Source organism: Mobula hypostoma, chromosome 18 (assembly GCF_963921235.1).
Source record: "Mobula hypostoma chromosome 18, sMobHyp1.1, whole genome shotgun sequence".
NCBI lineage: Eukaryota > Metazoa > Chordata > Chondrichthyes > Myliobatiformes > Myliobatidae > Mobula > Mobula hypostoma.
In genome coordinates, this window is record NC_086114.1 from 57,174,193 (window position 1) to 57,239,244 (window position 65,052).

Sequence of the window (65,052 nt, forward strand, 5' to 3'; positions counted from 1 at the left end):
GGATTTGTCAGCCAAGATTTTCCTGTAAGGAAATCATGCTGACTTTGGTCTATTTTAACATGTGCCTCCAAGTACCCCAAAACTACATCTTTATCAATCAACTCTTAACCTCTTCCTAACCATTGAGATCAGACTGACTGGCCTATAACTTCTTTTCTTCTGTGATACATAGACTTACTCTCAGAGCCTTGTTTATTTGAGCAAGACTTAGGCCAACATTGTACAAGATTTGTGGGCCTGCAGGGATTTCATGCGATGAAACTCCCATCAGGTAGGTCAACAAATGAGTGACGTGGTTCTCGTACTCTTGACCATAACCTGCAAATATAGAGTACAGTTTACTTGTTATGTTAATCTACCTAATAATCCCAGTGTTGAAAGATATTAATAGATGGTTACAAAACCAAACTGAAAATTTGATCTAACCATTCCTGACAGAAGGTAAAAATTGTATTAGTCCAAAGGAAAAGACATATTATTTGAAACTTTTAGATGCTGGCAAAGGTGAACCATAAGATTAATTAGGCATAAGAAAAAAGAATCAGGCATTTACCTCATAAGAAATATGGAAACACAATGTTATCACCATCATGTACATGTAAGAAGGAACAATATTGATGAGTTTGAATATGTTCCAAAAATTTGTATAGGATACATAAAAAGGGCAAAAGTTTATGTAATCCCTTCCAGACTGAGTCAGGAGAAAGGAGTGAGGAAATAGTAGCAAAGTTTATCAAATATTTTCGAACTGCCTTTAGAAAACACGTAATATCTCCCAGAAATGGGAGAGGACTGTTAGGGAAGTTAATTTGCTAAGGAAATTCAATTAAAGTTGGTCACAAATAAATTGGACGCAAACTTCAAATTGAGAGAGAATACTTTTATTCATGAATAAGGGAAGAATGACTCGCTAACAGCGCGATCGTCAAGTCTTCCAAAGAACAATAGTCACAGCCTTTTTTATACATGCACACAGGAAGTCAATTATATCAGTCAAAGTAAAAAAATCAATCCTGTGTACCTTATCAATTCCCACAAAAATACCAGAGGCAGACTCTTGTCTGCCCACAACACACACAGATAGGTGGTTATTCATCCTTGAAACTATGACAGATTATTGCATGTGTGCTGAGAACCTAGGCCCAATGGTGAATCTTTATTTATAAAAAATATAGAAAGTTCTGTAGATTCTTAGATCAGTAAGTTATTAAAGTATAAAGGTATAATTTATTTTATATGTTAGTACCTGACAGGTGAAGAAAAACCAGACACACTTTTTATTTGTCAGAAACTTGACAGCCTATAGTGTCCTCCCTATGACTTATGACCTTTGCTGTCTTCATCTTGTTTACACAGTTGTGCTACATACTAAGGCCAGCACTAGGCATATTGTTAATTAAGGGAAGGTGCAGAATGTTAACAACTCAGATATCTGAATCCTTTATTCAGAACTTCCTTCCACAAGGACACAGGTCTGGAGAGAACAAGCTGAAAGGAAGTAGCATTAGTGAACAAAATATGGAATTGAAATTGGTTTATTATTGTCACATGCACTGAGAAGCTTGTCTCGCACCTGAATGTGACTGGGAGAGGTTTTCAGTGCCCTACCAGGTATACCATTGGGGCCTGAATCCTTGCTAGGGTTCATCCTCTTGAAAAATGTTCCGACATCGATGTCTGAGACAGATATCACAGATGCTCAGGAATTCACACAGGTATAATTTTATTCTTACTTTCAAGATGTGATAAAAGGCATTTAACCCATTGGGAGGTTATTTATGATGTAAGGTTTTGCCTTCTAGCAAGTAATGACCTGCAAACTATAGCTAACATATATCCAATTCTGTCTCTTAAGATAACCTTTGGTAGGTCTTAGCTGGACTTCCTGTAGAATTCTGGATCATTAGTGTTGAATGCCACATATCTAGCCCTCAGCAGTCTGTGAATCTCATGGTTCATCCATGGCTTCTGCTTTGGCTATATCCATACTTGAAGGTACACTCACATCCACGCAGGTCTTGATGAAGTCAATGTCAACTGTGACATATTGATTCAGATTGAAAGTGAATCCCTGATTCAAAGCAGTCTTCTAAGTGCTTTGCTTCCCTTAACCATACCTTGACGGTCCTAGTCTCTGTATGCTGGGAGTAAACATCCAGGCAGGTGGTCAGACCTGTCAAAGTTTGGGTGTGGGATGGCATGGTGAGCATTCTTGGTGGTGCTGGTACAGTGGTCAAGTGTTAGCTCCTCTGGTTCCACAGGTTACATGATGGTCATAGTTGGTCAGAGACTTCTTCAAGCTGGACTGGTTGAAGTGCCCTGCAATCGTCAGGATGCACTGTCTCATTACTGCTGATCACGGTGCTCAGCTCCTCCAACGTTAGTCTGATGTTGGCCAGGGGAATATACACTGCAAGTAGGATGATGATGGAAATCTCCCTAGGCAGATAGAATGGATGACATTTGACCACCAGTGTTCAGGTCAGTGAAGCAGGACTGAGACGGAACTGCCATGTCTGTGCACCATCATTGTCCAGTTTATGTGATGGAAGGTGAAGCCCTCAGGCTGAAGCACTGCATCTGAAATGCTAGAGGTGAGCCATATGTTTCTGAAATACACAGCAGTCCCTGATGTCTCTCTGACACCGCAATCTTGCTCTGTGGTCTTCTTATAACCATATAACAATTACAGCACAGAAACAGGCCATCTCGGCCCTTCCAGTCCGTGCCGAATGCTTACTCTCACCTAGTCCCACCGACCTGTACTCAGCCCATAACCCTCCATTCCTTTCTTGTCCATATAGCTATCCAACTTAACTTTAAACGACAACATCGAGCCTGCCTCAACCACTTCTGCTGGAAGCTCGTTCCACACAGCTACCACTCTCTGAGTAAAGAACCTCTGTAGCACCTCTTGTTCTGAGGTTTGATGTAGCAGGATCATCGTAATCATCACAAATAAGGCCAATAATTTGGTTTCGAAAATGGTTTTGCTATGTTAAATTCAATGTGTACCAATCTAAAAACAAAGTTGCTAGAACTGTACAAGAAAATCAGAAGATGCTGGCAGTATCACTGAAAAAGGATTTAACATTTCGGTTCAGCAATCTTACTTCAGAAGTTGGGTTTGGTAGAGAAAACAAGGGTAAGACTGTGCTATGATGGGGCATGAACTGAACAAGAGACGCAGGTGGTGGTGCTGATGGCTGAAATTGGCTGGTAAAGGTTAATGTGTAGTGATATGTAAATAAGAGGAAATGAATGAAATTACCATCAGAAGGCTTTTATCAAGGTGACACACATGAGGCTGCTTAGAAGATTAAGAGCCCATGGTATTAAAGGAAAGATACCAGGATGCATAGAACAGTGGCTGATTGATAGGAGGTGAAGAGTGGGAATAAAGGGAACCTTTTCTGGTTGGTTGCTGGTGACTAATGGTGTTCCACAGGGGTCTCATCTAACATTATACGTTAATGATTTGGATGGTGGAATTGATGGCTTTGTTGCAAAGTTTGCAGACAACATGAGGATAGGTAGAGGGGCAGGTAGCTTTAAGGAAATGGAGAGGCTTAAGAAGGACTTAGACAGATTAGGAGAATGGGCAAAGAAATGGCAAGTAGAATACAATATCAGGAAGTGTATGGTCATGCACTTTGGTAGAAGAAATCAAAGGGTTGACTATTTTCTAAATGGAGAGAAAATTCAAAAAAAACTGAGGTGCAAAGGGTCTTGAGAGACCTTGTGCAGTATTCCCTAAAGGTAAATTTGCAGGTAGAGTCTGATGTGTGGAAGGCAAATGCGATGTTAGCATTCATTTCAAGAGGACTACAATATAAAAGCAAGGATGTAACGTTGAGACTTTATAAAGCATTGGTGAGGGAGCAGTTTTGGGCCCCTTATCTAGAAATGATGTGCTGAAACTTCAAGAGAGCTCTGGAGTCCAAGCCTTTAAGTATATTTAAGGCAGAGATTGATAGATTCTTGATTTGTCAGAGCATGAATGGATATGGGAAGAAGGCAGTTGGGGCTGAGAGGAAAATTGGATCAGACATGATTGAATGGCAGAGCAGACTCGATGGGCCAAATGCCCTAATTCTACTCCTGTATCTTATGCCTTCACCTCACTCCGGCTTTGCATCACACCCACATGCCTCGACCCTTGAATCTGCCTTGGCTTCGCTTGCCACTTCATTGTTTGTGATGATCATTTACCATTTTTTTAAAGAAAAAGTGTTATTAATGAAGTATTTAGTTGTATTTCCTGCTTTGAAAACTGCGAATAAGTTGTCACATGTCCTCAGTAGCACCATCTTAAACCGGAAGTAATTACAGTATCTTAGGAACATGATATTAGACCAAAGACCACAAGTATTGGAGCAGAATTAGGCCATTTGGCCCATTGAGTCTGCTCTGTTGTTTCATCATGGCTCTCAACCCCAATCTGCTGCCTTCTCCCCATAACCGTTCATGAATCTATCAAGATCTAATCAAGGATCTATCGACCTCTGCTTTAAATATATCCAATGACTTGGCCTCCACAGCCACTTGTGGCAACGAATTCTAGAGATTCACCACTCTTGCATCATCTGTTCTAAATAGACATCTCTCTATTAGGAGCCTGTTCCCTCCAGACCTAGCAAACACCATAGGAAACATCCTCTCCACATCCATTCTATAAGGCTATTCAAAATTTTATAAGACTATAAGATACAGGAGCAGAAGTAGGCCATTCGGCCCATTGGGTCTGTGCTGCCATTCAATCATGAGCTGATCCAATTCTTCTAATCATCCCCACTCCCCTGCCTTCTCCCCATATCCTTTGATGCCCTGGCTAATCAAGAACCTATCTGTCTCTGTCTTAAATGCATGCAATAACTTGGCCTCCACAGCTGCTCGTGGCAACAAATTCCACAGATTTACCACCCTCTGACTAAAGTAACTTATCTGCATCTCTGTTCTAAATGGACATCCTTCAATCCTGAAGACGTTCCCTCTTGTCCTGGACTCCCCTACCATGGGAAATAGCTTTGCCATACCTAATCTGTTCAGGCCTTTTAACATTCGGAATATTTCTATGAGATCCCCCCACATTCTCCTGAACTCCAGGGAATACAGCCCAAGAGCTGGCAGATGTTCATCATACAGTAACTCTTATTTCTGGAATCATTCTCGTGAATCTTCTTTGAACCCTCTCCAATGTCAGTGTATCCTTTCTAAAATAAGGAGCCCAAAACTGCACACAACACTCCCAAGTGTGGTCTCACAAGTGCCTTATAGAGTCTTAATATCACATCCCTGCTCTTATATTCCATACCTCTAGAAATAAATGCCAACATTATATTCGCTTTCTGCACCACTGACTCAACCTGGAGGTTAACCTTTAGAGTATCCTGCACAATGACTCCCAAGTCCCTTTGCATCTCTGCATTTTGAATTCTCTCCCCATCTAAATAATAGTCTGCTTATTTATTTCTTCCACCAAAGTGCATGACCATACACTTTCCAATATTGTATTTCATTTGTCACTTCTTTGCCCATTCCCCTAAACTATCTAAGTCTCTTCACAGGTTCCCTGTTTCCTCAACACTACCCGCTCCTCGACCTATCTTTGTATCATTGGCAAATTTAGCCACAAATCCATTAATCCCATAGTCCAAATCATTGACATACATTGTAAAAAGCAGTGGTCCCAGTGGTACCTGTTGAACTCCACTGGTAACCGGCAGCCAGCTGGAATAGGATCCCTTTATTCCCAATCTCTGTTTTCTGCCAATCAGCCAATGCTCCACCCATGCTAGTAACTTCCCTGTAATTCCATGGAATCTTATCTTGTTAAGCAACCTCATGTGCGGCACCTTGTCAAAGGCCTTCTGAAAATCCAAGTCCACCACACCCAATGCATCCCCTTTGTCTACCCTGCTTGTAATTTCCTCAAAAAATTGCAGTAGGTTAGTTAGGCAGGATTTTCCTTTCAGGAAACCATGCAAGCTTTGGCCTATCTTGTCATGTGCCTCTAGGTACTCCGTAATCTCATCCCTAATTACCGATTCCAACAGCTTTCCAACCACTGATGTCAGGCTAACAGGTCTATAGTTTCCTTTCTGCTGCCTGCCGCCCTCCTTAAATAGCAGAGTAACATTTGCAATTTTCCAGTTATCCGGTACAATGCCAGAATCGATTGATTCTCGAAAAATCTTTGTTAATGCCTCCGCAATCTCTCCAGCTACTTCCTTCAGAACCCGAGGGTGCCTTCCATCAGGTCCAGGAGGTTTATCCACCCTCAGACCATTAAGTTCCCTGAGCACCTCCTCGGTCATAATTTTCACTGCACATACTTCACTTCCCTGACACTCTTGAATGTCCAGTATACTGCAGATGTCTTCCACTGTGAAGACTGATGCAAAATACACATTCAGTTCCTCTGCCATCTCTGTGTTTCCCATTACAATATCTGCAGCATCATTTTCAGTTGGTCCTATACCTACCCTCAACTCTCTTTTACCCTTCATATACTTTAAAAAGCTTTTAGTATCTTCTTGAGTATGCCGGATGAACTCAGCAGGTTGGGCAGCATCAGTTAGAAACAATTAGTCGACGTTTCGGGCCGGAACCCTTTGTCAGGACTGAAGAATGAAAGATGGGGAAGGATTTGAAGAATGCTTGTAGCTTCAGTTGAAAAATCAGTCATTTGAAAGACAAAGGGGTTGGGGAGGGGAAGCATTGAGCTCATAGCCCTGAAAACAAAACATGATACCCAGGATTTTGTTATGTGGGCCTTGATTAATTAGAATTAGTGATTCTGTTAGTAGAGCTAAGTATTCTTTCCTTATGTTGGTTTATTGTAGGAGATCATCCACATACTGGATCAGACAGTCCAGTTATGAGTGTAGATCTAATCTATCTGCTATTCTCTGGTGAAGTATCAATGGGGAATTGTGGAAAATATTTGGTAAATAGGAACCTGTGTAGTTTTATATTGACACTACTAACTCAAAGGAGTTGACCAAAATCTGCTGCTGATTTCCAGCTGGTTAAACACCTTACCTGTTGGACCTGGTCATCATAGTTCAGGGCTTGTTGAAACTGTAGCTGCTGTAATCAGAGTGGTGTTGTTTAGTTCCCTGTAATCAATTATCATCCTCCATAAGCTGTAAATAATTAAGCAATAAATATCAAGAACATGAGATAAAGAGTCCCTGAAAGTAAGTCCACAGGTTGTGAGAACAGTTTAGCAAAGGGCAAGTAAAGTTGAGAGAAGTTGCAGTCCCTATAAAAAGTATTCACCCCCCCCTCGGAAGTTTCCATGTTTTATTGTTTTACAGCATTGAATCAGAGTGGATTTAATTTGGCTTTTTTGGCACTGATCAACAGAAAAAGACTTTCATGTCAAGCGAAAACGGATCTCTATAAAATGATCTATATTAATTACAAGTATAAAACACAAAATGCTTGATTGCGTAAGTATTCACCCCCTTCAGGTCAGTATTTAGTAGATGCACCTTTGGCAGCAATTACAGCCTTGAGTCTGTATGGATAGGTCTCTGTCAGCTTTGCACATCTGAATACTGCAGTTTTCTCCCATTCTTCTGTACAAAATCGCTCAATCTCTGTCAGATTGCATGGGCATCATCAGTGAATAGCCCTTTTCAAGTCCAGCCGCAAATTCTCAATTGGATTGAGGTCTAGATTCTGACTTGGCTACTCCAGGAGATTAAATTGGCTGTTTATAAGCCATTCCTATGTAGCTTTAGCTTTATGCTTGGGTTCATTGTCCTGCTAGAAAGCAAATCTTCTCCCAAGTCGCAGTTCTCTTGCAGACTACTTCAGGTTTTCCTGCAGGATTTCCCTGTATTTTGGGGCATTCATTTTATCCTTTACCTTCACAAGCCTTTCAGAGCCTGCTGCAGCCACCACCATGCTTCATGGTAGGGATGATGTGTTTTTGATGATGTGCAGTATAGTGGTTAGCTCAATGTTAGTTTCATTAAACCATAGAACCTTCTTCCAGCTGGACTCAGAGTCTCCCACATGCCTTCTGGCAAACTCTAGCCGAGATATCATGTGAGATTTTTCATTAGTGGCTTTCTCTTTGCATTCTCCCATAAAGCTGTAACTGGTGAAGCACCCGGACAACAGCTGTTGTATGTGCAGTCTCTCCCATCTCAGTCACTGAAGCTTGTAACTCCTTAAGAGCTGTCATAGGTCTCAGCTCTCAGAACCGCCTCCCTCACTTGTCCCCGTCTTGCACGGTCAGTCAGTTTTTGAGGATGGTCTACTGTAGGCAGATTTACAGCTGTGCCATATTCGTTCCATTTCCTGATGATTGACTTAACTGTACCCCAAGGGATATTCAGTGACTTAAATTCTCTTGTATTCATCTTCTGACTTGTGCTTTTCAATAACCTTTTTGCAGAGTTGCTTGGAGTGTTCTTTTGTCTTCATGGTGTTGTTTTTGCCAGGATACTGACTCACCAGCAGTAGGATCTTCCAGATATAGGTGTATTTTTACTTTAATCGATTGGAGCACCTTGACTGCACATAGGTCTCCAAAAACAGATCTCTATTTAACTAATTATGTGACTTCTAAAACCAATTGGCTGCATCCGTGATGATTTACTGTGTCATATTAAAGGGGGCGGGGTAAATACTTATGCACTCAATTATTTTGTGTTTTATAGTTGTAATTAATTTAGATCACTTTGTAAAGATCTGTATCACTTTGACATGAAAGAGAGTCATTTTCTGTTGATCAGTGCCAAAACCAGATTAAATCCACTATGGTTCAATGTGGTAAAACAATAGAACATGAAAATTTCTGGGGCGGGGGGGCGGGGTGAATACTTTTTATAGAAACTGTATCCCCTCTGATTCAAGAACCTGATGGTTGAGAGGTAATAAATGTTCCTGAACCCGATGGCATGAGTCCTGAGACTCCTGTATCATCTTCCTGATGACAGCTGCAAGAAGAGAGCATGACCTGGATGATGGGAGTCCTTGATAATGGACGCTGCTTTTCTGTGACAGCACTTCTAGTAGATGTACTCAAAGGTGGGGAGGGATTTACCTGTGAAGCGTTGGCCTGTATCCTCTACTTTTTGTAGGCTTTTCCATTCCAAGTCATTGGTGTTTCAAAACCAGGCTGTGATGTAACCAGTCAGTATATTCTCCACTACACATCTATAGAAGTTTGTCAAAATTTTAGATGACTTGCAGAATCTTCACAAACTTCTAAGAAAGTGACACTGCCATGCTTGCTTCATAATGGCACTTGCGTGCTGGACCCAGGATAGATCTTCTGAAATGATGACACAAAGGAATTTAAAGTTGCTGACCCTCTCCACCTCTGATTCCCCCAATTACGATTGGTTCCTGGACTTACGTTTCCTCCTCTTGAAGTCAATAATCAGCTACTTGGACTTGCTCATATTGAGTGAGAGGTTGTTGTTATGTCACCACTCAGTCATTCCCTCCTAAATGCTGATTCATCATTACCTTTGATTTGGCCAATGACAGTGGTGTTGTCAGCAAACTTAAATATGGCATTGGAGCTGTGCTTAGCTTCAGAGTCATAAATATAAAGCAAGTAGAGAAGGGGGCTAAGCACACAGCCTTGTGGTGCACCTGTGCTGATGATGATTGTGGAAGAGATGTTGCCAATCTGAACTGACTAGGGTCTGCAAGTGAGGAAATCGAGGATCCAGTTGCACAAAGGGGTATTGAGGCCAAGGTCTTGAAGCTTATTGATTAGATTTGGGGGGATAATACTACTGAATAGCGAGCTGTGGTCAGTGAAGAACATCCTGATGTATGCACCTTCACAGTGTAGATCAGGTGTTCCCAATCTTTTTTATGCTGTGCACCCATATCATTAACCAAGGGATCCATGGATCCCAGGTTGGAAACCCGTGGTCTTGGTATTCCAGAGTTGAATGAAGATCCAATGAAAAGGCATCTGCTGATGACCTGTTGTAACATTAGGCAAATTGGAGTGGATGCAAATTGTTTCTCAGGCAGAAGTTCTTATATTTCATCACCAACCTCTCAATGTACTTCGTCACAGTCAATCTAAGTGCTGCTGGACGATAGTCTTTAAGGCAGGTTATCATGTTCTTCTTGGGCACTAGTAGAATTGAAGCCTGCTTGAAGCAGGTAGGTACCTCACACTGCTGAAGCAAGAGCATAAAGATAACATTGAACTTTCCAGCCAGTTGATCAGCGCAGGTTTTCAGTGGGCTTGATGCTTTTTGTGAAGATGCTCTCATGTTGGCCTCACGTGGAGATGAAATCACAGGGTCTTCAGGAGCTATGGGAGTTTGTGAAGGTACTTCCATGTTTTGTCAGCCAAAGCGAGCATGACAGGCATTGAGCTGATCTGGGAATGAAACCTTGTCATGTATTCCTCTTGGTTTTACTTTGCTGGTCTGGAATATTAGAATGGATGGGATCCAAGGTGAGTTAGCAAATAGAGTACAAAATTGGCTTGTAGGTACTGGAGGGTTGTGTTTCAGGTTGGGAGACTAACCAGTAGTGTGCCAAAGGGATCAATACTGAACCCTCACAACAGGAATTCTGCAGATGCTGGAAATTCAAGCAACATACATCAAAGTTGCTGGTGAACGCAGCAGGCCAAGCAGCATCTATAGGAAGAGGCGCTGTCGACGTTTCAGTCCGAGACCCTTCGTCAGGACTAACTGAAGGAAGAGTGAGTAAGGGATTTGAAAGCTGGAGGGGGAGGGGGAGATGCAAAATGATAGGAGAAGACAGGAGGGGGAGGGATAGAGCCGAGAGCTGGACAGGTGATAGGCAAAAGGGGATACGAGAGGATCATGGGACAGGGGGTCCGGGAAGAAAGACAAGGGGGGGGGTGACCCAGAGGATGGGCAAGAGGTATATTCAGAGGGACAGAGGGAGAAAAAGGAGAGTGAGAGAAAGAATGTGTGCATAAAAATGAGTAACAGATGGGGTACGAGGGGGAGGTGGGGCCTTAGCGGAAGTTAGGGAAGTCAATGTTCATGCCATGGCATGAACATTGACTTCCCTAACTTCCGCTAAGGCCCCACCTCCCCCTCGTACCCCATCTGTTACTTATTTTTATACACACATTCTTTCTCTCACTCTTTTTTTCTCCCTCTGTCCCTCTGAATATACCCCTTGCCCATCCTCTGGGTCCCCCCCCCGTCTTTCTTCCCAGACCTCCTGTCCCATGATCCTCTCATATCCCTTTTGCCTATCACCTGTCCAGCTCTTGGCTCCATCCCTCCCCCTCCTGTCTTCTCCTACCATTTTGGATCTCCCCCTCCCCCTCCAACTTTCAAATCCCTTACTCACTCTTCCTTCAGTTAGTCCTGACGAAGGGTCTCGGCCTGAAACGTCGACTGCGCCTCTTCCTATAAATACTGAACCCTCTGTTGTTTGTCATCTGGATTTGGTGAATGTAGGTTACACCATTAGTAAATTTTCAGTTGACGCCAAAATAAGTGATGTAGTGGCAGTGAAGGTTGCCTGAAGTTACAAAATCAATAATCTAGATCAACTGAGGATCCATTATTGATTTAATTAAGTGTGAATCAGGTATCTCAATGACTTTCAACTGAAATCATACCAATCAGGAAATTGGACAGAGCTTGATTGCGATCCATGTTATCCAGTACATGTGTGGATTTTGATCTAGTATCTCAATTGAAACTTGTCAGCTTTGATTACATCCTGGACCTCAGCCACTGCTGTGCAGAATAATGGACATAAGAAGCATCCAGTCTCTTGAGTCTGTCCATTCAATGGCCATTCAGTGACCAGACTCTGCTAAGGTGCTGTGTTTGCAATTCCGCCTCACATCTCTTAACAACCTGGGTTCAGTCGTGACTTCCAGTGCTCCTGTCCTGTCTGTGGATTCCCTCTGGGTGATTTGGTGTCTTCCTACATCCCAAAGCTGTGCTAAATTCCTAGATTAGTTGTTTTTGCAAATTTCCTCCATGTAGGTGGTTGCTGAGCATATCAGCAGTTTGAAAATCAGCAATGTGAGAGAGAAAAGGTTACAGGGAAACAAGTGGAGAAATAGATTGTTGGGGCGGTTCTGAGAGCTGAGACTTTAAGGGTTATGTGGTTTTCATCTCTGGAAGAGTCCTAAACTTCTATTAACCTTTAAGTACTGTAGCTCTGACCATCTCTCCCGAAGAGGTCTCTTGGTTGTTTTGAGTTAACACTGTTTGCTTAATGTTTTCTGTGTCTCCTTATTTTTCTTAGAATGAAATAGATTCTTGACTTGTGGTAACCGAGTGTCACCTGCTTTCACCACCACTCCCCCACCTCTACTCCAATTAAACCAAAAAGGGAACTGCCCCATTGGTAACAGCTAGAAATCAGGCGGCAGTACTCAACAGCACATCATGATAGAAAAGTCCTCCCCAGAGCCTTGAACACTGACTCACCCGGCCCCACCCCAAACCCGGTACTGAGGGTATGCAATTTGTGATAGGAATGGACTTTCAGAAAAGATAGTGTTAGTGCGCTTTTCGGGTTAGCACATATAGCAAATAACATCAGCAACTGACTTCAGCCACTAGTCTTCAAACACGAACTTGAATTGTGGATTAAATCTAAAATGCAGCTCTGAACAATGGGTTCCGAAGAACTGTGAACCAAGTTAATTGGAAGTCACCACAGTTAATTGGAAGTCCAGGCAATGCTGATTTGAATTTGTTTGTATCTGTGTGTCTGTAGTATGGGTGCGAAGAGGGAGGTGTGAAGGGGGTGTGTAGTTCAAAGGAAGCATTGTAAATCTTCACCTGTGAGTCAGCTGGGGTGATATACTGTGTCCAGTGCTCCCGATGTGGCCTTCTATATATTGGCGAGACCCGACGCAGACTGGGAGATCGTTTCGCTGAACACCTACCCAGAGAAAGTAGGATCTCCCAGTGGCCACACATTTTAATTCCACGTCCCATTCCCATTCTGATATGTCTATCCACGGCCTCCTCTACTGTAAAGATGAAGCCACACTCAGGTTGGAGGAACAACACCTTATATTCCGTCTGAGTAGCCTCCAACCTGATGGCATGAACATTGACTTCTCAAACTTCCACTAATGCCCCACCTCCCCCTAGTTCCCCATCCATTATTTATTTAAATACACACATTCTTTTTCTCTCTCTCCTTTTTCTCCCGCTGTCCCCCTTGCCCATCCTCTGGTTTCTTTCCCCCACCCCCCTTCTCTTTCTCTCTAGGCCTCCTCTCCCATGATCCTCTCATATCTCTTTTGCCAATCAACTGTCCAGCTCTTGGCTCCATCCCTCCCCCTCCTGTCTTCTCCTATCATTTCGGATCTCCCCCTTCCCTCCCACTTACAAATCTCTTACTACCTCTTCTTTCAGTTAGTCCTGACGAAGGGTCTCGGCCCGAAACGTTGACTGTACCTCTTCCTAGGGATGCTGCCTGGCCTGCTGTGTTCACCAGCAACTTTTATGTGTGTTGATTGTAAATATGAAATTGCCCTGCATTTTTCTTTGATCTCTCACATGTCATGTAGTGTTGGGTCAAGCAAGCTTTTTTTCCTCCTAAAGGGGTCTAAATTTGATGCCTGCTGTATCTCATTTTGCCAAATAAAGAGGGTGCTTCGTATCTCCCAGTACTTCTCTTCAGTGACTTCATTCAAGCAACAAGATTTGGTGTCAGAAATGGGCTACAGTTGGAAAACCAGCCACAGCTGAGGGGACCCTGGGAGACCATTCAGATGGACATCATGGGGCCCCTGCAAAAAAGCAGTGCGGAAGTTACTGTCTAGTAATTATCGACCAATTCGCCCAGTGGGTAATCGCTTTCCCAACAAGGGACTGCACCACCAGCACAGCTGCACAGATTCTAGTACAGGAAATCCTCCCAAGGTGAAGTACCCCAGTCCAGGTGGACTTGGATCCGTGAGAACGTTTCACAGGGAAAGTGATGAAGGCAATATGCCAGTTGTTACAGATTTGATTACGGTTCCACCTACTCTCCCACCCTCAGAGCTCAGGAATGGTAGAAAGGATGAACTGAACAATCAAGGGTGCATTAACTGAGATGGGAAATACATGGGTTTATGTATTACCAGGCATCCTGATGAGATTACACTCAACTGTTCGGATGAGAAGGATTAGATTCAAATCTCTCAGGCAAAAGATCTCATAGTCCTAAAATGCATTTTAGTGTCTGTATTCCCCACCAGAATTGGTGCCTCTATACTCATAAAAGACTGTCACAGATATGGCACACTGAAACACAAGACATCCAGTCACAAAGTATTTAATTACAGGACATTCAGATACAACAGATAAACTCAGGAGGTTCGGTCACAAAGTATTTTGATACAGATTGTTGAATTACAGCACAAAATCAATGAAAGTTTTGTCATGGTACATTGTGACATGTACATACAGTGCACGGTACATTGTGACGTGTGCATACATGGAACATTATCCCATAGAACACAATGATCTTAATAGGAATGTCCAGAGATAGAAATGCAGGCATGGAACATTTACATGAGATGATTGAACATCCTGACATCCTGATGTGATTAAAAGTCAGCTCAATCTGCTCAGCATGTCTAAGGTGTCAATGGAGGAAACTACTTACTGATTTAGCCGTTATTAAAAGGTCTCAGGAGTGTTTACGATGAATTAGGGCTTGTGGAGTAGACAGCTGTAGTCTAATGGCCTTCTCCTGTCCTAGGTTTCTTTTGCTAAATGTTAAATGGAACTAAGACGAGAAATGTTGGAAGAAAATGTAACTTTAATAAAACTCCTTAAAGAAGTTTCGAATGACAGAGAAGGTGCAATAAACTTCTGGACCTTTAAGGTTTTTTTTAATGTTAGCAGCTCACTTTCTTTTCTTAATCAGATTCCATCAGCTGCAGCTCTTTGTTGTCTCAATTAATCACCTCCCAGACTCTGTTACTATTTCCACCTTTCATCCCCCTCCTGACTCCATGTGGGGTGCTTCCCCGAGTGAACTGTGCAAATCATCTGGCAAAATGACTCATCAGCACAACTCACCAAGCACTGAACCCTTGCTTGGCTGGTGGCGATAGGGGCTCTCCTCATCAGAGCTTTCCAGTACAGTCAGAAAATCACTCCCAACACATATTGCAATGGGGAGGAGATGGTTGTCCACCTCTTTGCAGGTAAAGAGGTGTAGGGAAGGGTATAAGTCTCCTTGTATCAGTTCACCCACAGCAGCTATGCTACAGAGGACTCTCTGATCTAGGACTATTCCTAAGGGCACACATAGAGGCAGACATCTAGTGCTGCTAGAAGATCATTAACTTGGCGAATGTCACCTTGTGCTCTGCCCAACAGTTGTTGGTCTCCCAGCACAGTGAGATGTCTGTAAAGAAATGATGCTGACTGGCACATTCCAGGCTGCAGGAGTACGTACTAAGGGATGCCCTGAAGTTTCATACAGAAAATGCAAAGGCTCTTTGGGGAAGGATCACAGTCTGGGCTCCTTCTGCTACTGATCACTAAGGCACTGAGTTTGGTGAGGAAGTCCCTCAAACAATGGAAGGGTGCAGCCTGACTGGCAATAGTGCTCAGTACAAAATGAAGATGTGTCGACACTACTAGGTATAGAACCAGAAACACTGAATATGTAGACCGAGCACCAATAAGAACATAAAGAGTTTTGCATTTTGTTCTTCTTTCGACGATATTGAATAAAGTTTAATTCTGAAATTACATTTTTCCATAGATCCCAGCCACTCCCACAGATGCTGCTGACCCACTGAATTCCTTGTATTTGTTTTGTTCTGTGTGTGTGTGTGTGTGTGTGTGTGTGTGTGTGTGTGTGTGTATGTGCGTGCATGCGCGTCCATGAGTGTGAGTGTGTCCATGAGTGTGAGTACATGTGTGCAAACTGCACTTGGGTTATTGCTGATAGGATTTGGCTATATCAAACCAGATCTTCTCCACTGCCTCTTTACCTGCTCTCCATAATAAGCGCAGGCATTTCCAGCCATTCTTGGAATGGGTAGTGAGGTAATCCTCATCCTCTGGATGCAGGAGCACACTGTGCCTGGCCACCACCAGCATCTGACAAAACCGACAGAGCACCAACAGAAACAGTGCTCCTTTCTCTTCCTCCATCAGCGGGATTACACTCTCAAAGCCAGCAATGACATGACCACAAATAGCAAGAGGGCTTTCTCTCTCAATCATGAGATAGGTGATGGTTATCACCAACTCATATACAAAACAACCATAGCTCATGTCACCAAAATCCAGGATTCCTGAAATCTGTAACTCTGGCTCTGGGGAAATCTTTTCCATTTTCTCAACCATCTGATCAGCCAGCTGATTCACGGGCTCCAGCAGAATGTTGTAGTCATTGCAGTCACCATGAATAAAGCCTTGAAAAAGGTAGAAACATTCTGTTATACAACTATGAGGGAAAATGAAAGAAATAGAAAGATCTAATTTATTCAAGATGCATTTCTGGACATATTTATTTCAGAAATAACTTACAGAGATACAGTGCATGGTACGTGTGACAGAGACTGTGGAGGCTGGGGAGAGGAACCTCTTATAGTGAGATGAGGTGAGTGTGAGCAGATTGGGAAGAATGTGCTACTTGTGTGAAACCCCTTTTTACTGGGCATCTCTGGAAATGTGGCTAGTTAGCCCCTTGCTAACAGCCACTGCACTGCGTAGTGAGAAACCCACCTTTCTTAGGCTCTGTATGTTTAAGGTGTATATGACTTTGATCCCACCAAACCCATGAGGTTGGGATCTCTTGCCCACCCAAACCCTGGTTTGTGTGAATGCTGTGTGATTTACCGCCCCTCTGCGATCGCTCATTGGCAAGAAATAACAGATCATATGCTGCATATCATTATAAAGAACGTTAACCAAAGAGTTATTTTTAAAAAAGAAAGCGGGGGGCCATTATAATTAAGCAGTCAAATGTGCACACAATTTGGACCTCATCTTGAAGTGGTCTGTAACTCATACGCTGAACCCTTGGTCTGCGTGAAAGCACATGCCACCTTCCGAATATTGCTCAAAATCCATCTCGAACACACGGCATCTCCCACTGGTCCTTCCTCCTTGAAGCCATTCATCTGCACAAAATACCTTATGCATCAGGGACGGCATCCTCAGCTATCTTCCCTCCTGTCTTCTCCCAGCTCCCGCCAACAAAAGACCTCAACCTACACCAGTGTCCCTCACAAAACCTCTCCACCCAGAGCTCTGTAGAACCTTCTCCCAATTCTACCATCCTGATCGGCTGGCAGTTAATTCCCAAGTTGAGCGATAAAGCCCCTCATCTAGCTCAAACCCAAACTGGCTGAAGGCAGAGCAGACAGATCTTACAGAACTGCTAAAATGAAATGCCTATAGCATAGCAGTGAAAATCTTAACCAGGACATTGTATGTGATTCCTAAAGCTCTCCAGCACCGTTGACATCACCAGCATCTGGACCAGGCTGGCTGCTGTAAAAAGCCATAAGCACATTGTCCCTGATCCATGAGAATGATGGATGACGTATTCTTGGATCTTAAAATACAATTTGAGTCAGAAACAACAGCGGGGAAGCATATGGACAACACTTCAAAACGAGTTGTGGAGATTACTGAGAAACAACAGGATATATTGAAGGAGACCCAAGAGTATATCTTCAGTCACAATTGTTCCCAAAATAGACCAGGAAAGGCACTCCCCAAATGTTCTGTAATGTGGTGACAAGAGTAGTATATAATGCTCAACTTGTGGCCAAATTAATGTTTTGTGCAGTTTCAGCATGACCTCTCTTATAAAGGCCAGGATCCCATGTTCCATCTTAAACACCTTATCCACCTATCTGATGTCTATGGTATTTATGTCCCTGCACTCCAACATCCCCCTGTCTCTCTACATTTCTTACATCTTTCCTTTCATCATACACGTTCTTGACTCACTTGCCTTCAACAGATTTTTTCATAATTTTTCATCTGTGCCACCCAACCTAACCAATGATATTTCCTAATAGTTCAGAACTGTCCTCTTCACCCTCAGTCACACTGCCAGTGTTGGTATCATTGACAAAGTTCTGAACTGTGGCCTCTACATTTAACTCCAGGTCATTTATACATTCCACAAGAAGCAAGGCCTCTTGAACCTGCGGCATACAGCAGTCCACTCATGAAAATTCCCTTTAACCATTGAAATTTCCCTTCTGTAACAGGCCAAATTATTAATTCAATTTGCCACTTTCTTCTGAATTCCAAGGGCTTGAACTTTCTTGATCAATCTGTAATTTAAGATTTACCCATTACCTCCAGAAATATTCCACCAACATTTGTCCTACTCAGAAAATTCAATTGTTGGTCAGACATTAACCTTCCTCTAACAAATCCATACCATCTCTCCTTCATTAACCTATACTGCTCTAAATGCTGATGTAGATTGGGAATTGAAATGATGATTGGTAGTGATTTGTGGAGGATGTGGACTAGGAACAGGACATTATAGTTGGGGATTGACCTTCACTCTGATCTTTTATGTTCATGTTTACAGCACACATTACCCAGCATGCAGGGAGCTATCGGTGACACAGTGGGCTGAATGGTTTCCTGCTGCCCTGCCCAGGATCCAACAATATTTAACCCACATTCCATGTGCTCTTTGAGACTCAGCCATAGGGATAAGGGATGGTCATTAGGAAATGCAGAGACCTTCAGTCTCCTTGCTCTCCACCATCAACACACTCACTGCTTACAGAATCATTCCTACCTCCACTGCCTAAGGGTTTACTGAGAGCATTTATGGTGGGATAGCCTAGGTTATGGGGCAGATCAGGATGGATGTGTTTTGCCACTTGGACTCTGAGCAAATTGACCTTCACTGGAAACTTTAGCCAGCTGTGGAGGGAGCTAAAGGTGGTGATCAGAGAGGGAGTTGGTGAAGGGGGGAAGAAACAACAGAAAAAAAGGTTGGAATTAGGGATGTTCACTGACTATTTGCACGATGTTCTGTTCTTTTTGCAACTCTTTGACAAATGAAGTAGCCTGTGGACCAAGATCGAGTCAGCAGTCAAGTTGGGCATAATAGTGGCAAACAATGTTCTTGCCACACAAAACCAGACAATAGCTACTTCCATTTAAAGAAGGTCTACACGTATCGCTTGTTATTCAATGGCATCTCTGTCTCCAATTCCCTCACTATAAACATCCTGAGAGTCATTATTGACACAAGCTTAACAAGGCAGCACTGCAGTGACTGCAAAAGTGGCTCACAGACTGGGTACCTTGCAGCGAGTGATCTGATTCCCCAATGCCTTTACCATAGATATTAGTAATGCTCTTCACATGTCTCCATGAGTAAAATCCAGTAACTCCCAAGATTTTTGATACTGTTCAAGACAAAGCAGCCTGCTTAATTGGCACTTCTTCCACCAATCCTTGTGTTCAGTCCCACAGCACAGACACAGAAGTTACTCATAAGGCCACTGCAACATCAGTTTTTGGCACCAACAAGGACAAGTTGTCAGGTGCTGTTACATGACCGGCAACAATGAATCTATCAATTGAGTCAGGTTTTATAAAAACAAACAATCATTTATTAAACTCTGATCAACAATAGTGAAAAATATTCAAACGACTAACTTAACCGGACGTTAACTGCTATATGGCAACTCTAGAATAGTTCTTAAAAGGGTAAATGCGAAAACAGTTCTTAAAGTGGTAAATTCGAAAGTCCAAGAGATTTATAGTCATTTAGGAGAGATTTTCCTGAAGTGAAGAATTCCTCGAAGACGTGACATTACAGCTGATCCCAGCCAGAACCTGCCTTGTCCGCAGGATTCACGACGACGGAAATAAAACAGTTTAAAGGAACTGACCTTTTCCTCTGGAGAATCGACACTGCACTAACTTCCCTGCTTCTTGCAGGGTTATCTCAGATGCAGGTCACCATATTCTGAGCGAATCCTCAATAAGGTCGATCCTTATTAAACCACCGAATGACTCCAACTTTATTCCGATTCTTCAGGTTCCCGTACTTTAGTAAGGTTTCACTCTCCAATACTACTGAAAAGGTGCATCAACAGTGCTGGCAGCTATTAGTAAAACTGCCGGCCCAACACTTCTGTACCTTACAATAGAAAGTAAAACTCCGTTTTAAACTAAACTGCATCATGGGACAAATATGCAGCATAGCAGAGTAACTGACTGACAATCTAAACTGAAACTAACTGCGTCACCCCAGGGGTCTCCTTTTATACCTGTGGTGAACATGTCATCATGTGACCTCACATCGGCAGCAAAATTACATCATGTGATCTCCACAAGACCGTTACCTTATGCTCATCAGATACTCAATTACATCATGGTTATAAGACAGTCACAAGATATCCATGAGGTATGTAACAGTGCATAAGGTTTCCTCCACCAATTCACCCACCACCCTGGCTTGGAAATAACTGTTTGTTTCTTCAGTGCTGCTGGACTTCAGTTCTGCATCTCCCTACTCCACGCATGGTTTAAAACACCAGCTGACAGCACCATCTCACAGCTAGCTGTGGCGATAAATCTGGGACATTGTAACCAATGCTCTCACCTTGTGAATGAAGCAGGAAGAGAACAGGTCAGGAGACATTATACAGCAAAAGGTCATCCTTCTGGATCACAAGGTGGCAACAGAGGTCTACAGCGTTCTGGAAGTGTGCTGGTGACCACACACCATCGGGGCTGCAAGAGTGACCACTGGCTTTCTGCCTCTCACTCCTGGCCAGTAGCAGATTCCGAACCCCAACAGTGATTTTGTGTCTAAATGAATGAGGCAAGTCACTGGCAGATCTTGGGCTTTTATTTGTGTTGTCTTCAACAGATGCCAGGTAGGAAATGTAGGCACTAAGTACCATATCTTGCCACAGCTCACCAACTACAAGTGCTCTTCACCAGCTCAATTAACTGGTAACTACAGGGATTCCACACAGTCGTGTAGCCAGTGTTTTTGTATGGACCTGTGCCAAAGTCTTGCAGAACCATCACCCAGTGATAGTTCAACTTCCCTAACCTCCTCACTTCAGCAAGTCTGCAGCAGCTGGGATAGGAATGAAATCCATGTCAGACTTGGCTAAAGACATCCATGTAACACAATTAGATAAGTGTAATGACAGTCTGCAGGAGGCTTGTCCATTCTTATCAAGTGTGGAGGTTGACCACCCCTTAATTTTCTTGGTCCATTCCTTTCCTCCTCCTTAACAACAGAATCATTTTACAGACAGAGCACAAGAAAAGGATGGCCAGTAATTTTTCCCAACATCAGCATTAAACGGTCCAACTACGTAGAAACCACAGCTAAAAAAGCTCACCAGTGCTCTAATCCCTCAAGAAGCTAAAACAAATTTGGCATGTCCCTGCTGACCCATACCAATTTTTATTGATGCACCATAGAAACCATCCTACATGGATGCATAACAGCTTGGTATGGCAATTGCTCTGCATGTGACTGCAAAAAACTATAGAGAGTTGTGGACACAGCTCAGGGCATTACGGAAACCAGCCTCCCCTCCATCTATTCTGTCTGCACTTCTCATTGGATCTGTAAAGCAGCTGGCACAATCAAACACTTCACCCACCCTGGCCAGTCCCTCTTCCGCCTATCACAATGAACAGAGGATACAAAAATCTGAACCACATTTCACCAGGTGCAAGGACAGCTCCTACACCGCTGTTATCAGACTCTAGAACATAACGCTTGTGTGATAAAATGGATTCTTCGCCTCATAATCTACTTCTATTGATTTTGCACTTTATTGTTTACCTGCACTGCACTTTCTCTGTAGCTGTGGCACTTTATTCTGCATTGTTATGTTTTACAGTACCTTGTTCTACCTCAGGGTATTATGTAATGATCTGATCCATATCATCATTGTGCAAGACAAGTTTTTCACCGTATTTTGATACATGTGACAACAATAAACCAATATCATTATAGATACATAGTCACCACAATTCCATTCCTATTTTCTTTGGGAGTCTGAGAATACATTTTATCTGAAATTAATCGATTATTCACATGAAAGATACCACACCCTTTAAAATGACCTCTCTCACTCTACAATTATCATTTCAATAATTTATTTCCTTTCTCTTTAATGCCAATACCTATCACATCCTTCTGCTTGTGATGACAGAAACACAGTATTCATCCAGTACATATTTTCAGTGCCTCTGCAGCAACATACATATTATGCTGGTGGAACTCTATAGATCAGGCAGCATCCATGGAAATGAACAAACCCTCAACATTTTGGGCCAAGAACCTTCTTCAAAGGAAGGAGGCAGATGCCAGAATAAAAAGGTGGGGGGAGGGAAAGGAGGATAGCTAGAAGGTGATAGATGAAGCCAGGTGGGTAGGAAATTTAAAGAGCTGGAGATGAAGGAAAAGATGTTTTTGGTGGTAGGATCCCTTTGGAGGTGGGCGAAGTTGCAGCGAATGATATGTTGGAATCGAAGGCTCATGTGGTGGTAGGTAAGGACAAGCAGAACTGTTAAGCGGCAGGGAGATGGGGTAAGCATGGATGTGTGGGAAATGAAGGAGATGCAGGTGATGGCAGCATCAAAGATAGCGGAAGGGAAACACTGTTCTTTGAAGAAGGTGGTCATCTCTGATGTCCTAGAAAGGAAAGCCTCATACTGGGAACAGATGCTGTGGAGACGACAGAACTGAGGAAAAGGAAAAGCATTTTTACAGGAGACAGGGTGGGAAGACATATAGTCAAGACTGCCACAAGAGTTGGTAAGTTTATAAAAGATGTTGGACAACAGTTTTCCCTCCAGAGATGTAGAAATGGGAGAGAGATGTCACAAATGGACCACATAAATATAATGGCAGGGTGGAATTTGGAAGCAAAGTTGATGACATTGATGAACTCAGCTTGGGTATATGAATTTACCAATTCCCACAGTGGGGAAACTGGTTCCTGTGATGTTCCAAGGATGTACAGGAGCTCAGGTACAAGCCACTTCCCTATCTCCAATTCCAAAATCTCTGGTTTCATTTGCCCTCCCAAATGGTTGCATCAGATTCCTCCCTCCCTAACCACTGCCGGATTCTGCCTCAACCCAACCTACACACCCCACACCCTCTGCAATGCTTTGCTCTTAACGGGGGATGTGAGGAGCAATGTTTTTACTCAGAAAATTGTGCATGCCTGGAATGCGCTGCCTTGTATGGTGGTAAAGGCAAATACGTTAGAGGCTTTTAAGAGACATTTAGTTGGACACACAAATATGAGGAAGATGGAGGGTTATGGATATTGTGTTGGTAGGCGGGATTAGTTTTTGGCTTTTTTTTAAAATACTCTTTAGCTAGTTCATCACAACATTGTGGTCTGGAGGGCCTGACCCTGTTCTGTAATGTTCTGTGTTGTCAGTGAACAATGCTGTCCCACAGGTATCTGTTCTCAGATTTCCTGCTGTTTGTGATCGTATAAATGACTTGGTTGAGGAAGTGGAAGGGTGGTTAATAAATTAGCAGATGACATAAAGGTTGATGGTATTGTGGATAGAGTAGAAGGTTTTTGTAGGTTACGACTTGGAATTGACAGGGTTCAGAGTGGGCTGAGAACTGGCAGATAGAATTCATTCTGGAAATTTGTGAAGTGATTCACTTTGGAAGGCCAAATTGAAAGGCAGAATACAGGGTTAATGGGAGGATTTTAGCAGTGTGGAGGAACAGAGGGATTTTGGGATCCATCTCCATAGATACCACAAAGTTGCTGCACAAGTTGATAGGGTTGTTAAGAAGGTGTCTGTTGGTTGGTTGTCACAGAATTGCATTCAAGAGCCCTGAGGTAATATTGCAGCTCTATAAAACCCTGATTAAACCACACTTGGAATGTTGTGCCCAGTTATGGTCACTTCATTCCAGGAAGGAGGTGGAGACTTTATAGACTGTGCAGAGGAGATTTACCAGGATGCTGTCTGCATTAGAGAGATGACTTATGAAGATAGTTTGAGTGAGTTTGGGCTCTTTGGAGCGAAGGAGGATGAGAGGCAACTTGATAGAGGTGTACAAGATGCCAAGCGGCTGAGGTCATGTGGACAGCCAGAGATATTTTCCCAGGGTGGAAATGGCTACTATGAAGGGGCATCATTGTAAGGTGATTGAACCAAGTATAGGGGTAACGTCAGAGGTAAGGATTTTGCACAAAGAGTTGTTGGTGATTTGAATACCCTGCCAGGCATAATGGTACAAGCAGATACCTTAGGGACATTTTGGAGACTGTTAGATGGTAGAAACGCTGGAGATCAATGTAGAGGAAAGGGTTAGATTGATCTTAGGGTAGGTTAAAAGGACGGCACAACATCACACACAACCTAATACATCACAGGCACATCTATACCCACCATTGTTAGTATCTACATGAGACATTGCCTCAACAAGGCAACATCTACAACCAAAACTCCCTTGCCATCTGAGCCATGGCATCTTCTCACAGGTATCATCAGGCAGGAGGTTTAGAAGTCTGAAGTCCACCACAAGTTATGCCTGCAAATAAAACTGTAAAGTAAGCTTGAAAATGAGAAATTTTTATATCAAAATTGAATAATACTTTAGAATGAGAAGACCCTCATTCAACAGTTTCTTTCTGACCAAAGTCCTCTACTCTCCACCAATAAACTACTCATGAATAGTTTAGGCTTTGCCAGGAGCAGATTTCAGCCAGCTCCCACACGTGCACAAATGAGCTGAATTCTTGTGGCGAGGTGGGAGTGGCTGCCCTTGACTTCCAGGCAGCACGACCAACTGTTTCCTCAAGAAGCCCTGGTAGAGCTGGTCAGTGAGCTTAAAGATGTTAAAGTTCCAGAGATGGAATCAAAATTTGCACAGAGGAGGATGGTTGTGGTTGTTGGAGGTCAGTCATCCAAGCACCAAGGTGTCACTGAAGGAGAGACTCAGAGCATCTTCAATTATCTTCAACTGCAACATCAATGACCCTTCCAATGAAAGGTCATTGTACGCTGACGATTGCACTAAGTTTCTGACTGCTCATCAGATGAAGCAGCCATGCCTGCATGCAGCATTTTCTGACCCAGATTCATTCATCACGGGTACAACGAAACATACAGGGAAATGTATCGATTGCATTAACAACCAACACAACCTGAGGATCTGATGGACAGCAACCCACAAGTGTCACCACATATTCCTTTGCCAACAATGCATTCCCACGATGTTCAGCAGAACAATACAAACAACAACAAAACAAAATAACAGCCTTTCCCACTCACACACATGGACAGGGCTCCTGGCCCAGACTTACATACATCAGGCCTCAAGGCTCCAATCCCTGGCTGGACTCAGACTTGCAGACCTCCAAACCCCAGGCATGCCAATCCAGGGACTTTGACCTTCAATTCAAGCATGGGCTTATATACTCAGTGGCTACTTTATTAGGTACACCTGTATGCCAATTCATTAATGCAAATATCTAAAGCAGCCAATCATGTGGCAGCAATTCAATGCATAAAAGCATATACACATGGTCAAGAGGTTCAGTTGTTGTTCAAACCAAACATTAGAATAGGGAAGAATAAATTGAGTCACAAAAGAAGGGTAGCTACTTTAATATCAAGTACTCTTAATTATGAACATATTTCAGAGACTAGAGACAAAGAAGGACGGTTTGTAAAAATCACAGGAAGAATAGAAGGTACAGAAATAACATTGCTGAACGTTTATGCTCCTCCAGGTAGTGAATGGTCATTTTATAGACACATTTTTGACCTAATGGTCAGTTCTCGAGGGGTAGTAATTTGTGGAGGGGATTTTAATATTAGATTAAATCCTATATTAGATTCTTCAAGAATAGTTACTCAGAATAAACCTCTGACTCGGAAAGTGAATTCATTGATGGAGGAGTTGGGAATTATAGATGTCTGGAGGGAATTACACCCTACTAGTAAAGATTATACATATTACTCTTTCCCTCATTCAGCCTATTCAAGGATAGACTATTTCTTTATCTTTAATACAGATAGACTCAGGATAAAAAACTGTAATATTGCAACAATTGATCTGTCGGATCATAGCCCAGTCTCTATGTCTCTAATCCTGGAAAGGAAAATGAGGAAAACACTATGGAGGCTAAACTCACATATACTCAATAACCCGAAAGTAATGGAGAGATTAAGGGGAGAAATCAAAGAATATCTAGACCTTAATGACACGGGAGAAACATCACCAGTGATTTTATGGGATACATTGAAAGCTGTACTGAGAGGGAAAATTATCTCCATTACTACTCACATGAAAAAAACCAATGCACAAAAATTAGCAGACCTTCAAGGAAAATTAAAACGACTTCAAGTTGTAGATAGCAACAAAAGTAATTCAAATCGAAAACAGGAAATTAGGAAATTGCAAAGTGAAATTGATGATATTTATACGTTGGAAACTCAAAGAAATTTTCTTTACCTGAGACAAAAGAATTATGAAGTAGGAGGTAAATCAGCTAGATTATTAGCATATAAATTACGAAAACAACAAGCAGACAATACAATTCATAAAATAAAGAATCCAAAGACAAAGCTTGTGGAGAGTACAATAGGGAAAATTCAAGAGAGTTTTGAAACATATTATCGAGAGCTGTACTCCCAACCCCGGGCCCCCAATGAGCCCTATATAGACAGTGTATTGAATTTTTTACATCTACCTAAACTTACAGATTTACAAAATGAAAGTTTATTAGAACCAGTAACTGTCAAAGAACTGAACGTGGCCATCTCCAGGTTAAAGGCTGGAAAGTCCCCGGGTTCTGATGGGTTTACCTCAGAGTGGTACAAGTCCCTGAAGAGACAGTTAGCCCCATTACTACTTAACACCTTTAATTGGATCTTGCAGAGAGGAGAAACTCCACCTTCCTGGAGAGAAGCGATTATTTCAGTTATTCCTAAAGAGGGTAAAGATAAACTAGAATGTGGCAATTATCGGCCAATTAGTGTTCTTAATTTAGATTACAAACTATTTACATCTATATTAGCGTGCAGATTGGAAAAGCTTTTACCTGGCCTAATCCATTTAGACCAGACTGGATTTATTCAACAAAGACAAACACAGGACAACATAAGGAGAACTCTGCACATATTAGAACAGGTTAATAAGAACGAGACAGAGACAATGGTAGTAGGATTGGACGCTGAGAAAGCTTTTGATTCGGTTAGTTGGGCATTCCTATACAGAGTGTTAGGAAGATTCGGCTTTCAAGAAAGGTTTATTAAAGTAATTCAGACTCTATATGACAGCCCTACAGCCCGAATTAAGATAAATGGGGACCTCTCTGACTCCTTCATTTTAGAGAGAGGCACTAGACAGGGATGCCCAATTTCTCCTCTCCTTTTTGCGCTATATATTGAACCACTTGCCCAACTAATAAGACAGAGCGAAATCGTAAAAGGTATCAAGGTGGCAGGGATTGAACAGAAAGTGGCGTTATTTGCAGATGATGTTTTGGTCTATCTGAGTGAACCAGAAAAATCATTTATAGGATTGTTTACACTGTTGGATGACTTTGGGAAAATATCAGGTTATAAAATAAATGTAAAGAAAACGCAGGTTATGTCCCTAAATTATACACCATCCAAAAAAATTGCAGGATACATACGATCTTAAGTGGGAAGCCTAATCATTAAAATATTTAGGAATAACCCTGTCGAAGGATCTTTCAACACTGTCACAGGTAAATTATGGGCCATTAATCTCAGAGATAAAAGCAGATATGCATAGATGGAATCTTATCCCCTTTTTAAGTTTAAATTCAAGGATAAATACTATAAAAATGAATATTCTTCCTCGGTTATTATATCTTTTCCGTACTTTACCAGTGGAGGTGGATGATAATCAATTCAGGGAATGGGACAAGTGGATTTCCCGCTTCATTTGGCAAGGAAGGAAACCTAGAATTCGATATAACACCTTACAGTTAGGGAAGGAAAGAGGAGGTATGGTTCTTCCTTGCCTGAGAAATTATTTTTATGCCTCACAGATAACCCCTCTGTTATATTGGTGTAATAGGGAATATAAGGCTAGATGGAAGGAAATAGAATTTGGATTAGTTGACAGTTTTCCTCTTCAGGCCTCAATAGCTGACAAAGGATTGATGGCTCAGTTGGAAAAATTTAATAATGCTTGGATAAATCTTACATTAAAAGTATGGCAGAAGGTGGTTAATTCATGTGGAATTAATAACATGCTAAAACTCTTTAGATGGTGTGCATATGATACCGAATTCCTTCCCAACAGAGGAGATAAAAGATTTGAGCTATGGATAAAGAAAGGTCTTACAACCTACCTCTCATTTATAGATAAAAGAGTATTACAAAGTTTCCAAATCCTGCAGGACAAACATGGCCTAGAACATAATGACTTTTTTAGGTACCTTCAAATACGAAACTATGTTAACCAGAGTTGTAGATATACAGACCTATCAACAGTAGAATTAGAATTTTTCAAGATTCTGAATTCGGCTTGCAGTTCAATACCTAGTAAATCAGTTTCTCGCCTATATAATGCACTCTCCCATGCTAAAAATGTAAATACACTGTATATTAAAGAGAAGTGGGAGAAAGAAGCGGGGTTGGTACTTTCAGAGGAGGCTTGGGGGAAAATCTGCAGCTTTCAATGGTCCTCGACTAATTCTTTGACTTGGAGAGAACATTGTTGGAAAAACATTATAAGATACTTCAAGACCCCATATCAGGAAAAATATAAAGATACAAATGTGATGTGTTGGAGAAGGTGCGGCTCCAAGGAGGCAAATCATTTTCATATTTTCTGGGATTGCCCTAAATTAAGTCTATTTTGGGAAGGTATTCATAGAACATTAGTTAAGGTACTTAGGTCCCAGATACCTCTGAACTTTGAGACGCTCTATTTGGGGCATGTATTGTTCCTTGAACAGAAGGAAGATATAAAGTTGCTACAGGCCCTCTTAGCGGCAAGTAAGAAATCAATCACTAGAAAATGGCTAAATCCAATACCACCTACATTAGAAGATTGGTACGAAATTATCTTGGAAATATTTAAAATGGAAAAGTTGACTTACTCCCTGAGAACTCAAAAAGAAACATTTTATCAAATCTGGAATAAATGGATTGAATATATAACCCCAATGCGAGCAGACTTTAGATGACTCTCCTAATGATATATATTGCTCTTCTCATCAACACAGTAATATTGCTAACGTAAGCACCCCTAGTCTAAATGTTTGTTGTTTTTTTTTGGAAAATAGAGAATTAACACAAGTAAAGGGAAAGATTTGGGAAAGGGATAAAAAAAATGAAAAAATTAAGTAAATAAGTACATAGGGATTGGATAATTATGTCTGCGGGCAGGAACACGCACAAACAAATTGGGATATAAACACCTACAAGGGTTGGTATATAGGCTTGTATGCAACATTTTGGACCAGTGGAAATGGTCCAGAAGGGTTGTATGGAAACTATTATTACCATTTTTCTTAACAACTAATTTCATTACTTAGCCTAATAGGTTAGATTTACCACAGTACATAATTATCTATTTAAATGTTTATTTTCCTTTTATATCATCTCAATGTGTACTTAAGAATGTATAAATAATTGTAGTTTTATACATATAAAAAAATGGAAAAGGTTATATGTGTGAAAAAAGTACATGATAATTGTGAACTCCTTACCCAAATAAAAATAAAATTAAAAAAAAAAAGAATAGGGAAGAAATGTGATTTTGACTGTGGAACGATTGCTGCTACCAGACAGGACGGTTTGAGGACCTCAGAAACTGCTGGTCTCCTGGGATTTTCATGCACAACAGTCTCTAAAGTTTACAGAGAATGGTGCAGAAAACAACTACAACAAAAAAGAAATTAGTGAGTGGCAGTTCTGTGTGCAAAAAAATGCCTCGTTAATGAGAGAGGTCAGAGGAGAATAAGCAGACTGGTTCAAGCTGACAGGAAGGCGACAGTAACTCAGGTAACCACGTGTTTACAGCAGTGGTGTGCAGTCCATGAAATCACAACGCTACCTCATTGTTCCTTTTATTGCATTATTTGCCTTGTACTTCAAGATCATTTTCTATCTTTGCAGTGTACTTCTGCCACAAAACAACAAATTTCATGTCATCTAAATCAGAAATAATAAACCTGATTCTGATTCTAGTTCTGGCAGATGCATTGCACATAAAAAGTAATGCTTCCGAAACCACGGGCACAAAATTATATGTTCAACTTCACTGAGAAAGTACTCCAGCAAGTAGATAATTACATGCCATTCCTGGATTCCCTCAAATCAGCCCTGTCATCAAGCAGCTGTCACTTGTCAACGAGAGATACGGTGCAATTCTATTCTACCAGCAATGTTAACTTAGCAAGACCCCATTTTCTCCTGGGCTGTGGGATCTACTCTTGCACAGGCTGCAAGCTGAATTCACCAGAAATAACCAACAGACTGTTCATATGAGAAGTGAACAGAACTGTGGGATCAGACAAGGCAGCTTGCACAGGAATAAACCATAGGACAGGCCAGCACACTGACTCATCAGGGACTTGTCCTGCTTTCCAACGAAGTTTAACTTACCTTTCTGAAACTTGTCCAGGTTGGGACGGATCTTTTCCTTGAACTGTTGAATAACCTGCTGTATAATCTGTTGTGTTTCACCCTCCTCCATTTCATGCAGGTACCTTTCCAGGAGATGAGTATTTGAAAGGCTCCATATAAATTGGTCTTGATGCAGACTCTTCATGGTTGGATGACTGAAATCCTAATGGTTGGTAAATATGTTATTGTCTCAATGAGTGTTCATAGGTAGGATTGAGGAAATGATGGTTAATACTGTTCATTACACTGAACAAAGAACAGAACTGCACAGTATAGGCCCTTTGATCACAATATTGTGCCAACCTTTTATCCTACTCCAATATCAATTTAAAGCTTCCCTCCCTCATAGCCCTCCATTTTTCTTTTAGCCATGTGTCTGTCTAAGAGTCTCTTAAATCTCTCTGGTGTATCTGCCTCTACCATCATGCCTGCCATTGTGTTCCATGCACTTACAATTCTCTGCATAAATAAGCTAACTCTGATATCTCCTCTATACTATCCTCTAATTGTATGTCCTCTCCTATTAGCCACTGGTGCCCTGGGGAAAAGGCACAGGCTTCTAAATCTATACAATGACATGCAAAAGTTTGGGCACCCCTGGTCAAAATTTCTGTTACTGTCAATACCTAAGTGAGTAAAAGATGACCTGATTTCCAAAAGGCAAGAAGTTAAAGATGACACATTTCTTTAATATTTTAAGCAAAATTACTTTTTTATTTCCATCTTTTACAGTTTCAAAATTACAAAAAAGGAAAAGGGCCTGAAGCAAAAGTTTGGGCACCCTGCACCGTCAGTACTTAGTAACACCCATTTTGGCAAGTATCACAGCTTGTAAATGCTTTCTGCAGCCAGCTAAGAGTCTTTCAATTTTTGATCGGTGGATGTTCACCAATTCTTCCTTGCTTCTAGTTCTGTGAGATACTTGGGCCATCTTGCATGCACTGCTCTTTTGAGTTCTATACACAGATTCTCGATGACGTTTAGGTCAGGGGACTGTGAGGGCCATGGCAAAACCTTCAGCTTTCGCCTCTTAAGGTAGTCCATTGTGAATTCTGAGGTATGTTTAGGATCATTATCCTGTTGTAGAAGCCATCCGCTTTTCACCTTCAGCTTTTTTACAGACGGTGTGATATTTGCTTCCAGAATTTGCTGGTATTTAATTGAATTCATTCTTCCCTCTACCAGTGAAATGTTCCCCGTGCCACTGGCTGCAATACAAGCCCAAAGCATGATCGATCCACCCCCGTGCTTAACAGTTGGAGAGGTGTTCTTTTCATGAAATTCTGCACCCTTTTTTCTCCAAACATACCTTTGCTCATTGCAGCCAAAAAGTTCTATTTTAACTTCATCAGTCCACAGGACTTGTTTCCAAAATGCATCAGACTTATTTAAATGTTCCTTTGCAAACTTCTGATGCTGAATTTTGTGGTGATGCCACAGGAAGGGTTTTCTTCTGATGACTCTTCCATGAAGACATGGAGACAAACGTGAAAGCACAGGGGAACATCTGGAGAAATTTCTGAAATGCCAGTTCGCTGCCGCTGTTACTGAGCGATCGAGAATCTTCCGGAGGGAAGACCCCAAGATCCCTGGCTTTGCCTGCTGCTGGCGACCGAGGCTGAGGTCGAATCGTTCGGATAGAGATGGTGCTCGGCACTCGGTGTCGGAGGGCTGATCAGAGCTTGAAGTTTTCGGACGACTCAGAGTCGGACTGTGGTCGGGCATGGCAGGGAGAGTTTTCTTCCTTCTCCCGTCTGCGTGAGATGTGGGACATTCAAGAGACTTTGAACTTTTTTACTGTGCCATGGACTGTTCTTCATCAAGTTATGGTATTGTTGCACTGTTGTAACTATATGTTATAATTATGTGGTTTTGTTAGTTTTTCAGTCTTGGTCTGTCCTGTGTTTTTGTGATATCACACCGGAGGAATATTGTATCATTTCTTAATGCATGCAATACTAAATGACAATAAAAGAGGACTGCATGTCCTCATATCCTAAAAAAATCTATAAAAGGTCATATTTGTGCAGGTGTCGCTGTACAGTAGAACAGTGCACCACCACTCCAGAGTCTGCTAAATCTTCCTGAAGGTCTTTTGCAGTCAAATGGGTGTTTTGATTTGCCTTTCTAGCAATCCTACGAGCAGTTCTCTTGGAAAGTTTTCTTGGTCTTCCAGACCTCAACTTGACCTCCACCGTTCCTGTCAATTGCCATTTCTTCATTACGTTACGAACTGAGGAAACGGCTACCTGAAAATGCTTTGCTATTTTCTTATAGCCTTCTCCTGCTTTGTGGGCATCATTTATTTTAATTTTCAGAGTGCTAGGCAGCTGCTTAGAGGAGCCTATGGCTGCTGATTGTTGGGACAAGGTTTGAGGAGTCAGGGTATTTATAAAGCTTTGAAATTTGCATCACCTGGCCTCTCCTAACGATGACTGTGAACAAGCCATAGCCCTAACAAGCTAATTAAGGTCTGAGACCTTGGTAAAAGTTATCTGAGAGCTCAAATCTCTTGGGGTGCCCAAACTTTTGCATGACACTCCTTTCCTTTTTCTCACTCTAAAATTGTACAAAACAAAAATAATACACTAATCTTGCTTAAAATGTTGAAAAGAACGTTTCATCTTTATCTTTATGACTTTTGGAGATCAGTTTATCTTCTACTCACTTAACTATTCACAGTAACAGAAATTTTGACCAGGGGTGCCCAAAATTTTGCATGCCACGGTATATGCTGCTTATTATCTCATACACCTACAGTATATTAAGTCACCTCTCAATTTGATCTCATATTTAATTCCTTTTTGGACCTTACAACTCTTAATTCAGTTTCTGCCAACATTCCCCACTTTGAGTAAACAGAGAAAAACTAGGAAACACTCAACAACTCGGTCAATCAGTCTCTATTGGTCTGAAATATGCAGGCTGCTTTGTATGTCCAAGGCCTATGCACGGGGAGGGAATCCCTGGAGCCTGGGCTGTCTTGGAGCATCTTGAGTTCTGGACTAAGAGAGGAGCAAGTGTCCAGGATACTAGAGGATGCAGATGATGGATTCTGGAGCAACACACAAGATACTGGAGGAACTCAGCAGGAAAGACAGCATCTATGGTGCAAAATGGAGAGTCAATGTTACATATTGAGACCCTACATCTGGACTGGCCAATGTGACATTAACCACCTGAAATTATCCACTCCCCTCACCATCTCTGAACGTAGTAGTGTCAACTCTCTCCGGATGAGTCCCAAGCTCACCATGAAACCTGCACACAAAGTCGGTGTCTTTACGGTCTGGCAGACCGATCTCTACCTTGCAGACACCAGATGGCTCCTCTTGGATGCCTACTCTTACCTACCCCTGGACGACAACCTCCCCGAGAATCTGAGATGTGTTCTGATGCTTCTCGGGTTGGATCAGGGCTTGAGCAAGTGTGACAAGACTGTTGACACAATGAAAACTGATTCACAAAGGAGAACTAAAATCCCCCGACTTGCAATCAGAAAATGAACGGTGATGGCTAGTTCATTATTCAATTGAAGTATCGGTTTTAGTTTAAGGTGGGGGAGGAATCGGTCACTACTACCTTAACAAAGCAAGTGGGTATTTAATTGTTTATTTTTATTTATTTCGTGATACATCACTGTTACAGGACCTTTTGCCCAATTACACCCCTGTGACCAATTAACCTAGACGGTTAAAGCAATCAAAGAGGGCTCCCATCCTGTCTCCACTCATAATGCTATTCGCTTTTCTCAGTCCCTCTGTCTCTGCTGTATCTGTTATCAGGATGAGGCTTTCCTTTCCAAGACATCAGGGTATCCCTTCCTCCACATGTAATGCTGCCTTCACACACATCACTTCCATTTACCAAACGTCTGCCTTCATCCCATCATCTCGAAGCAAGAAGGCTGTGAGTGGAACGGCTAAGGATTTTTTGGAGAGAAGGCAATTTACTACTCGGGATAAAGAGAGGCAAGACCGTGATGCCAGCCAGTAGAGCGGGAAAAGTATCCAGCGGGCAGCGGAGTGAGAGGGTAGCAGAGTGATAGGGCTTTGGCGGTAACGGGAAGAGGCGAGGTAGGCTTACCTGTGTTAATTATGGAAAGGAAGTATGTTTGTGAGGCCGGTGTTCTGTGCTCGGTGTCAGATGTGGGAGGTCTTGGAGTCTCCCAGCCTCCCGGACCGCCATACCTGCACCCGGTGTGTCGAGCTGCAGCTCCCAAGGGACTGCGTTAGGGAACTGGAGTTGTAGCTCGATGACCTTTGTCTGGTCAGGGAGAGCGAGGAGGCGATAGAGAGGAGTTATAGGCAGGTGGTTACACTGAGGCCACGGGAGACAGACAAGTAGGTAACAGTCATGAGAGCGAAGGAAAAGAGTCAGGTACTAGAGAGCACCCCTGTGGCTGTACCCCTTGACAATAAGTACTCTTGCTTGAGTACTGCTGGGGTGGCGGGGGGGCGGGGGACAGCCTACCTGGGAGAAGCGACAGTGGCCGTGCTTCTGGCACAGAGTCTAGCCCTGTGGCTCAGAAGGGTAGGGAAAGGAAGAGGATGGCAGCAGTGATAGGGGACTCTGTAGTTCGGGGGTCAGACAGGCGATTCTGTGGATGCAGGAAAGAAACTCAGATGGTAGTTTGCCTCCCAGGTGCCAGGGTCCGGGATGTTTCAGATCGTGTCCAAGATATCCTGCAGTGGGAGGGAGAACAGCCAGAGGTCGTGGTACATATTGATACCAATGACATAGGCAGGAAAAGGGAGGAGGTCCTGAAAACAGATCTCGGGATTACTGCCTGTGCCATGTGACAGTGAGATTAGGAATAGAATGAGTTGGAGGATAAATGCGTGGCCGAGGGATTGGAGCAGGGGGCAGGGGTTCAGATTTCTGGATCATTGGGACCTCTTTTGGGGCAGGTGTGACCTGTACAAAAAGGATGGGTTGCACTTGAATCCAAGGGGGACCAATATCCTGGTGGGAAGGTTTGCTAAGGCTATTGGGGAGAGTTTAAACTAGAATTGTTGGAGGGTGGGAACTGAGCTAAAGTGACTAGGGAAGAGGCGATTGGCTCACAAATAGAGAAAGCTTGGAGACAGTGCGAGAGGGAGGATAGGCAGGTGATGGAGAAGGGACGCGCTCAGACCGATGGTTTGAGATCTGTCTATTTTAATGCAAGGAGTGTTGTAAACAAAGCGGATGAGCTTAGAGTGTAGATCAATACTTGGAGCTATGATGTGGTGGCCATTGCAGAGAGTTGGATGGCTCAGGGACAGGAATGGTTACCTCAAGTGCCTGGTTTTAGATGTTTCAGAAAGGACAGGGAGGGAGGCAAAAGAGGTGGGGGCGTGGCACTGTTGATCAGAGATAGTGTCACGGCTGCCCAAAAGGTGGATGTCATGCAGGGATTGTCTACGGAGTCTCTGTGGGTGGAGGTTCGAAACAGGAAGGGGTCAATAACTCTACTGGGTGATTTTTTTAATAGACCACCCAATAGTAACAGGGATATCGAGGAGCAGATAGGGAAACAGATCCTGGAAATGTGTAGTAATAACAGTTGTCGTGATGGGAGATTTTAATTTCCCAAATATCAATTGGCATCTCCCTAGAGCAAGGGGTTTAGATGGGGTGGAGTTTGTTAGGTGTGTTTAGGAAGGTTTCTTGACACAATATGTAGATAAGCCTACACGAGGAGAGGCTGTACTTGATCTGGTATTGGGAAATGAACCTGGTCAGGTGTCAGATCTCTCAGTGGGAGAGCATTTTGGAGATTGTGATCATAATTTTATCTCCTTTACAAGGGAAAGTTGTATCTTATGAGCCTGATTGGAGTTTTTGAGGATGTGACTAAACACATTGCTGAAGGTAGAGCAGTAGATGTAGTGTATATGGATTTTAGCAAGGCATTTGTTAAGGTACCCCATGCAAGGCTTATTGAGAAAGTAAGGAGGCATGGGATCCAAGGGGACATTGCTTTGTGGATCCAGAACTGGCTTGCCCACAGAAGGCAAAGAGTGGTTGTAGACAGGTCATATTCTGCATGGAGGTCAGTGACCAGTGGTGTGCCTCAGGGATCTGTTCTGGGGCCCCTACCCTTCGTGATTTTTGTAAATGACCTGAATGAGGAAGTGGGGGGATGGATTAGTAAGTTTGCTGATGACACAAAGGTTGGGGATGTTGTGGATAGTGTGGAGGGCTGTCAGAGGTTACAACAGGACATTGATAGGACGTTAAACTGGGCTGAGCAGTGGCAGATGGAGTCCAACCCAGATAAGTGTGAAGTGGTTCATTTTGGTAGGTCAAATATGATGGCAGAATGTAGTATTAATGGTAAGACTCTTGGCAGTGTGGAGGATCAGAGGAATCTTGGGGTTCGAGTCCATAGGACACTCAAAGCAGCTGTGCAGGTTGACTCTGTGGTTAAGAAAGTATACAGTGTATTGGCCTTCATCAATCATGGAATTGAATTTAGGAGCTGAGAGGTAATGTTGCAGCTATATAGGACCCTGGTCAGACCCCACTTGGAGTACTGTGCTCAGTTCTGGTTGCCTTACTACAGGAAGGATGTGGAAACCATAGAAAGGGTGCAGAGGAGATTTACAAGGATGTTGCCTGGATTGGGGAGCATGCCTTATGAGAACAGGTTGAGTGAACTTGGCCTTTTCTCCTTGGAGCAACGGAGGATGAGAGATGACCTGATAGATGTGTACAAAATGATGAAAGGCATTGATCGTGTGGATAGTCAGAGGCTTTTTCTCAGGGCTGAAATGGCTGCCACAAGAGGGCACAGGTTTAAGGTGCCGGGGATTAGGTACAGAGGAGATGACAGGGGTAATTTTTTTTACGCAGAGAGTGGTAAGTGCGTGGAATGGGCTGCCGGCACTGGTGGTGGAGCCGAATACGATAGGGTCTTTTAAGAGACTTTTGGATAGGTACATGGAGCTTAGGAAGATAGAGGGCTATGGGTAATCTTATTAATTTCTAAGCTAGGGACATGTTCGGCACAACTTTGTGGGCCAAAGGGCCTGTATTGTGCTGTAGGTTTTCTATGTTTCTATCTTGCTATAACAGGGATAGAGTCCCTCTTGTCTTCATGTACCACCCCACAAGTCTTCACATCCATCATATCATTCTCCGCAACTTTCATCATCTTCAACGAGACCCTACCACCAAACACATCTTTACCACCCCCTGACTTTCCATTTCCACAGGGATCATGCCCTCCTTGATTTCCTTGTTTATTGGTCTCTGCCTACTAACCTACCTCCTGGCACTTATCCCTGCAAGCGGAGGATGTGCTACCCCTACCCATTCACCACCTCCCTCACCTTCATTCAGGGCACCAAACAGTCATTTCAGGTGAAGCAACACTTTACCTGTGAATCTGTTGAGGATGTCTACTGTATCTGCTGCTGCAGATGTGGCCTCCTCTATTGTTGTAACCTGCCATGGATTGGCGAACTGCTTTGTCAAGCACCTTCACTCTATCCACAAAAAGTAGAATTTCCAGATGGCCAACATCTTAGCTCCAATCCCTTTTCCCATTCCAACATGTCAGTCTATAGCCTCCTCTACTGACACGATGAGGCCACTCTCAGGTTGGAGGAGAAACACCTCATTATTCCATTTAGTAAGTGTCCAACCTGATGGCAGGACATCAAATTTTTTTTAACAGCTTCTGGTAATTTTTCCCAATCCACCTCCCCTCTTCTCTACAATTCCCCATTCTGGCCCTCCTCTTATCTCTTTTCTTCTGCTTGTCTGCCTATTACCTCTCACTGTCCTCCTTCCCTTTCTCCCATGGTCCACTCTCTTCTCCTTTCAGATTCCTTCTTTCCCAGAAATTTACCAAACCACCTATCACCTCCCAGCTTGTTACTTCATCCCATTTCCCCCACCCATCTGGCTTCACCGATCACTTTCTAGCTTGTACTCCTTCCGCTTGCCTCAACTTTTTATTTTAGCTTCTTTCCCCTTTCTTTCCAGTCTTGATGAAGGGTCTCAGCTCAAGATGTTGACTGTTTCCATGGATGCTGCATGACCTGCCTAGTTCCTCCAACACTTAGTTTGTGTTACTCTGGAAACTTTGCAATAGTGGATCTTTAGTACAAATTAAAGCAGAATCAGAATCAGGTTTAATATCACCGATGGCTATCTTGAAATTTTCTGTCTTTGCGCCAGCAGTGCAATGAAAGACATAATACCAAAAACCGTGAATTACAGTGAGCAGAAAGGTAGTGAGCTAGTGTTCATGGGTAAAATGTCCATTCAGAAATTGGATGTCAGAGGGGGAAAAGCCGTTCATGAATCGTTGATGTATCCCTTCAGACTCCTGTACCTCCTTCCTGATGGTAGCAATGAGAAGGGGACATGTCCTGGGTGATGGGGGTCCTTCATGATGGACATTGTCTTTTTGAGGCATCGCTCTTTGAAAATGTCCTGGATACTATGGAGGCTGGTGCCCACGAAGGAGCTGTTTAAATTTACCAGTCTCTGCAGCTTATTTTGATCCTGTGCAGTAGCCCACCCCATCCATACCTGACTGTGATGCAGCCGGTTAGAATGCTCTCCATTGTACATCTGTAGAAATTTGCAATATACCAAATCCCGTCAAATTCCTAATGAATATAGCTGTTGTCATGCCTTCTTTGTAGCTGCATCAATATGTTGGGCCCAAAATGGGTCTTCAGAGATATTAACAGCCATGAACTTGAAATTGCTCACTCTTTCCACTTCTGAACCCTCTGTGAGGACTAGTGTGTGTTCCCTTCTCTTACCCTTTCTGAAGTCTACAATCAGCTCTTTGGTCTACAGACATTGAGTGCAAGTCTGTTGCTGAGACACCAACCAGTTGATATATCTTGCTCCTGAATGCACTATTGTCACCATCCGCAATTCTGCCAACAATAGTTGTGTCGTCAGCATATTTATAGATGGCATTTGAGTTGCGCCTAGCCACTCAGTCATGGGTGTAGAGAGAGAGTAGAGCAGTGGTCAAAGCACACATCCCTGAGGTGCACCAGTGTTGATTGTCAGCAAGGTGGAGATGTTACCTCCAATTGAACAGATTGTGGTCTTCTGGTTAGAAAGTCAAGGATCCAGTTGCAGAGGGATGTACGGAGGTTCAGGTTTCAGAGCTTTTTGATCAGAACTGTAGGAACTGTTAAATGCTGAGCTGTTGTCAATAAATGGCATCCTGAAATACAATAAGTACTAGTATTAATAGACATTGGGAGGATGTGGAGACAAACCATTCAGTTTCAGTTTGTTCACACAGAATGGACTGAGATAGGGCAATTTTTTTAGATCTGGGATCATTGCTTGAGTCGGTGTGGAAGGAGATTTTAATCGTAGCTTTCAATAGAGAAGTGTATTTGAAAAGGCAATGATTGCCGGGCCTCATGGAATAAGCAGGGAACAGGACCTCCTATAACATTGTTGAGCTGGATAGTAGAACTCTGTTGCTCAGTCAGATTAATGAACCAAAATTTAGGACCATTATAGTTTCATAAAATTGAACAGCACAGAAACATCCCGATATTCCACATGCAGTCCAACCAAAATTTTGTACAGATGCAACATCCTAACTTAATGAAGGCAAGCATACCAAATGACTTCTTCTCTCTCCTGTCCACCTGTATCACCACTATCAGTGAGCCATGCACACACATCTCCTTAGTTTGCTCTGTACATTAACGCTCCAGTGGTTCCTGCCATTTACTGTCTGTGCCCAACAAGAATTTGACTTCCCTGAATGCACACTTGTTAAATTCCATTTGCCACCACTCTGCCCAACCAACCAGATTATCTGTATCCTTAGACAATCTTCTTCACTACTTATGACTCCAATTGGCACTGCCATTATTGATCAGACCTCCTTCGATGAGTCAGGTACCGCATATGGCAAGCTACAGAGATCACAGGACCGATTCGTGCTGTACACCACCTGTTACAGACCTTCAGTCAGAGCAACACCCATCCACTATCTGGTTTATCAACATGCCCAGCAAAACTCAAGAGTCCTCACAAGGTGATCATGCAAGAACGATAGCCAAGGTTGTACAGTCCACAGTCACAATCATGAGTACTTCAGTAAACAACATCAGTTGAAGAGATTTTTTTAAAATCTATCAATACTCTAATCTAGTGATATCAATGAATCTCAGATTACAGATTAGTTTACAAGTGCAGTTGTCCTTTAAAAAATGGAAGTGCAGAAGTCAAACTGGACTGCAGTACAATTGAAACACAGAGATCTTTGACCCTCACTCTCAACGATCCAGCTGGCGAATGTACAGCTTCTGGAAAATAAAACTGAAGACCACAGAGCAAGATTGCAGTACCAGAGGGATATCAGGGACTGCTCTGTACTTTGCTTTACAGAAACATGGCTCACACCCGCCATCTTGGATGCATTGCTGCAGCCGCTGGCCTCACCATTCTCTTCAAAGACAGGATGCTTGGATGTCATTCCTAACAACGCAACACCAGTGGAGAGGACCAAGAAGTTATGGTTGATGGAGGTAGAAAAGCATTTACAGGACTGCTTTGAGTCAATGGACTGAACAATATTTAGAGACTCATCTTAAAATCTGAAGGAATATGCTACAGTTGTCATGGGTTTCATCAAGACCAGTGTGGATGAGTGTGTGCCTAAGAACATATCGGACATTCCTAAATCAGAAGTCGTGGATGAACCAAGAGACTTGTAGTTTACTGAGGGCTAGATCTGTGACATTCAAGACCAGTGATCCAGAGTTACACAAAAATCCAGGTACAAGCGACAGAAGGCCAATTTAAGGGTGAAAAAACAACTCTGATTAAAGTTAGAAATGCACATCAGCTCTGACCGGGTTTGCAGGCCACTGCTTCTTACAAGGCAAAACTTAACATCATGAATAGCAATGATGCTTCGCTCCCATTTGAGCTCAATGCCTTTTATGCATGCATTGAAAGGGAAAATAAAACTATAACTTCGCAAATGCTTGCAGCATCTGGTGACCCTGTGATCTGTCTCAGAGGGCAACGTCAGAACAGGTTCAAGAGGGTGAACCCCTGCAAAAGCGTCAGGCACTAATGATGTACCTGTTAGGGCTCTGCAAACCTGTGTCAACCAACTGGCAGGAGTGTTCGACAGCTTCACTCATTCACTGCTGCAGTCAGAGGTTTCTATCCGATTCAAAAAGGTGACAATCATACCAGTGCCCGAAAGCAGGGTGAGCTGTCTCAATGACTATCACCCAGTGGCATTCACCTGGTGGTGCAATGGCATCAGTGCCGGACTCCGGAGTGAAGTCTCCCGAGTTGGAATCCAAGTCAGGCAACCCCCGAGCATGCTTTCCATCTGTTCCTTCAGTTAGTCCTGACGAAGGGTCTCGGCCTGAAACGTCGACTGCGCCTCTTCCTATAGATGCTGCCTGGCCTGCTGCGTTCACCAGCAACTTTGATGTGTGTTGCTTTCCATCTGTGCTGGGTTGAGCATCGAGCTAGCCACTCGGCCTCATTAAACCAAAAGGGTCGAGTCAGGAATCTTCGTATCGTGACCCGGTTAATTCGAAAGGAGACCAATCCTGACACCACGCGCCAGACAAGAATGGCTGACTGTCTGTTGCGACACGGAAAGAAAAAAAACTCACATCTACGGTGACGAAGTATTTTGAGAAGTTGGTCATGGCCAGAATCAATTCCTCCCTAAGCAAGGACCTGGACCCATTGCAATTTGCCTATCGCCACAGCAGATGCAATCTCTCTGGTCCTCCACTCAGTCTTGCTTGGATCATCTGGACAATAGCAAAACCCATGTCAGGCTGCTATTTCTTGATAACAGCTCAATATTCAACACAATCACACCATCAATTCTAATCAACAAGCTCCAAATTCTGGGCCACTCTTCCTCACTCTGCAGCTAGATCCTTGGTTCCTCACCAGGAAATGACAGTCACTACAGATCGGAAATAGCATCTCCTCCTCACTGACAATCAACACTGGTGTACCTCAAAGATGCATGCTTCGCCCACTGCACACAAATTGTTGGAGGCACTCAGCAGGTCAGGCAGCACATATGGAAAAGAATAAACAGTCAATGTTTCAGGTCAAAACCCTTCAGCAGAGCTGAAAAGGAAGGGGACAGAAGCCAGAATAAGAAGGTGTAGGAGGAGTAAAGCTGGCAAGTGATAGGTGAGACCAGGTGAGGGGGTAAGTGGTTGAGTTGGGGGGGGGGGAATGGGTGACGATTTGAGAAGTCAGGAGGCGATAGGTGGAAGAGGAAAAGGGTTGAAGAAGAAGGAATCTGATAGGAGAGGACAGTGGAATAAACTGAGAGGTCAATGTACCAAAAGTGGTGATGGACAGATCATCAAGATAAGGGAGGGGAGGAAAAGGAGTGAGAGGGCCACCAGAATGGGAGAAAAGCAAAGAAAAAAAATAGATGGGGGTGGTGATGTCCATCAGCACAACAGCACTTAACCTTCTCCTGTCTCTTTCCTGGAGAAGGAACAATGATATTGAGTTATGCAGCTGTCATAAGAGAATGTGGCATTGTTGCAAGAATTAAGGCAGCTCAAACACCATTGCAGACCTAAGCACATTCAATCATTCAAAAGAGAAAAATATTAAGGTACCTCATGAAGCACCTTGTCCATTTGAGCAACAAACCTGCCAAGTTTGTAGTACATCCGATGATCCAAGGAGAACTTGGCAAGTGGGATTCCAGGCAGGTAGTTGAGCAGCCTGACCACATGTTGCTTGCAGACATTCCCCTGCACTGCAATAGATTTTGCTTTTACAAATCCTGTTAATCCTCCTCTTTCTAAATAACATCACAGGTTATAACATCAGTAGTTTCAGTATCTTTATTGTGCAGACTGGATGCTGAAAGGAAGTTGAGTCAAACCTGTACTGAACGTGCCTTTGGTTTAGGACAGTCCAGCTCAGGCAGAACGTCATGACCACATAGAAGATAGGCACAAGCATGATATCAGCAGTTTAATTGGTAAATTTTATGCTTTGGGTGCACAAGGTTGGCTTATATTCCACAGTTTTAGAAAGTCAGAGGAACTGATTTGACAGTAGTTGTGTGATCTGAGAGAGAATATTGTTTAAACTGCCACTCAGGAGTGGGTGAGGGGAGGGGTGTGGAGACCCTGTGCTTTGTGAGAGTCCCCAGGGTAATGATCAATCAATCTATTAGGTAAGGGCATCATCAGTAATAGAGTCACGTGGGGAAATGAAGACATAATAGATTCTGTAGATGCTGGAGATCTTGAGCAACACACACAAAATGTTGGAGGAGCTCAGCAGATCAGTCAGCATCTATGCAGGGAAATAAACAGTTGACATTTAGTGCCAAGGACCACATCTAGGTCCGAAACTTCATCTGTTTATTTCCCTCCATAGATGTTGAGTTCTTCCAGCACTTTGTGTGCATGGGTAAATGAAGAAAGTATCAACTCTACCCAGAAACTGGTGTTTCCAATACAACCAGAGTAACATTAATGCTGCAATGGTAGTGAAAGATCACATTGATATCAGACCATTGACACATTATAAAGAGCCCTCAAAGTCTTGCCAGTAGGTCCACTATTACCCTAACTCAGAATGGCAAGGCTCAGCATGGCAGTGAGACAACATCTATCACAGTGAACAAACCTCACTCACAGAAGAGCTGAAGAAACTTCATCAACCATCAAAACCAAATCAACGTTTTTCTAGCTGTCACAGTTATAAAGGACTATGAATGTTTCTAAATGAACTCTATTGTCAAAAATGGCAAGCTGACTACAAATTATAAATTTGACACCACCAGCCTCCCCCCTCTCCCCTCTGATCCCAGCTCTCATCTGTGCCGGGTCTTTACCATCCCCTCCGACCTTCAACTGTCGGAGGCAGAACGCTCTGTTCTCAGTAAGGGCCTCACGTTTGTCCCCCTTCGCCCACACCTCAGCGAGTTCCGTGTTCGCCACAATGCGGAACTTTTCTTCCGCCGTCTCCGTCTCCGAGCCTACTTCTTCGGCAAGGACTCTTCCACCCCCACTGATGACCCCTTCTCCCGTCTTCAACCCTCCTCTTCTTCATGGACACCCCGCTCTGGTCTTCTGCCTGCTCTGGATCTCTTTATTGCTAACTGCCGACGGGACATCAACCGTCTCGACTTCACCGCACCTTGTCCCCGTTCCAACCTCACTCCTTCGGAACGCTCTGCTCTCCACTCCCTCCGCACTAATCCTAACCTTATTATTAAACCCGCCGATAAGGGGGGTGCTGTTGTAGTCTGGCGTACTGACCTCTACCTTGCCGAGGCACAGCGACAACTCGCGGATACCTCCTCTTATTTACCCCTCGATCGTGACCCCACTAAGGAGCACCGGGCCATTGTCTCCCACACCATCACCGACTTTATCCGCTCAGGGGATCTCCCATCCACTGCTACCAACCTTATAGTTCCCACACCTCGCACTTCCCGTTTCTACCTCCTACCCAAGATCCACAAACCTGCCTGTCCTGGCCGACCTATTGTCTCAGCTTGCTCCTGCCCCACCGAATTCATTTCTGCATACCTCGACACTGTTTTATCACCCCTTGTTCAATCCCTTCCGACCTATGTTCGTGACACTTCTCACGCTCTTAAACTCTTCGATGATTTTAAGTTCCCTGGCCCCCACCGCTTTATTTTCACCATGGATGTCCAGTCCTTATATACTTCCATCCCCCATCAGGAAGGTCTCAAAGCTCTACGCTTCTTTTTGGATTCCAGACCTAATCAGTTCCCCTCTACCACCACTCTGCTCCGTTTAGCGGAATTAGTCCTTACTCTTAATAATTTCTCCTTTGACTCCTCCCACTTCCTCCAAACTAAAGGTGTAGCTATGGGCACCCGTATGGGTCCTAGCTATGCCTGCCTTTTTGTTGGGTTTGTGGAACAATCTATGTTCCGTGCCTATTCTGGTATCTGTCCCCCACTTTTCCTTCGCTACATCGACGACTGCATTGGCGCTGCTTCCTGCACGCATGCAGAACTCATTGACTTTATTAACTTTGCCTCCAACTTTCACCCTGCCCTCAAGTTTACCTGGTCCATTTCCGACACCTCCCTCCCCTTTCTAGATCTTTCTGTCTCTGTCTCTGGAGACAGCTTATCCACTGATGTCTACTATAAGCCTACTGACTCTCACAGCTATCTGAACTATTCCTCTTCTCACCCTGTCTCTTGCAAAAACGCCATCCCCTTCTCGCAATTCCTCCGTCTCCGCCGCATCTGCTCTCAGGATGAGGCTTTTCATTCTAGGATGAGGGAGATGTCTTCCTTTTTTTAAAGAAAGGGGCTTCCCTTCCTCCACTATCAACTCTGCTCTTAAATGCATCTCCCCCATTTCACGTACATCTGCTCTCACTCCATCCTCCCGCCACCCCACTAGGAATAGGGTTCCCCTGGTCCTCACCTACCACCCCACCAGCCTCCGGGTCCAACATATTATTCTCCGTAACTTCCGCCACCTCCAACGGGATCCCACCACTAAGCACATCTTTCCCTCCCCCCCTCTCTCTGCATTCCGCAGGGATCGCTCCCTACACAACTCCCTTGTCCATTTGTCCCCCCAATCCCTCCCCACTGATCTCCCTCCTGGCACTTATCCGTGTGAGCGGAACAAGTGCTACACATGCCCTTACACTTCCTCCCTTACCACCATTCAGGGCCCCAAACAGTCCTTCCAGGTGAGGCAACACTTCACCTGTGAGTCGACTGGGGTGATATACTGCATCCGGTGCTCCCGATGTGGCCTTTTATATATTGGCGAGGCCCAACGCAGACTGGCAGACCGCTTTGCTGGGCATCTGTGCTCTGTCCGCCAGAGAGGGCGGGATCTCCCGGTGGCCACACATTTTAATTCCACATCCCATTCCCATTCTGACATGTCTATCCACGGCCTCCTCTGCTGTAGAGATGGGGCCGCGCTCGGGTTGGAGGAACAACACCTTATATTCCGTCTGGGTAGCCTCCAACCTGATGGCATGAACGTCGACTTCTCTGGCTTCCGCTGGGGCCCCACCTCCCCCTCGTGCCCCGTCTGTTGCTCATTTTTATGCAGACATTCTTTCTCTCACTCTCCTTTTTCTCCCTCTGTCCCTCTGACTATACCCCTTGCCCATCCTCTGGTTCCCCCCACCTTGTCTTTCTCCCCAGACCTCCTGTCCCATGATCCTCTCGTATCCCCTTTTGCCTATCACCTGTCCAGCTCTCGGCTCTATCACCTGTCCAGCCTCCCCCTCCTGTCTTCTCCTATCATTTTGGATCTCCCCCTCCCCCTCCAACTTTCAAATTTCTTACTAACTCTTCCTTCAGTTAGTCCTGACGAAGGGTCTCGGCCTGAAACATCGACTGTACCTCTTCCTACAGATGCTGCCTGGCCTGCTGCGTTCACCAGCAACTTTGATGTATGTTACAAATGATAAATGTTTGATCAAAAATCATCCTTACCTGCCATGCATAAATATGCCTGCTAAACCTGCACCAGATTAGAGGCAGCATAAAGTCATTGGAATGGTGGAGGGTCACCATGATTAGGTATTTGTCAGTTCCTCCAGTTGAACTCTGTCTTTTTGTGTGTTTACCCCTAGCCGTCATTCTGTGATTTTGTATTGCCATGTGCTCTTGTTGTTTTCATGCCCCTGTTCTCCTGTCCCCGCTCCTGCTCTACTCCGGCCCCTGCATTAGTGAGTACTCCACATCTCACCTGTTCTTCATTATTACCTGTTTTGCTGCCACCTGTCTCATTGTGCTCCACCTATCATCTGCCTCTCTGTTTATTGCTCAGTGTATTTTAGTCCTGTTTTCAACTGTTTGTTGCTAGATTGTGCCAGTGAATTTTCCTGAGCCTTTCCAACATTTGTATCTGAACTCTGTCCATTTGAATATTGAGTCTGCCTGTTTCCTGATTCTAGTTTTTGGATTTCTCTGGCATTTTTGATCTCTGCCTGAACTTTGACGCCGACTTTGTTGCCCCTCTGGATTTGCTACTCAGTAAATATCACAGTGTGTACAGTACTTGGTCTGCGATTGGGTCCCTGCTTCAGCGTCCTGACAATATTATACATCATCTTGAAATAAATATTATTTGGTGTCTTTTAATAAAGAGGTGATCATGTTAGAATCTACAGTCTATCCCTGGGTAATGAATGGCTTCCATTTTAACAAAAGTCTCTAAGTTGATTTTGTCTACGTCAGAAAGTACACTAAAAACATTCAACATTTCAACAATGTTATGATGAATGGTATCAGAAACACACAAAACAAATCAGAAAGAATGACTGCTAAAAGTAGATACGGAGAGAAAATGTGTATGTTGAACTTCTGAATTTAATAATATTATGAGAGCTCATTTGTAGGTTGGTATACCTGAAAGTTGTGTGTTTATAACCAGCAGACAGCCTGTAATTTTGTAATTGATTTTTAATAGCTCTGATTTTTTTTTTTGGTAACATACTGCAGGTCATTTAGAATCACTTAAGATGAACTGAACGTTCCTAGACTGTTTCAAGGACTCTGGTTTGATGTTTTATATTTGTCTTTTCATGTGTTTTTTCACTGTAGAAGGCACATGGAATTTCTCTATGTGTTTCTACTGGGGAGACTAAGGTTTCTGGCAGTGACTGAAAACAACAGCTATCATCTCCAGATGCCTGAGTGAACTACTTCGCCGTTCAATGAGGTTCCAGTACAAATATACTCAACTCCACACCGCCCCCCGCCCCCACATCTCTGTAACTTTGGCAATCTAGTCTTGTTTTGGCTCATCCTGTTGGTTAAAATCTCAGGCATTTATTTGTGATCACTAGGCATTTTCCCCCAATCATCTGCATTGCTCCATTGAGGTATCATCCAAAAGTCACTTTCCCGAGTCCTCAATGGTGCCAAGTCCCGTTCAGTTACAGTGAGTTAAGGTTTCAGTTCTTACATTCAAACCTCTCCCTATCCCTGTGAACTCCATCAGCCCTATTAGTCTGCACACATTCACTCCTAACCTCTTACACAAGCCCTTGCTTCAGGTTGTGACAGACAACAAATCATATGTCAATGTTTAACAGCTACCTCTTTAAGTTGAACACCAGAGTGCAAAGCTCTAAACCTCCTTCCCGAGTAAACTTCTTGGCTTCTGTACTCCCTCTCTCCCCAACTCTCTCTTCTTATTTAACAAATTCCTAATAACTCATTGCTTCACCAGTGATTTGGGAACATATGTTAAAATCTTATATTGATTGGCTCAAAGTTTATTTGACAACACTTCAGTGGGGGTAATATTAAGTGACCTCCGCTCACTGATTTCACATTTGTGGTTTTACCAAATCCACTTGACTCTAGACTTTGTCACAGCTTTGGTTCAAGTTTTAGACCAAAGATCTAAGTACCAGAGGTGAAGAAAGAGTGTCTGCCCTTGGCTGACATGGCACCAAGGAGCCTCGGCCAAGCTGAAGTAAACGGGCATCACGTACACTCCATTGGGATGCAGTCATACTTTGTGATGGGGAAAGTTGCTATGGTTCTTGGAGGCCAATCATCCCCATCCCAGGACATTGTCTCAGAATTTAACCCTGATGAGAGTTATATACAGACCCCCAAACAGTAGTAAGGGTGTGGTCTACAAATTACAACAGGAGATAGAAAATGCATGGCAAAAGAGCAACGTTACAGTAGTCATGGGGGATTTCAATATGCAGGTAGATTTGGAAAAATTGAGATTGGTGCTGGATCCCAAGAGGGGAATTTCTAGAATGTCTATGAAATAGTCTTTTAGAAGAGCTCGTGGTTCAACACACTAGGGGATCAACTATTCTGGATTAGGTATTGTGCAATGAACTAGAATTGATTAGAGAGCTAAGGTAAAAGTACCCTCGGGGCATGTGATCAGCATATGATTGAATTCACCCCGAAATCTGAGGAGAAGCTAAAGTCAAATGTATCTGTTTTACAGTGGAATAAAGGGAATTAGAGGTATGAGAGACAAGTTGGCCAAGATTGATTGGGAAAAGAACACTGGCAGGGATGACAGCAGAACAACAATGTCTCACATTTTTGGCAGCAGGAGGCAACTAAAAAATCACTAAGGGAAAGATGGAATATGAAAGTAAGCTAGCCAATAAAATTAAAGAGGATACCAAAAGTTTCTTCAAGTAAATAAAGTGTAAAAGAGAGGCAAGAGTGGACATCAGACCACTGGAAAATGATGCTGGAGAGGTAGTAATGGGGGACAAGGAAATGGCAGTGGAACTGAATAAGTATTTTGCATCAGTCTTCACTGTAGAGGTCACTAGCAGGGTCAGCATTCAGAAGAGTGTGAAGGTGCCGTTAGTAGAGAGAAAGTTCTTAGGAAATTAAATTACCAGGACCAGATGGTGTACACCCCAGGGTTCTTAAAGAGGTGGCTGAAGAGATTGTGGAGGCATTAGTAATGATCTTTCAAGAATCACTATATTCTGGAAGACTGTGAAAATGATAAATGTTACCCTACTCTTCAAGAAGGGAGAGAGGCAGAAGAAAGGAAATTATTCGCCAATTAGTCTGACCTCAGTGGTTGGGAAAATGTTGGAGTCCATTGTTAAGCATGTGGTTTTGGGGTACTTGGAGACACCTGATAAAATATGGTTGGTTCAAGGAAAAAGCTTGCCTGACAAACTTGTTGGAATTATTTGAAGAAATAACAGGCAGGATAGGTGAAGGAGAATCAGTTGAAGTTGTGTATTGGATTTTCAGAAGGCTTTTATCAAGGCGACACACATGAGGCTGCTTAACAAGTTAAGAGCCCATGGTATCAGAGGAAAGATACCAGGATGCATACAGCAGTGGCCGATTGATAGGAGGTGAAGAGTGGGAATAAAGTCGGTTGCTGGTGACTAATGGTGTTCCACAGGGGTCTCATTTTACATTATACATTAATGATTTGGATGGTGGAATTGATGGCTTTGTTGCAAAGTTTGCAAACAACATGAAGACAGCTGGAGGGGCAGTTAGTTTTAAAGAAATAGAGAGGCTTAAGAAGGACTTAGCCAGATTAGGAGAATGGGCAAAGAAATGGCAAGTGGAATACAATGTCAGGAAGTATATGGTCATGCACTTTGGTAGAAGAAATTGAAGGGTTGACTATTTTCTAAATGGAGAGGAAATACAAAAAAGTTGAGGTGCATAGGGTCTTGAGAGACCTTGTGCAGTATTCCCTAAAGGTAAATTTGTAGGTGGAGTCTGATGTGTGGAAGGCAAATGCGATGTTAGCATTCATTTCATGACGATTAGAATATAAAAGCAAGGATGTAATGTTGATGCTTTATTAAGTATTGGTGAGGCTTCACTTGGAGTACTGTGAGCAGTTTTGGGCCCCTTACGTTAGAAAGGATGTGCTGAAGCAGGAGAGAGATCAGAGAAGGTTCACAAAAATGATTTCTGAATAGAACAACTTGTCATATGAAGAGCGTTTGATGGCCTGTATTCACTAGAATTCAGAAGACTGAGGACTAGCCCAAATGAAGCCTATCAAGTGGTGAAAGCTCTTGATAGAGTGGATGTAGAGAGGATATTCCCTATGATGGGAGAGTCTAAGACCTGAGGACACAGCCTCAGAATAGAGGGGTGTCTTTTTAGAAGGGGGATGAGGAAGAATTTCTTTAGCCAGAGAGTGGTGAAACTGTGGAATTCATTGCCCCAGGCAGCTGTGGAGGACTAGTTTTACAAATATTTAAGGCAGAGGTTGTTAGATTCTTGATTGGTCAAGGCATTAAAGGACACAGGGAGGAGGCAGGAGACTGGGGCTGAGGGGAATAATGGATTAGCCATGATGAAATGGTGGCACAGACTCAATGGGCCTAATGGCCTACTTACGCTCCGATATTTTATGGTCTTACAACTTCCGTGAGACTCTGTGCTTGGATTCACCATCTTCTGCTGTTTCATCAATGTCTTCCCTTCTGTTGTAAGGTCAAATGTAGGGATGTTTGTTAACAATTACTCACTTTGAAACTTGGCACGATTAGCAAGTTTGCTGTAAATCAGGGGCTCTTGTTGATAATAAAGTAGGTTATAATGAATTGAAAAGAGATCTTGATCAGTTAGGGAGATTGGCTGTAGATTGGAAAATGGATTTCAAATTAGGTGATGCTGTTAGGTGGACAATCCAACCAAGGTAGGACTTGTACAGTGAATGACAAGGCACTGACAGGTGTTGTGGAACAGAGAGACCTGGAAGTACAAGTGCACAGCTGACTGAAACCAGTTGCACAGGTACACAGGGTGGTGAAGAAGATATTTTGCATACTAGCATTGAGTTCAGCAGTAGGAACGTTATGTAGCAGTTGTGTAAGTCTTAGGTGAGGCTGCACTTGGAGTATTGTGCACAGTTTTGGCCACCCTGTTACAGGAAAGATATTGTCAGTTTGGAGAGGGTGCAGCAGAGATTTATGAGGATGCTGCCTGTACTAGAGGGACTGATTTATAGGGAGAGGTTAGCCGTGCTGGATGTTATTCCTTAGAGCAAATGAGAATGAGGAGTCTCCTCACAGAATTTCACAGCATCATCAGGGCACTGATAATGTTGAGGAACATAGTATTTTCCACAGGGCTGGGAAGTCCAAAGCTAGACGAGACAGATACAACATAAGAGGGGAGAGATTTAAAAGAGACCCAAGAGGTAACAGAGGGCAGTGAGTGCCTGGAATGGTCGAGGTGGATACAATTGCAACACCTAAGTAGAATATGGATAGGTACATGGAGAGGAGTGGGCTGGAGGGTTATGGGCCAAACGCAGGTAACTGGGGCTAGCAGGGAGGATGCTGTGGTCAGCCTGTATCTATGCTGTATTGTTCTATGAGTGCTTCATTCAGTTTACAGACCCTGGACTAATGAACCATTCAGGCATTTTTAATAGTGCTTCTATTGTTGGTGGTAGACATGGAATTAATCAGAGTCTTCAAAATGGAAACAGAGACGTCATTCAGGGAGAATATATTTTAGAGTACTGGAAATAGAGCAGTAAAAGGGGATTGAAATGACTGGACTAGCATGGACCAGATGGGCTGAATCATCTCCTCCTATGCCTTAATAATTCTCTGATACCATGAAGATGAAATGCATGTTAATATTTTAATAGTTTTTCATCAATTTACATAAATAGAGGAAATGTGAGCGAACTGGTAGAGCTTGGGGCATGGCCTACCAGGTTGGTAACTAGAGAAGGACTGGTGTTTTAAGGTGAAATTCCTTCCTGTGCTGTGCAGAGCCACTCCAGTCTACAGATGGCTTCAGGAATGTCTCCTGGATAAGTTCAGGAAAGGGAGTCATGAGAGGGGAGGCTCACTGCTCACTGAGGTAGGCACAGCAAACTCTGCAGGCCAGGCAAGGCATGATGGGATGAACCGCGATCTCCTATGAGTCAGCTCAATGTATGTCAATGCTTCAATTTAACCTTGACAAGAAGAGAGCACAAGAGACCAACAAAGGAAACTTACTAATCGTCTCCAGTGACATAATCCTGCCATCTGTGGTTGAGATGGGTGTTGGGGAGGGAAATCCTTTCTGGTTCAAAAGCATCATGGCACGTGTTTGTGCTTCCACTAAATCTACGTTTCGGCTAGCGGCCGTGTTCATCACTTTGAAAACGTAGCTCCTCCTCGGATGCTCGCTTGCCTGCGTCTCAGATACCAGGATGTGAAAGTTCTGGTCATCGTAGCTGGGCAATGGTTGGACTTCTGAGACCTTCAGACAGTACAATCTACCAACGATCTCCACCACCTGGGCCTCAGTCAGTGAGGGTTTGATTAGAACGGCCTTCCCCGAGTTGGACATCTGGGAGACAAGAAAACATTGAAACAGGTAAAACAATGCACCAAAGCCTTTATCCTTACAAAACTTTTTGATGCAAATACTTAAGTTAGAGCACTGCAATGTGGAGGTGGTGGAATGAAATTCAGCAAAGAGGCTCCTATATGATTTAAATAAATTGGGTGACTGGGCAAATGTGTGCCAATGCAGTTTAATGTCAGTTCATGGAATGTTGCCTACGTTGGTTCTGAAAACAGAAAGACAGTAGAAAAGAAAATAGCAAGCATAACAAAATCTGGATTTTCTTGTACACCTGTTGCTGAAAACTAGGTTCATGTCCAGCAAGCATTTACAAGGGCAAATGGCGTGTTGTCCTTCATTGCCACAGGATTGGAGTACAGGGACAAGCACGTTTAGTGCAGGCATACAGAGTTTAGTGAAGGCCCCTCTGGAGCTTTGTGTGAAGATTTACTCTCCTTACCTGAGTAGAAATATTCTTGTCATGGACAGAGTGCAACCATGTTTCACCGGACTGCTTCCTGGAATAGCAGAGCTGACAGTAGATCCATTAGGGGGAATGAGAGGATCTCAGTGAGACTCATCAAATTGTAGCAGGACCAGATAGAGAGGATAATGAGAAAGTGCTCCCAATGGCTGGAGATCTGTAACCACCGGTCACAGCCTCAAGACGTGAGGTGTAACACTTAGAGCTAGTTCTCAAGAAGTTTCTTCACAAAGGTGGTGAACTTCTTGAATTCTCTAACATAAGAGGCAGTGGCAGCAATAAATATGCTCAAGGATATGATGGATATATTTCACAATGACAAAGGTGAGCAAGGGATGGCGAGGTGAAGATGGAACAGGGTGCCAAGTGGATGATCAGCCATGTTGAATGGTTGAATGGTGCTGAAACTCAATGGACTGGACAGAACCATCCTGTGTCTTCTCACTCTTTCTCAACACTTCTGTCAAATGGCAAACAGTCCCAGTTACTGGAAACAACAGGAATTCTGCAGATGCTGGAAATTCAAGCAACATATATCAAAGTTGCTGGTGAACGCAGCAGGCCAAGCAGCATTTATAGGAAGAGGTGCAGTCGACGTTTCAGGCCGAGACCCTTCGTCAGGACTAACTGAAGGAAGTCAGTTAGTCCTTCAGTTAGTCCTGACGAAGGGTCTCGGCCTGAAACGTCGACTGCACCTCTTCTTATAGATGCTGCTTGGCCTGCTGCGTTCACCAGTTACTGGAAAACAGCTTCAGTGTTCACTGACTGATCAATTTCCTCAAAGTTAAATTAAAGTTTTAACACAAAATTTGACTGTCAATTGCATGGGACGTACTCTGATGTTCGGAGAAAAACTGGGACCTTTTTTGAGATTTCATAGATCGTGAATTTAAAGTCACCGATTCACCAGGTCTATACTAGGAGGCAACCAGGGAAAGGAAAATGAGCTGGTGGACAGTGTGATTGGGTCGCAGAGTGATGTAACTGTCTCCCTGCGCCAGCCAACTGGCTTCAATCCCAGCCTCTGATGAAGGAACATGGATCAGTGTTATTCACCCTGCTCATTTACGTGTCTTATGAAAACTCTGTGCTGTGTTGGCACTACAGGCAACAAAAAACAACATTCAACAACTATACAGAAAAAAAGAATTATGTGAAAATAAGCTTAAAAGTATAGAAATGGAGTAAAATATACATAAATACCAGCATATATTTACAATGCAACAGCATTACAAAAGAGTGATTCAATGGGTTTACTGCACAGTGCAGTGACTGGGGATGGGGAGGGAATAACGACAGTGTTTGATCAGATGAACTTCCTGGAGGGTGAGGAGAAACTTTTAAAATGTTGTGAAGATTTTGTTTTCATAGACCAATAGTGCTTTCCAGAAAAGAGCCGTTCCTTAATAAAAGCGTTCTTTCCAATGCTGTCTGTGTGGAGTTTGCATGTGTTCCCTGTGACCATGTGGGATTCACCTGGGGGCTCCAGTTTCCTCTCACAGATTGGGAGAGTAATTGGCTGCTGTAAATAGTGTGTGAGTGGTAGAATCCGGGGGTGAGGGGAGCTGGTGGGAAGGTGGGCAGAATACAGTAGGGTTACTGAGGGACTAGTGAAAAGGGATGCTTGATGGTTTGCACAGATACTGTAGGCCTAAGTGCCTGTTTCTGTGTGGTACAATTCTATACCATGATGAGGAAAACAGAAAAGGAAAAAGAGAAGCCTAGAGGACAAGGGTGAACTAGGTGAGATTAACAGATTGAAGTGAGAAATAAGGAAGAGATGGTGCAAATTGTCCAAGGTCCAGGTGATGGTTACAAGAGCATAAACTCACCCAGAGGGCAGCACAGTTGGGCAACTAGTAGAGGTACCACCTCACTGCCTCAGAGACTCAGGTTTGGTACTGACCACAGGTGCTGTCAGCGTGACTGTAAGGGTTTCCCCAGGTGCTCTGGTTTCCACCCACATCCCAAATATGTGCAAGTCCAAAAGTTGATGAAAGTTGCCTTTGATAGTGGGTGGCAGTGGGAATGAGTAAGTTGTGGGGCTGGAGTTGATGGAAGAAGAGAAATTGAATTAGTATTAATGGGTATTTGATGTTTGTATTGTTACGTACCCTGTAACTGGGTTGCCAAACCAGCAGAAATGGACCACTAGTTGGAGTCTGGTTTACTAGAAACTAATAAAGTTTTATTAAAGAAATAAGTAACACAGTACTCTAATTGTAAGGATATAAATGCAACAGGTTAGCAATGATAAAACACACATGTACACAGAACTAGGGTAATAGGAATCAACCAAGCTCTATCCCAGTCTAGGGGTAAAATGATTAGTCTTAAGTGACGCAGAGTTCAGTTCAGCTTAGTGCAGTTTGCAGTGATCACTGTTGTGCCGTTGGGGAGAGAGAGAGAGAGAGAGAGAGAGATACAAATTTGATTCAAGCAGACCTTTGATATTCTTCGCAGTTGGCTTTCGGGCAGACCCTTTTATGTCCTCTATCCCGCTGTGGTCACCGACTGTGACCCCTCCATTTCAGATACGACTGTTCTTCCGCGGTGAACCCGGCTCCCAGGCAAGGGCGGACACACACACCAGGTTCCCGCCGATCGTACCTTTTCACCCTGTGAGTCTATGGTCAGTTCCCGCGAACCGGACCTCAAAACTTCCACCAACTTGTGGGGGCACACCGCTCTTCCAGGGTCTCATTATCTCGTGGTGTGTCGTGCCTTAGCGAACCTGTTCTTTTTATCCCCCTGCTGGCGTATCGCCTGTCCATCAAACTTCAAACAGTTCAGGTTCAAAGCAACCAGTCTGTCAATATTCTGAATTGTGTCTCTTTTCGTTAATCTCTCTCCTCTCTCATTAACATTTTGAACATTTCTCCATTGTCTCCCTTATCTCTCTCTCATTAGCAACAATCTTCTGATAACTTGGTTTGTCGTCACAGTATGTACACTATTTGGGGGTCAAATGACTGATGTCTACGTGATATAATACTAATCAGGAAAAGAGTGAACTGAAAGGAAAGAAGCTGTCAGACGATTCTACTATCATTAAATTATGTTGAAAATTACATTCTAAAACCCTTACACAAGATGAGAAATGTCTGATTGCACTGGTAAACAAAGAAAGACCACGACATGATTTCTTGGCTGTTGTTGAAATTAAATTTAATTTCTACAGATTTCATTTCATGGGCAAAAAAAAGATGAGGAGATTGCATGTCCTCTCTTCAGTGAGGCTGACGTCCAAAGGGTTTAATTCTCTGTTTTACTGAGGAAGGTTAAGTAAAGTGGCCTCTGTGTCCACACTGACTGTTTGTCTCTGATAACAAGGTCAGCTGTTAATATTTAAGAGTGTATTTTTTTCAATATCTTATCACATTCCTTGTATAAGCCAAATACAATCAGTGGCATCCTTTCACGGCTCTGTGAAATTAGTCAAACTTTTCCCTGTAGTTTGACCAATGTTCTAAGGCTTTTTCACCTGGCCTCCTGTTTCCAGCCTGTCTCCCTCATCACAAGTTGCTTCACCTCTTGTTCAACCATTCGAACCGTCCTCAGGAACCAAGCCTCGGTCTTGAGGACCTTGCGTTTGAAGTGAAATCCTTCTGTTTTACCTCTGTAATTTCAGAGAGATAATAGTTCCCCCAATTCTCATACATTGTGCCGCTTAGATATGGGCAGCTGACAATATCTGAGTGTGGGCACTTCTTCACTTTCACTCTCCTGCTGGTCTCCCTACACCACCTGACTAGGTCATACTGAACAGACGTGAACCAGTTAATGTGGAACGATGCGGACCTTGCGCTCAACATCAGTAACACCAAAGAGCTGAATGTCAACTTCAAAAAGTTCTTCGGCTTCTAACCGCTAAATGAAATGTACCAAGTTATAAAATAGCCGACTTGATTTCGAAAGCTAATTTGCTTAACAACGGGATAATGACCATCAACAAGAGCTGCGAGAAATAAAATAACAATCCAGACCAGGCAAGACATAACACTTGTAAAAGCTGCCGAAGGGTTTCGGCCAGACACGCCGGCAGCTTGAGAAAATGGGGGGGAAAACTCTGAGCAGGGTCAGAATAACAAGAACGAACGCAATTAGAACACAAATAAGTTAATTTTAATTTAAAGCGATCATAATGTTGCTAAACTGTATTGATTACGATTTGGCAAATTGGTTCAAGGTCTCTATAGTTACTCACAGTTCATTCCCACATTGTCTGATCACTGCTTTTTCAATCCTCCCAATTTACTTACGCAATGAATTTCCGCTAACACTCTCTAGTCTGTTTTTTAAAATCTTCCCAACTTTATCAAGATTCCAAGACGACCTTCAACTGCCAAACTGTGCTTCCTTTCTCCTTTGCTATTTACTCAGAGAGCGTCCCGTCCTGCTGTCGCTTACCACAGCATAGAGAACTTTTAAATAATGAAATGCTAAGATTTATCTTTGCAAACATCGCTGCCTTTCATGTAATCAATCCTGTCATATTTTGATGAGTTATAATCTTATTTTGTTTTCTGGGTAAGTTAACACTGTTACCAGTTTGATTTTGGCTGCCTTTAATGTTTCGATATCCGTGTATCTGTCCGAGTTTCCTCTCCTGTGTTGGAGTCTTACTGCAGCCCCGTTTATGCCTCGAGCCTGCCAAATCGAGAAAGGACCGGCTCAGCACTTCATTCCTATTGCAGCTGTTACGTACCCCGTAACTGGGTTGCCAAACCAGCAGAAATGGATCACTCAGTTGGAGTCTGGATTTCTAGAACTAAGAAAGTTTTATTAAAGAAACAAGCAACACAGTACTCTAATCAAAAGGATAATAAATGCAACAGTTCAGCAATGATAAACACACATGTACACAGAATTAAGATAACAGGATCAATCAAGCTCTATCGTTATCTAGGGGTAAATGACCAGTTTCAAAGTGACGCAAAGTTCAGTTCAATTTAGTTCAGTTCAGTTCGCAGTAATCGCTGCCGTGGGAGATGGACAGTGGGGGGAAGGAGAGAGAGAGCAAAACGAATGAATATTCAAACTACTTCCACACAGACCTTCGATATTCTTCGCAGTCAGCTTTCCGACCGTGACCCCTCTGTTTCCAGATACGATCGTTTCTCTGCGGTGAACCTGGCACCCAGGCAAGGGTGGACACACACCAGGTTCCCGCCGATCGTGCCTTTCCACCCTGTGCGTCTATGGCTTGATCCCGCGACCAGCCGTCCAAAACTTCCCACCGACTTGTGGGAGATGCACCGCTTCCAGGGTCTCGTTACCTCGGGGTGTCGTGTGTGTCGCCTGAGCGAACCTGTCCCTTTTTATCCCCCTGCTGGGGTATCGCCTGTCCATCACTTCAAACAGTTTAGGGTTCAAAGGGGGAGCCGATCTTGACAGCTCTCCTTCCGTTAAACTCTCCCGTCCCTTCATTAACATCTCCAAATGCTGCACCATTGTTTTCCTTATCTCTCTTTCTCCTGAAGACAGGTGGCAGACCAACTGCTGATCCCACTGGTGCCAGCACAGGACAGCTAACATCTTAATCTATGTGTATTCTCGTCACACAACCAACTGAATTCCTCTTTTACAAATAAATCCTTCAGCTGAAAAAAGGCCCTAGTGTTTTCCTAGCGTAACTGTAGTCGGGCTTCCGCCCAGGTACAGGTATCGATTATAACCGCCGTTTCGAAGACAAACTTTGCCATCTTCATTTCTGATCCCTGATGAAGATGGCAAGGTTTGTCATTGAAACGTCGATTATACTCCGATTCTACACCCGTACCCGGCTGGAGGCCTGAGAAGAGTTTATTCATTAAACATTCAGCAGTCTGTTCAATTTACCATTTCTCTCAGTGGGACCAATTTCTTTATCCACTGCAATCCTCTTGTTTGCAACAACAGAACCTATCCTTTGCCTACTGTCTCTGGCACCGGGTCGACATCACACCTTTTAGCTGGCATGAACACTGATCCAGAATATGTTTCAAACTCCCTCCTTAATCAATCTGAATAATTACAGTACTGACGTTCGAGAACATCCGGGTCACAACTGAACATCTTCCAAACAATTCCGAAATGAAGCTCCTCTAGTTTAAGTAATGCTCGATTTACAGTTCCGACCACTGGTCACGCAGTCACTTTCTGGTATGACCATTTCCCTCTAACTAGATCTTGGAATAAACCCTTTCCTTTTTCGCAAGCTGAGCTGTAAAGAACAATGTCAGAGAGATCGATAAAAACTCAAGTTTATTGTGAACACAGAATCATCATATTTATGTAGAAAAGTCATTTTGTTGTCGCCCTGCTGATCAAAACGAGATTAAAGTTACAAAGATAGACCTTACTTTGTAGTCGCAACTCCCATGTGCTGTTTTACACCGGAGTATTTTCTACAAACTGGAGGAGGTCCGGGAATTTGCTTATTTGGCTTCAATCCAAAATGAAGTCACAAGAATTCTACACTCCAACTGACATTATTTAACCATCTGTTGCGGGGGAACAGCAGACTGTCACGGTGGACGCTGGCAACGACTGAACCCAGGTGTGGAGGGACGGCAGACTCCGTCGCGGTCAGCACTGGCACCCAGCAGACTCCCAGGGAGAGACGGAAACGGGAGGTTCTACAACAGGAATTCCAACAGAGCATCGCTGGCACAACCAAGTGACGCTGCGAGACGAATCATTCTGAACACGTAATGACTCCGCGACCCGCGCTGATTGAAATTCCGAATTAAATGATGACAGAGTGAGGGAAACAGGTGCCAGTGATACGATTAAACAGAACGCACAGGGGTTTAACGCCGCAGACCCTGAGAGCCATTGTCTACATAGCTGGCACAAGAATATTCCCGGTTACAGGAAGGCGGGGTCGATTTTATACGTGTGCAGAAAACAAACAAGTGAAACTTAATCCAATCAATTGTCCGATGATGTATTTGGGGAGGTGGAAAAAGGTGTGCGAGTGTTAGCTAGATGTGAGAGACTGAAGTGTATGAACGAGGAGATCAGAGTCATGCAGTGTGGAGGTAGACCCCAGAGCCCAATGAGCCTGTGCCGATCACCATTCAGACAATCCCACTGCATTGAGACACCCATTAGATTGCACTACCACACACACTAGAGGCAATTTACAGTGCCCAATACACCTACTGACCAGCACACTTCAGGGATGTGAGATTTAACTAGGGTGTCCAGGGAAACCCACACAATCACTGGGTGAGGGTGCAAATTCCACCCTGGTATCACTGGAGGTGGGGATCAGTCCTGGTCTCTGGAGCACGAGGGCAGAGGCACTATTAGCTTTGCCGCTGGCTGCCCGCAGTGCAGATCTTTAAAGCTGGCAAGATAGATCAATAAAGCATAGAGTAGTGAGGTCAGCATGAAACTGCTCACGACAGTAGTCAGGTTGCACCTGGAGTATAGCACTTGGGTCAGATTACCAAAATGCATTCAGGTTTACCCCTCTTAGCTATGACAAAAGTCTTTTCACTCCATTCCAAAACACAGAACAGCCCTTCGTAAGGGGGCCTAAGGGGACATTGGTGAGCGTCATGGCCGACGAAAACAAGCGAGGCGGAATGTAGGTCAACAGGAGCCCAAGAGAGCTGTACGCCATGATGGGACATAAGACCATGTGAAGAGGAATTGAATTTACTGAGGAGGGTGGAACGCCTCTGAGAGGCTGACCAGGCAGTCATGGTGTCAGGAATAAAATCACCAGGCACTCATAATGGCTGCCAAAACTACCGCGCCTTCTGCGAGGATGCGATGGCCGAGACAGTCAATGGTTGACAATCCAAAATGGCATTTAGCAGGGTTAATAATCAAACCGTGTTGGCTTTAGCGCCCAAAAAGTGTGCGAGATGAGATACATATTCAGATTTGGACTCATTGGCAACAAGTATGTCATCCAGTTAAACAAAAAAAAACCCAAAGTCTTTTAATACAGAATCCATTGGCCATTGGAAAGTCTGTGCTGCATTTTCAGCCCAAAAGGCGAGTGCAGAAACTGAAGGCACCAAATGGGTTTATCACAGCCGTTTTGGGAATGACCTCCAAGCACACTTTGGAAAAATTAACTTTCCGGCTAAACATGCCAAAAAGTTTAGGATGTGTAGGACTAGGTAACGATTGGTGATGGTGGCTTTTTCAGGCGTCGCTAATCATCACATGGTCAGCAACCACCATCGTTCGTTGGGACTATATGGAGGGGCGAAGCCCAGGCGGTGTCATGGTCCAGTCCGTGATGTCCACATTCCGGTTTACAGTCTGGTCCATCGATTCCTTATTCCAGGTTTTCCTGTTTTCCCTTGTTCCATTGAGTGCCTTAATTGAGGCACCTGATTCTCGTTTTGGGCTGGCACATAAATACCTCTCAAACCAAGGACTCCCTGCTGGACTGTACTGTTTCCTTCCCCTTCCTTCTGAAGCCTTGCCTTCATCCCTGTCAAGTTCAACTGCCAGAGTGAGACCAGAGCGAGACCAGAGCCTTGCCACGCCAAGATAAGCAACTATCTATCTTTGAGTTTGGAACAATCTCTTTGTGTCCCTGTGTTTAATGTCCGTGTCAAAGAAGGGTCCTGGCCCTAGGTCCTGTTCCCAAGGATGGGTCCCGGCTCTGTGTTCTGTGCTCCTGTGTTCCAAGTTCCAGGCGCCATGTTCCAGCCCTGTCCAAGTCTGAGCTTTGTGTCCTCATCCAGCCCAGGAGTTCCTCACCCAGCCCAGTGCTGGAGATTCCTCATCCTGTGCTGGATCATCCCCATCCAGATCATCCCCATATGAATCCTCGGCAGTTTACCTTGGCAGTTCCCTCAGCAAGTATCCTCGGCAGTCATCCCGACCCTGCATCCTAGAAGGTATCCCAGCCCTGCATCCAAGAAAGGGTCCCTACCCTATGAAAGCTTCTCGGCCCTGCGCCTAGAAAGGGTCCCAGCCCTCTGCTCCAAGGAGGAGTCCCGGCCCCGTACCCGAGGGCCTAAACACGCTGAGCAAAACCTAGCCCAAGAACCTCGTCCTGCCCTGGTGTACCTCGTCCAGTCCACGGCCAAGGCTCTGAGTGTCCAATCCAAGTCCAAGGCTCTGTGTTTCTGTGTTCCAAGACCAAGTCCAGGCGCCGTGTTCCAGCCCTGTCCAAATCTGAGCTTCGTGTCCTCATCTAGTTCCAGTTCCTTGCCCAGCCCGGTGCTGGAGATTCCTCGTCCTGTGCTGGAGTACCTTGTCCTGTCCTTGCCGAGATCCTAGTCCTGAGTCCTAGCCTAGACCTGGGTTCCGGTTCCAAGTCAAGACCCAAATTCTGGGTCCTTGTCCAGGCTCTGGTTCCGGAGTTTCGTGTTCCTAGTCCAGGCTCCTCGTTCCTAGTTCCCGTCGGAGTTCCGTGTTTTTAGTCCAAGTCCTAGCCCAGGCCCTGAAACCTAGTCTCGTCCAGGGCCTGTGTCAATGTCCAGCATCGTTTCTTCCCTACTCACCTTGCTATCTTGATAAACCTAGTTTTGTTCCTAGCACTTCGGTATCTGTGTCTTGCATTTGGGTCTGCCATCAACACCCACCTTATGACAGGCGCCTACTCAACTGGCGTACAATGCCAAGGGTAGAGGCACCAATTTCTTCCTCTGAGCTTGCTATTGTGGGTGCATATACTTGGATGATAGAGATGTTGTTTTCTTGTCCTTTTAGTTTGATTAGCATCATTCTGTCTGAGATATGCCAGTATCCTAGCAGGCTCTTGGATGTTTCTTTGTCTAAGATGATTGCAACACCCTTTTCGTGTTTATCTCCACCAGAGTATATCATCCTGTAGTCGCATGATTGGAATACTCCAGTGTCTTTCCATCTTATTTCACTTGGGCCGAGGATGCTGACTTCTAGCCTCTTCATTTCTAATTTTACGTTTTCTAGCTTACCGTCTTGGTGCAGGGTTCGAACATTCCAAGTGGCAATTCGCAGTCTCTTGTTCTTGCAGACAGTAGTGGTATGACGAACCGGGCTCACCTGTCTGTTTACATGATATCCCGTACCGAGCGAGGTGTCCGCACTATTTGGAAGTGGGCTGCCATTGACGCTGTTGTCTTTTACATTTGTGTATATATTAACCATGGTTGTACTAGGGATGAAATACAAGAAGTAGCTTCCCCTTGCTTGCTTCCGATGCAGTGTCTTTACAAGACGCGTGAACTTGAACATTGTCCTATTAAAAGGATCTACTGCTCAGCGTCTGAGAAGCAGGAACCATCAACTGTGTTACTCACAACTTGCCTTCTGCTTCATCCACAACCTGCATTCCACGGCTTCACTGTAACCCAAGCAGGGAAGCTGACAGGTGCTACACCTTGCCTAAGGGTGACCTGTTGAACCACTAGATTATCAACAACTACAAAACAACCCTCATTCGAAAACAGAATACACAATCAAAGTGAAAAACCATTTTTAATTGCTGCAGGATGAAGGAGGCAAATGTTCCTGGGACATACTGAAGAAATCCATGGTTGAAGCTGCAAAAGAAACCATCCCATGAAAAGAATGGAAAAGTAAGAAGAAATGGATAACTGAAGATATAATACAATTGATGCAACAAAAACAGACCATCAAACCAAGAGACAGCGAAGAATACAAACAACTTGATAAGACAATAAAAAGAAAATGCAGAGAAGCTAAAGACAGATGGCTAAATGAGAAATGCTCAGAAATAGAAATGCTACAGACCCATAACCCTGGAACAAAGTTGATGCACAGTAAGATTAAAGAACTAACTGGGAAATGACCTTGCTCAGCAAGTGGATGCATCGAGGCAAAAGACGGCAGCATAATTATGAGCAAAGAGGAAATCCTAAACAAATGGACAGAATATATAAAAGAACTTTTTTGAAGACCAATGAGGAGAAAAACCAAACATAAAGAAGAATCTTGAAGGACCTTGCATTCTAAAATCAGAAATTTGAGCAGCCATAAATAAAACAAAACATAACAGAGCAACTGGTCCAGACAACATCGCTGTTGAAATCATACTGGCCTTAGAAGATTTTGGAATAGAGAAAATAACAGAAATAGCAAATGAAATTTATGATCATGGGGAGATACCTGATGATTTAAGTAAATCAGTATTCATCACACTTCCAAAAAAAGAGGAAGCAACAGAACATGAGTTACATCATACAATAAGCTTGATG

General features: G+C 43.6%; 1 protein-coding gene across 1 annotated transcript; it reads right to left on the bottom strand.

Moving 5' to 3' along the window:
* Positions 1 to 14,236: 14,236 nt before the first annotated feature.
* LOC134358568 (hydroxylysine kinase-like) lies at positions 14,237 to 60,705 on the bottom strand. The gene is made up of 5 exons (XM_063070940.1): positions 60,235 to 60,705; positions 53,073 to 53,409; positions 43,208 to 43,350; positions 30,576 to 30,759; positions 14,237 to 16,381 (listed from the first exon to the last, which is right to left on the bottom strand). The coding sequence occupies exons 2-5, from the start codon at positions 53,407 to 53,409 to the stop codon at positions 15,900 to 15,902; spliced, it is 1,146 nt and encodes a 381-aa protein (XP_062927010.1). The 5' UTR covers positions 60,235 to 60,705; the 3' UTR covers positions 14,237 to 15,899.
* Between the last annotated feature and the right edge of the window lie 4,347 nt (positions 60,706 to 65,052).

Bases quoted from the DNA above. Each gene is read 5' to 3' on its own strand.
- LOC134358568 (XM_063070940.1), bottom strand. From the start codon at position 53,409: ATGTCCAACTCGGGGAAGGCCGTTCTAATCAAACCCTCACTGACTGAG. The intron at 43,351-53,072 runs GTAAGTTTCCTT...AATCTATTGCAG, and splicing joins TATGTCACTGGAGACGATTA to TGCAGGGGAATGTCTGCAAG. The intron at 16,382-30,575 runs GTAAGTTAAACT...ACCTTTTTCAAG, and splicing joins CCTGGACAAGTTTCAGAAAG to GCTTTATTCATGGTGACTGC.